The sequence below is a fragment of the Jatropha curcas genome, chromosome 6, assembly GCF_041381405.1.
Source record: "Jatropha curcas cultivar XTBG-Jc1 chromosome 6, XTBG_Jcur_1.0, whole genome shotgun sequence".
NCBI classification, from domain to species: domain Eukaryota; kingdom Viridiplantae; phylum Streptophyta; class Magnoliopsida; order Malpighiales; family Euphorbiaceae; genus Jatropha; species Jatropha curcas.
In genome coordinates, this window is record NC_143156.1 from 23,222,687 (window position 1) to 23,283,634 (window position 60,948).

Sequence of the window (60,948 nt, forward strand, 5' to 3'; positions counted from 1 at the left end):
TTATGTTAACATTAGTTTTACTTATTATCACTAGTTTTACTTATTATCACATCGACTGTAGAGGGAGCATTTTCTACAATGAAGATAGTGAAGAATCAATTATGTTTTCAAATATTAGATACTTGGATGGTTTGAAAATATGAAATTATGTAGAGTGCAATGTGATTTTTTTTTTTTTTGAAAAAAAAATCATGTAATTGTTTTTTTTTATTATGAATGAAAGTGGTAGATTTTTATTACATAATTCAATTTATTTTTAAATTTCTTATACTAAAAAATATATATTATACATTAGTGTCCTCCTCTTCCTAACCCTAGGGTCTTGGCTCTGCCACTGCCCAATCTACATTGTTAATTGAGCCACAACTCGTAGGTAGTAGATGATGTGTTTAATTTATAATAAGTGTTTAATTTATCTAATTTTAAAAGTTGAAGTATTCAATAAAATAATTTTGCAAGTTGATGTGTTTAATAAATGTAATTTTATAAGTTGAAGTGTTTAATAGATTAAAATAAAAGTTGAGAGTGCTACAAGATTAAAATAATAAAGTTCATGCGTAAATTTATGTATTCGGCTGTTTTCTACTATGCATCTAATTAAGCTTAATTAACTAAATTAATTTAGTCATTTGGAAATTGTTTTGGTGTGTCTCTTTGTTTCACATGATTGGAATTTTCTTGTCTAGACTAATTAAGTGTATGGTTGGACTAGCTGTACCAAAACATGACCAGGTACGTCCTTTAAAAAACAAAAATCCAATTTGTTGTTTTCAACTTTCCGGGTTCCCCCTTTAAAAAAGTTATTATTTTTTTTTTTTTCTAAAACCATCGGTATCCGACTCTATTACTACAAACCACCTTATTTAGTTTAAGATTTAGTCACAGTTAAGGCTCATCACCCATCTTTGCTGGTGTGTTTACTAGGGATCAAACCTCAGAACTCTTCCCACATGTTGTTAATTGAGCCACAACCCGTACGTAAAAACAAAATGTATTTATTTTGGCCTTTCTTCTAACTTTTTTTTCTTCCTGCATGAGTTATTTTTGTATAGCATAAATTATGTCAAAATGTAAGACTTTGAAGATCAAACGGGGAAAAACTTAACCTATATAGTTACGTAACCGCTTATTATTTGATGGCTCTCCTTAAAAGAGAAAATATTATATTTATTTCTTATACACTTATCATTAATTAAAAAAAAAAAAGACTAATATCATTTTAAAATTTATAGTTATTCTATTCTATAAGTGCTTTTTACAAATTTTAAAAAAAAAATGATATTAGTCTCTCTTACTGTTTTTCCCTCTTTTTTTCAATAAAAAGTTATTTAAACTATTATTTGCATTAATTATCGTTATTAAATTTGTCGGATCTATACACTTGGTGAAGATAATTCTTTCTCGAAAGCTGATGAATACACGCACGAGTTTCTAATTATAATTCTAATTCTTTTTTCTTAACTAAGAATTATTTGGTGCGTCATACATGCATTCACATATATAGTGAGATCAATCTGAATTTGAATAGACGAATCTCACATTATATGAGGGTATATTATATCAAGTTCTAAATACTATTCACTTCAATCCTTTTATTTGATAAATGCAATGTTCATTATAATTAATTAATTAATTAACTACCTGTGTTTACATAATATAATATTTTGTAAATTAATAAGTACAAGGAGAAATATAGTGAAAGGTTTTTTTTTATTGCAATAATGAAATGTGTGATCTTTGAGATTTAGAATATTAATCTAAATATTGAAAACTTTCAACTAGAGAATTCCCCAACTAATTTTAGGTTATGTACTTTTTATTTTTTTAATAAATGATGAAGGTATTATTAGGGAAATACTTATTTATGCTCTTATATAATATATATCTATTCTTATATACACCTAATTAATAGTTGATTGTCATTTTAAGTATGTCAAATCACTAAAATAAAATATCAACTTTGACGTTTTTGGCAAATTTAGTCAGTATTTTTAATATTATCAATTACTATCTTAGACTTATTTTTCCTTGTTAATTACAATCACTTTTCGGAGTACCTCCGTTTGTTACTTGTTTGGCCGTTCATTAGCCCCATAATACACCAATTCATATCCATATGGCGATTTTTTAGACTTTCATCCTTGCCTTTGGAGTCCTTAAAATAGAAAAAGTGCGTTGTTATAATCTTCGTTTCGTCTTACCATGAGCTTGAAAGAATTTAGTTCAGTTTTATAATTAATAGACTCTTACTGGATTCTTATTGAGCAATTCACACTATCAGCAATCTCAAGGTTTGCGAAGTAGGTTTCTTTGCTCCTAGAGTTGCACCACTTGACCACACCTAATCGGACTTTAAACAAAAGTCAGAATTGACAATAAAAAATAAGGACATGGTATTGATTGAAAAAATTAAATGTATTAGAAAAATTTGAAAAAAAAATCTCAAAAGTTCAAGTTTTTTTTTTTTTGTGATCAAGTCTTTTAAGTAATTATCACACTTTATTAATGATGCTTAACCTTTTCTTTTTCCAAAGGAAAGGATACATAAATTCTTATGTATGTCAATTATCATTATTATCATTATTAGATATATATACTTAGTGTAGATAATACATTCCATGGAATAATTTCTTAGATGTCTTACCACATCTCCAAGGATAAGGCTCCTTGGGAGGTCTATGGCTGACCGATATTGAACACCTTTTCCAATAAAATTAAGGCCGTCTTATAAGAAAACTAAAAAGAGAATTAAGTTAAATTCAACAAAATTTTGCTTTTGGAGTCAAGAAATGTTCTAAATTAATATTAGGTACCTTTATAAGAAACAAATTCCAATTTGTTTTTCCTTTAAAGATCATGAACAGTCACTTTTCAAACTCGCTTTTACTTGACTAAGCACAGACTATAAAGCAACAATGCATGAACATGTATGAGTAGATCAAAAACCGAAGGAATAGTTAATCATAACCTTAGAAGAAAAAGACCTTCCAATAAATCATAGCCCTTGAAAGTTATGTCACATCGTAACCTACCATGTCACTTTCCCACTTATAAATACAAAGTGGAACACCCAAAACCAAACAACAGAAAAAATAAATAATTATTTTCTTCTTATAATATATTTATATAATATTCTGTGATTTAATGAAGATTCGTAAGTTGGTGGAAGGGTGTAAACCAGTTATGATAATGGTGGTGGTTCAAGTGGCATATTCTGGTAATAATGTGTTATATAAACTTGCAGCTATTGATGGAATGAGCTTAAGAATCATTAGTGCCTATAGATTCATTTTTGCCACTGCTTTCATGCTTCCTCTTGCTCTTTTCTTTGAGAGGTAAAAATTAGTTTTCTTCTTCTTTTTCTTAATTATGTAATCAAAATTTTCTATTTTCTATTTTCTCTGGGTATGATAATATAAATTGTACATGCAATATGGACTAAACTCCACCAATGCTTCTAAAAATTAGATTTATGTATAATTTGAATGGAATTATAATAATTAATCATAAAAAATTAGTGCTTTTTCTCATTTGGATTTTACAGGAAGAATAGGCCTAAACTTACGTGGACGGTGCTCTTTCAAGCATTTCTTTGCGGGTTATTGGGGTATGTTACTGGTTTCCTCTTACACCTTCAATCTTATATTTTGGAACTTACGTACATATCTATGGGTTCACTCTTGACTTTGGGATTAGGTTAACTTAATATGTTTGTGTAGATGTGGGAATTTAAGTCAATAGTAAGGAAAATCTCTATTATTTTTTTTATTTTTAAATTATTTCTTCAATTGATAATAAATAAAAAATAAAAATTCATTATTTGATAAATGGATATCTTTTAAAAAAGTTAGAGTACTTTTAAAATAATAAACTAAGTTATTATTATTTTGTGACTTTTAATATAAATTTTGAAATAATTATAAATCTAAAAAACAAAGCTTTAAAAAATTGAACTAAAATTGTTTGACTAGAAATTGTTAATGATCTTTTTGTCAAAAAAAGAATATAAGATATAATCAAAATCAAAGATAATTTGTAATTGTACAATAAAAAAATAAATTTGTTCAAGAGAATAATTAAATTTAATAAATTTATATGAGTGACTAATTTAGATTAAGTTAATTCAAGGCGACATTAATATATCTTTTATTTGTAATTTAAGTTGTAACCACAATTTAAATGCTATTGTAATAAAATATCAAAGTTCATGATGAATTTGACTTAATAGTCAAAATAAAATGAAATTGACACACAATAAAATTCAGGGTAAAGCAATGCATTAGCCTAAAATTGTCTTGATTTTTTTAACGGGTAAATCATCATGTCTCTAACCCGGAATGCACAACCTGTATATGTGCATTATGTATTTCTTGTTTAACCAAGCATTGAATAAAAGGAAATTACCAAATGTTTATAATAATGTTAGTAAACTTTTTGGGCCTAATGCATAAAATTTTTCACGTTTGGCTGATTTTCCTCGTGGCCTCTGAACTTTGTGAGATTTACGTATGATCATGTATTTTTATATTTCAGTCATAATTATGAAAGTGTAGAATCATGATAGGTCTCCTATAAAGTTTAAGAGGCCACAAGAATATAATCGCTAAAAATATATAGTCAAATTTATATATTGAATAAGAGGACTCAAACTCGAGACTTTTCACTCATCAAATAAGTGAGAAGACCAACTAGACTACATCTGGATAATATACATTCGCTCTTTGTTATTAGAAGGATAATTTTTTTTTCTAACGATGTATATTCGTCACCCATAAATAAAGTATACATAAGCATGCAATGATAAAAAACTTTAATATTTAAAATTTATCAATAATTAATGAAATGTAGAAGGAAATTTTAACATTCAAAACTTATAATGAATGATTATATATTAATGGTTGGTGATTAATTTTAATTATATTACCTACAATACCTATCTAATTGCAGGGGATCCTTGTTTCAAAATATGTACTTGAAGAGTTTGGTCTTAACATCTGCAACCTTTGTTTCTGCCATGTATAATCTTGTACCAGCAGTCACTTTCATCTTAGCCATCTCATTTGGGTAAATAATACTTGTTTAATTAATTTCTGTCTCTAACTCTTTTCTTTGTAATTGATGTCACTTAATGATAGTACAATATTGATAAATTTTTCAGGTTGGAGAAGTTGGCAATAAGAACCCTAGCAGGGAAGGCAAAAGTGGTGGGGACACTAATGGGTATTGGTGGGGCCATGTTGCTTACCTTTTATAAGGGAGTGGAAATCAACATATGGAAAACACAAATTGACCTCTTGAAGGATTATAAATCCAATGGTGATGGAGTAGTCCACTTGGCTTCATCTCATTCTAAGCATGCATTAGGCTGTTTGTTGGCTGTGGCAAGTAGCTTTTCCTATGCCTTTTGGTTAATCATTCAGGTGATTTCTACAAATTAACATTTCTTGGAATTTTTATTGTAATAATTTTCTTTTATTCCACTAAGAATAAAGGATTTAACACCAAAATAAATGTAAGTAACTATGCAATTTCCCTATCTAATGCTATCTAAAAGCAATGTACAAGAAAGATGCAAGATTGTAGCATTGAAACTACAAGTACAACTGGCATTAATTGTTATATAATCAATTTCATTTTGGTCCAGGCTAAAATGAGTGAAAGATATCCAAGTCCATATTCAAGCACAGCATTGATGTCTTTAATGGCATCCATCCAAGCATCTGTTTATGCTTTTTGCATGGAGAAAGATTGGAGTCAATGGAAATTAGGTTGGAATATAAGGCTGCTTACTGCAGCTTATGCGGTATATATTTTACCTTCATAAAGAAATATACATGTATTCTGAAAATTATAAATAAGTAACAAATTTTATGAAATTTTGAAATTATAGGGAATAGTAGTAGCTGGAGTGATGGTAACTCTGGTGATATGGTGTGTGCGCTTGAAGGGCCCCGTATTTGTCTCCATTTTTAACCCTCTAATGCTTTTATGTACTGCATTTGCCGGTTCTATGTTCCTTGACGAGAATCTACACCTTGGAAGGTATAGCCTTTGTCTTTTTCTTTTTCTTTTTTTTTTTTTCATTCATTTTTTCCTATTGAAATTAAGGGTCTCTTTGATATTATTTTAGTTTTTTATTTTTTTGTTGTTCAAAAATCAAAAGAAGTTTATAGCTTTTTCATTTTTTATTTCTTATAATCTAATTATATGCTTTCTTTAAAATTTTGGTAAAGAATAAAGTATTTCTAAATCTTAATGGAGGATAAATAAGTTCATAAATTTTTCATTTTTATGTTTTAATGATTGCAGCATATTAGGGGCAACAATGATAGTTTGTGGATTATATGCGGTGTTGTGGGGAAAAAATGCAGAGATGAAGAAAATGTCTCAGCTTGTTCTATCAAAATCAACCTCTAAAGAAGCAGAAACAATAGAGTTGGTTATTTCTCCTCCCAAAAATGGCAATTGCAAGAACAGTTCCGATGTTCAAAATTGCAATGGTGATGATTTATCAGAAAAATAAATGCTTTATGTAATTATCTTCAATGCATGGGTTAGAGATTAAAGCTTTGGATACTTACATATATGGTATTCTGTCTTTGTTTTGTTTTTTATATGATAAAATTTTGTTGCGTTTGCAAATAATTGTGGAATTGTTGCAATATGTCCCAGCAAAAAATTATAGCCTTTCCAACAGTAGTGCTCAAGCAAAGCAGGGATTGATGTAGAAATGATGTCCAGACGCATGTACGCACAGACCCTTTTATAATTCTATTTTTAGCTATGAGCCTATGAGTTTCACATCACGTGGCAGATTGCTTCTTGCTTTAAACTTCTGGCAATGAAGCAATTTGTTTACATAACATGCTATGAAATTAATTCTTCTTTGGTTTTTCCTGCATGAAAAAGGAAGTTCATTAATTCTTCTTTTCCACCTGGTGTGTATATAAATGGCATGAACGTTAGCGTCATATGATAGTTTCACGTTCAAATGCATATTATGGCCTCCTATACTTTATTTAACATTTTTTCCGTTTGAAATTTATTTTAGTAGTGGTAGCATTACTTTTTATAATACTACCCCTTTTTTAATATACTAGTTCTTTTATGATGTACGTTCACTTTGACTTTACTCGGACTTTACTCGTTATGTACTCGTTTAATTTTATTATTTATATAATATTAAAGTACAAATTCTTATTTAGATTAAAATAAATATAATGATTAATTAATGTTGCACTTTATATATACAATGAATTTTGTAACATGTCTTGTATTGTAATATCTAATTGAAAAGAAAATTATGTTTCTGTTTCTCCCTTTACTCGTTATGTACTCGTTTAATTTTATTATTTATATAATATTAAAGTACAAATTCTTATTTAGATTAAAATAAATATAATGATTAATTAATGTTGCGCTTTATATATACAATGAATTTTGTAACATGTCTTGTATTGTAATATCTAATTGAAAAGAAAATTATGTTTCTGTTTCTCCCTTTAATAATATATATATATATATAATTTAACTGTTAATTAATTATATAAAATCACTATAAATTTACAATTATCATACTGCAAAATATTCTATAATTTGGTGATGCTATAACATTAATCTAATAAACCAAGACTTACTCTGCATAGCCACAATATAAGATATGGTTTTAATCTCCACATTAATTATTTTTGTCGGATGTAAGTTAAGCTCAAATTTTATCAATAGCATATAATATTTTAGACTATGTCTTTGTACAGAATCCAAAAATAAATTACTTAAAGTTTTCAACTCCACATGGGAATCAATATGTAAATTTGTAAACAACAATATCAATAATGAAATGTACTCTATCAAGTTTAAAAAACATATAAATAAGATCAAATTCAAAAAGTACAAAGTCATATATAAAAAATATTTGGAAAAAACATTAAAATTTTAAAGGTCTAATTATCTTTATATCTATTTAAAAAAAACATATCCAATTAAATCATAAAAGAATTAAATAAAATTTTTTAAGTTTCAAAAATAAAAGAATAAAATATTGAATAAAAATAGAACTCTTGAATTTTCCCTTTATTTCATTTTCAATAGAAAAAAGTCGAAAATAAAAATGATAGTAAATTCAAATATCTATATCCTATTTTTTCAAAAAGATTTCATTAGAACTAAAAAGAAAAAACTCTCTTTTTCTTTATATTTGTCAAATAACATAACTGCAACTTCCATTGCTTTTGTTAAAGTTAAAAAATATTAAAATACAATAATATGTAAATGATTCAAACAAGTGTAGACCATTCTCTTTAAAAAAAATCAAAAAACGAAATAATATATTTAAAAAAAATTTATTTTAATTTCATTATAATTAATTAATATCATCTAATAATAATGTGTTTAATCATAATTTAAAAAATTCAGAACATAATAAATAATAGAATTTAAGTTTCATTTTCAATAGTTCAATTAAGATTTTCGATTTACCTTCTAAAAAGCAATATAAAATGAGAACATATGATTAAAAACATAAAAAACTATTAATTATAAAAATCAATGGACTATAATATTACAAAATCAAATAGAGAATATATATACATATACATATTTTCTCAATTAAAAAGCATAAAAAATCTACCTAAAAAGATATTCAAAAGTATAAATAGAATTTATTTTTTTCGATTAAAAAGCATTAAAAATAGAACTAAAAAGGATCTTTAAAAGGATAAATAGATTATTTTCTCCTATTTAAATGCATAAAAAAGTAATTAAAATGATATATTAGGACTTCCAAATTAAACTAATGCTACTTTAGAAAATCTCATAATTCCCTCCTCTATTTCCAAATGTATATAAATTATATATTATAAATTATTTTATTATCTATTAAGTTGAAGAGAGCAAAATAATGCATATAATAAATACATGAAGTATGTAATATGTATTTAGCTCTAACATTTAATTTAAATCTTAAATTGAATAAAATTAAAAAACATATATAGTAAATAAAAGAATTTTTAATTTTCATGTATAACCTTATTATATAACATTAAAATAATTAAAAATAAAATATATTTGTTAATATATAGTTAACGTTAATTATCTATTAAGTATAATATTTAAAATAAAATTTAATTGGTATATAGTTAACGTTAATTATCTATTAGGTATAATATTTAAAATAAAATTTAATTGATCATCAATAAAGTTATTTTAGAATATTTTAAATTTCATTAAGGGCATTATTAGTGAAATACGCTGAATTTTTATCTTCGAAACCTTTCAATTTTTATTAAATCAAAAAATTGAAAATTTTGACCAAATGGGCTGTACATGAAATACAATCTTAATTCAAGCCCAAATTTTCGAGTTGGGCCCAAGCCCAAAATATATTATCAAAACTTTCAATTTGAGAACACTTAAAATTTACAATGAAATAAAATGGAACTCCAGCTACTCATTGATTACGAATGTATGTATATGTATGTAACTACTATATAAATTAAATATCTTAAAATCGAGGAAATGTTACGGGACCTAACTAAAATAAACCGAACCGGACTCAGAAATCAAATTGATTTTTCAAAAACCACACGAATAACCTGCAAACCAAGCAAATCGAGCCAAATCATTGAATCAGACCAAACCGGTTCGAATCGAACCGGAATGGTCTAGAAACCAACCTACTTTCTTTCTTTTTCTCCTTTCTTCTTCTTCTTCTTCGCGCAGGAAAAGGTAGCACCGCTCCTCCTCCCTTAGCCCATTTTCGGCCACTATCCGACGCAAGGGAGGTGGCGCTCGACTTCCCTGGAGTCTCCAGTCCATTTCCCAGCCTTACCTCACTCCGATCGGACCTCCAGCGACGCGAATTAGGGCCGTCTCCTCCGGCAGTGCTACTCTTCGGTCTTAGGCGCGTCTCCGCCGATTCCAGCAGCTTGAGGTCGAGGGAAATGTCTCGATCGACTCCCCCCTTCCCGGAGATCTCTTTTCCCCCATCAATTCCGGCGATGAAGCTCGGATGATGGAACTGCCATGATTGGCAGTGGCGAAGCCACTATCAAGGCCATTTCCGGCCAAGACAGGCACACCCAGTTCAAATGGAACATGCAATAAGATTTTGAGCATTTTGGTATAAATATTGTTCATTTTTTGCCACAGTCGATTTTCCGTCGACGAAGGCGGTCCGGTGACTGGCTGGCGACACTCCGGCGAAGTGCCGAGAGACAGAATTCGCTTCTCTTCGTGCTGATCACGGAATCGTCGCTCGATTCTCAATTGGTACGCTCTACGATTCAATTCTCAATTTTTGTAGATAAAGAATTAATTGATAATGAATTTAATTGAGTAATTAAGTAAATTAAATTGAATAATAAGAAATTAAGTTATTGGAATAGCTTAAATATATATAGAACATTTATAGTCTTTTGTAAATAAATTAGATTGGTTAGTATGCGGTAATTGTCAAAGTAAGCAACATAAAGAGACTAATTGTCAAAGTGAGCAAATTAAGGAGACTAATTGTCAAAGTTAGCTAAATACGGAGACTAATTGTCAATCAAATTAAATCACAGCTAATCTCTCCTTACCTTCAGGAACAATTGTCAAAGTGAATTTGGTTTTAAGCTACACTTGCCTAGTATAGATGCAATTCATGTATATAAATAGGCTTGTAATGTGCAAAATAGATATTGAGGAAAATATTGTTTATTTCATTTATTATCATGGTATCAGAGCTTGTATAATTTTTCCTCTCATCTTTGATTGTCCAATTGTTTTTTTTTTATTTTCAATTCAAATTCATAAAATGGAGGGAAGTCAGTCTGAATCCATTTCTGTTAAATTCAATGGGACCAACTTTGCTCTTTGGGAATTTCAATTTCGAATCTTTGTTGAAGGGAAAGGATACTCTGGTATTCTTGATGGATCTCAAAAGGAAGAAGGTACCACAGAAGCCAAGCTACAAAGGAAAACAAAAAAGGCTCAGGTTATCACTTGGATTCTAAATTCTGTGGAACCTAAAATCACACTCAGTCTCCGATCATTCAAAACTGTAGCAACAATGTGGAAACATCTTCAAGGAACTTATTCTCAAGTGGATCAATCAAGGCAATTTCAACTTGAATATGAAATTGCTAATATCAACCAAGAGGATAGAGATATTCGTGGCTTTTATATTGAAATTTTAAAGCTATGGACAGAACACGATATGATATCTTCTTGTGTTATTTCTGATATTGCATATTCAGAAATTAAGGCGGAACGCGATCATGCACGAGTGATGCAATTCCTCATGAAACTTCGACCAGAATTTGAGAATGTCAGGGCTACGCTAATTAATCGAGGAAATTTGAGTATGGAGTCTGCTCTTGGAGATCTTATTCATGAAGAAACAAGGCTGAATACTCAGATTCAGCTAGACAACAAAACCAACTCAGTAGATGCAGTCTTTATGGCTTCATGTGGTAAGTGTTACTCAAAACAAAAGACTACAGGGAAAGCAGGTACTCAATGTCGATATTGTGGTAAACTGGGACATGTGCAGTCTCATTGTCATAAGCGCAATATATGCAACTATTGCAAAAAGCCAGGACACATTATCTTGGATTGTCACATATTGAAAAATAAGAATGGTCATTCAGCATTTATTACAACGAGTAATGATGGAGACAGTGCCAACAATAAAGAAACTCTATTTTCATCAGACACAATTCAAAAGATGATTCAAGATTCAGTGCAAGCAGCTCTTCCAGGTGCTCTTTCTTCTGCCTTCTCTGTTGCTGGGTTATCAGGTAAAGGAATTAAATCTGTGTCTTGGTTCTTTGACTCTGCTGCCTTTAATCATATGTCTGGTCAAAAACATATTTTTTCTAAACTCAAGCCTTGTTCTTCGAATGATTCAATTACCACAGCCAATGGACGAAAATTACCTATAAAAGGAATTGGCACAATTTGTTTATCCATTGAGTCTAAGAAATCCATTTGTTTACCTAATACTCTTTATGTCCCACGTTTAATAGCCAACCTTATTTCTATTGGACAATTAACTGACCAAAATTGTGTGGTAAAATTCTCCCCTGTTGGTTGTGATGTGCAGGACCTTCAAATGGGACAAGTGATCATGAAGGGGCATAAACGTGGACGTTTATTTCATCTAGTTTCAGATGGTACACCAAATTATCCTCTAGGTCTTTCAGCCTTGTTGTCTGCATCTGTCAATAACACATGGGATCTATGGCATCGTCGCCTTGGTCATCCGCATACTACCCGATTAGAATTTATGTTCAAATCCAATTTTCTTCCAGAAAAATTGCATGTTAAGTCTGATATTTCTCAGAATTGTCAAAGTTGTGCCCTTGGAAAATTTGCTAAATTACCATTTCTTTTTAGTACTACAAAAGTTGATGCACCCTTTCATCTAATACACTGTGATCTATGGGGTCCTTCCCCTGTTCTATCTAGACTTGGTTATAAATATTTTGTTTTGTTCATTGATCACTTTACTCGATTTACTTGGGTGTATTTTTTACGTTCTAAATCTGATCTAGCAAATATAGCCAAAACTTTTGTTACTATGATTGAGACACAATTTGGCAAAATAAACAAAATATTTCGTTCAGATTCTGGTGGAGAATTCTGTGCTTCGAATCTTATAAATTTTTTTCAAGAGAAAGGCATTTTAACTCAATATTCTTGTCCTGGAACACCGGAGCAAAATGGTGTTGTGGAACGAAAGAATCGCCATGTTTTGAAAATTGCAAGAACACTTTTACTTGAATCATCTATTCCATCTAAATTCTGGGTTGAAGCTATACATACAGCTATCTATCTCATAAATCGGCAACCTTCTCCTATAATTGGTAATCAATCTCCATATTATGCTCTTTACAATAGATTACCTGATTATACCCATCTTCGTGTTTTTGGTTGTATTTGTTTCGTTTTGCTTCCTCCTCATGAAATAACTAAGTTATTTGCTAAATCTGCTAAATGTGTATTTATTGGTTATAGTGATAAACACAAGGGGTATATTTGTTATGATCCATTGAGTCATCGCATACGTGTGTCTCGTCATGTTACTTTCTTTGAAAATATATATTTTTATTCTTTCTCTACTCATCCAAATGTTACTCAATCTTCCGTTTCCTTTTTACATGATTTTGATTCTCCTAATACTCTTACCCTTAATGTTGATGAGATAACGTTCACTTTGCCATCAAATGATCATGTTCTTGAAGGTCCAGCCTCAAACTCTTCCATTGTTGATCCCACAACACCTCCTCCACTTTGAGACGATCAAATCGTGTCAATTTTGGAAGACCATCCACAAGGTATACACCATTCTACTCTTTCTTTGCCAATTTAAATTCTATTCAGATTCCTTCTACTTATAACCAGGCTATTACCCAAGAATGTTGGAGAAAAGCAATGGAAGAAGAACTTAGGGCCCTTGAGGAGAATCATACTTGGGATTTAGTTCCTCAATCTTCTGATATGTCTGTGATTGGGAGTAAATGGGTCTATACTATTAAAGTGAAGTCGGATGGCACTCTTGATCGATACAAAGCCCGATTAGTGGCTCAAGGATATAAACAAGAATATGGGATTGACTATGATGAAACTTTTGCTCCTGTGGCAAAAATGACTTCTATTCGCACTATTCTTGCTATATCATCCATCAAGCATTGGCACCTTCATCAATTGGATGTGAAAAATGCATTTCTTCATGGCAATTTGCACGAAACAATTTATATGAAGTGTCCTCCTGGATATGATTATGCTGGTTCCAATATGGTTTGCAAACTGCGAAAATCTCTGTATGGTCTTAAACAAGCACCTCGTGCATGGTTTGAAAAATTTAGATCTACAGTTTGTTCCGCTGGTTTTCTACAGAGCTCTAATGATCACTCACTTTTTACTCGTCAATCTAGTGGTGGAATTATTATTTTACTTCTCTATGTCGATGATATGGTCATTACTGGTAGTGATTCTCAAGGTATTACAGAGTTCAAACAATTTCTCACAAGTTCATTTTCTATGAAAGATCTTGGCACTCTTACCTACTTTCTTGGCTTAGAAGTTTCATATACATCTGATGGAATTTTTCTAACTCAAAGAAAATATATTGAAGACCTTCTCCAGTTGGCCCATCTCACGGATCAAAAGCTTTGCTCTACTCCAATGGAACAAAATTTAAAGTTAAAAAGTGATGAAGGCACATCTCTATCCGATCCTACCTTGTATCACCGTTTAGTAGGGAGTCTTATTTATCTCATTACTACGCGTCCGGATATTTCCTTTGCTGTGCAAGTTGTCAGTTAGTTTGTCTCTCAACCAAGAAAGCCTCATCTTTCAGCTATTCATCACATTTTGCGATATTTAAAAGGAACTTGTGGTCGTGGATTGCTCTTTCCTTCTCAATCCTCTCTCACACTTATGGCATATGCTGATGCAGATTATGCTGATTGTGTTGATACCTGACGTCTACGACAGGATGGTGTGTGTTCTTGGGAAATTCTCCTATCTCTCGGAAATGTAAAAAGCAAGAACGTGTCTCAAAATCTTCTACTGAGGCGGAGTATTGATCCATGTCATCTGTTAGCTCTGAAATTGTATGGCTCCAACGGCTTCTCACAGATTTCGAAATAACTTGCACCCAACCTATCACGCTTTTTGGAGATAACACAAGTGCCATCAACATTGCTACAAATCCAGTTCACCATGAGCGAACTAAACATATTGAAGTTGATTGCCACTACATTCGTGATTTGGTTCGTGACAAGTTCATTCATCTCACACATGTATCGTCTCATAACCAACTTGCTGATTTATTTACTAAACCCACGTCATCTACACGTCATTCCTATCTTGTGAGCAAATTGATGCTTGCTGAGAATCATCATCAATTTGAGGGGGGATGTCAAAGTGAGCAACATAAGGAGACTAATTGTCAAAGTGAGCAAATTAAGGAGACTAATTGTCCAAGTTAGCTAAATATGGAGACTAATTGTCAATCAAATTAAATCACGGCTAATCTCTCCTTACCTTCAGGAACAATTGTCAAAGTGAATTTGGTTTTAAGCTACGCTTGACTAGTATAGATGCAATTCATGTATATAAATAGGCTTGTAATCTGCAGAATAGATATTGAGGAAAATATTGTCTATTTCATTTATTATCAGTAATTGCGATAGCGAATATGATTAGTTAATTGGTTTAGGATTTTAGAATAATGTAATTGCAAATTAGTTTAGAACATTGTCAAATTAATTACAAAAGTTATAATTATAATTAGGAGGCTTGATATTGAGATAAGAATTCCTAGCTAATATTTATGTAAGCTAATTTAGGAATTTTAATAAATATCGTTAGGAGGAGTTATAATTTAAGGCTTAGACAAGTAAATAGTTATAGAGCAATGAATAATATCATTGAATCATGCTTGGAGGTTAATATAAATTATTTATTTATTATCATTATCATTCATTTAATTATTCAATTAATTATTTATTTTCATTATTATTGTTTAGTATTATTATTTATTTTATCATTGTTATTTATTGTTAATATTATTTATTTATTTATTTATTTATTTATTTGCATTTGAATATGGATGTCTAAGTGTGCTATGACATCATAATATTTAATTGATTTCTATGCTTGCATTTAATTGCAATGATTGATTAGTTGTGATGTGAAAATGTTTTGTCATGTTTGTGTAGAGTTGGGATGAAGTGGGTCACTATGGGTTTGTGAGGGCGGTCCACGAGACCGTTGGCCGTATGGAAGATCAGCACCCCGTGTGCATCTGATGATATAATATGGATAATATGGATAAACCACAGGGTGGCCTCCTGTTGGTATGGAAAAGAAAAAAGAGAATGGAAAAACAATGAGAGGACTGGTCAAGTGAGGATTAGACCGGTCGACCATGTATGGGGGATCGGCTCCCTGGTGCACACGTCATGAGAGGATGGGCCATGTGGGAGGACGACTCATCGGGGGTTTCGGTGACGCCACAAACCAATTTCCACGTGATGTGATTATATGAAGATGTTAATGATTGTGAGTGCTGTGATATGTCATTCGTGTAACTGACTGCGTGAGTATATGACTAGTCGGATGACTAGATCGATATATTTACACATTTGTGTGAATGCGTGTGTTATACAATAATTATTACTCCTTAGAAAACTCACATGTCTTGTTTGATTTTTCAGGAAGTAAGTTTTTCTTTAATTCTATTTAGGCTATGTTTCTTCAACGCAGGGAAATAGAGAAATTTTCTTAATTCCATAATTGTTTAACTATGTGATTATATGTATAAAAAGCTATGTATACCAAACAGTTAGTGACTCCGCAGTTGTAGGATTTACATACATTTAATCGTGTATTAACATAGATGAAATAATTCTGTGAGCCCATATTAGAAATGTGATGTATTGTAAATTGGGCCCGGACTGTGAAATGTTGTAGAAGATAAACTTGGGCCGAGAAATAATGAAATCTTGAGATTTATTTTTCATAATCATATACGCTAAATGTTGAAATTTATACTGAGATAATAGCTTCTAGTGTTTCATGCTTACTACGAGCCTCGGGGCTTTAAGCTTACTTGGGCCCTAGTGGTTCGACCCACGGAAATGGATCGTGACAATCAGGAATTCCATTATTCCCATATAGTATAGAGTATTATTGATTAAAAATTAAGTTTTCAATCATGATAATTGCAAAATTAATAATGCAGATTTTCTGGCTATAAATCAACATCATAAAATTATTTTAGCTTTCCCTATTTTAAAATCAACAAGAATAGGACATTTATATTTTTAAAATATATATATATATATATATATATTTTCATCGTTACTTGCACCAGTTGCACTCTTCCTCTATACATGTTAAAAGAATCCACACGCGCTTACTACCTAATGGACTAGTAATATTCTTAATTTTACTTGTATATACATATTTGTACGTAAGTTTTTAATAAATTGATACTCGTTATAATTGTTAGTGGTAATATGTTATCATCATCATTATTAAAGAATAGACTAAAGTTGTGTTAGCCAATAACTTTTTAAATAGCTATTGGTGCTATCTTTTATAGTATTTAGTAATGTAGCGTTTCAATTTGTTTTTAGAGATTAATATAGTATTTTATAAAAAGTTAATTCATATATAGTTTTTAGCGATTTTTATGAAAAGCTACAAAAATAAGTAATAACTAAACGTTATTAACACAGTAAAACAGATAATTTTATCAAAAAAATCCTAAACTTTTGTTTATCTACTTTTATTTGTGTGTAGAAGATTTGCTTTAAACATATATTTGATTGATTTGGTTCTCCATGCATGCTTATCAATGTATTTAATGTGGGATACAAAATAATTCCTTTATAAAATATTTATCACTTATTTCTTCATTAAATTTTTTGAAAAATTAAATAAATAAAACTTACACATGGTTTCTCATTTTGTTCTCCATGTTCTCATATTTTTTTTTAAAAAAATGAAAAGGAGTAGTTTTATATAAACTATACGTGTACCCACGCAATGCACGAATTGTATAATTTTCTATTTTTTAATTAAATTAATTGTAATTTTCAAGAAAATTATTGTAATTTATATTTATATTGTTTTAATTTAAATAATTTACTTATGTATTTTTTATTAAATGATGAAAGGTATAATTAAATATATTTTTTGAAATCCTCAAATAATGAACTGAAATATTAATTAGCACAATTAATTATTCTAAGTAAATTATTGTAGTTCAATTGATATATTTACTTAATTATTTATTTTTTTCTCTTTGACATTCTCAATTGAGGTATAAAAATATTTAATTTTAATGAAATAAATTTTAGTGAATTTAAATTAATATTTTAATTATATTTGTTAATGTAACTATATTATTTAATTAATTTAAACTAATTTAAACTACGACTCTATTGTAATTCCATTATTTTTTTATAGAATAAAACTATTTAATAAAAAAATTAATATTTATTAAATGTAAAAAATATTAATTATAATAAAATCCTTCATTAGATTTATTAGTTTGTAACTCCATTATTTAATAAAAATTTTTAATTTTTATTAAATGTAAAAACAAGATTAATTATAATGAAAAATAAAATGCCACATCATCATTTTTATATTCTAATATGTTACCACGTAAATATTTGTACTTTAGAAATTATATATTTATATAGATAGATAAATAGATATATTTTTATATTCTAATATGTTACCATATAAATATTTGTACTTTAGAAATTATATATTTATATAGATAGATAAATAGATATAGATAGGTTGTTACTTACCTAATGTGATAATTATTAATAAATTTTTATTTTTTGTTATTTCTAGTTTTTATTATGCAAAATAAAATTTTTACTAAATCAATTACTATTGCTATTAACTAAATCAATTCTGTTACCGTTATAATTTTTTTTTTAATAATTTCAAGTGATACATATATGGATGATAATAACATTCACTCTTAAGACTCTTTAAGCTGTGTTCGACAAAACCTTTTAAGTAGTCAAAATGCTAAACGTTTCTTAAAAAGTTATTCAGTAACATAGTGTTTGAATTAGCTTTTAGAGATTATAGTAGTGTTTTGTAAAAAGTTAACTCATGTAACTAGGCATGGTTGGTTCATTGAACCACCGGTTCCGGTTCACGGAACCGACGGTTCAAAATTTTAAAAATATTGAACCTAAACCGGCCCTTGAACCGCTGGTTTTGGTTCTGGTGCAGTTCCAATGAACCGACGGTTCCGATCACGGGTTTCGGCGATATATTTTTTTTAAAAAAAAAATCGGTTCCAACGTTACATCTTTCTTTTGAGAATATTAATATGAGTTTAAAAAATATTGGTAAATTTTATTTTAAATAAATTTTAGAATGCTCATACCCATATAAAAATAAAAATAATTAATTTTATAAAATAATAAAATAAAATTATCACTTTATTTTGTTTAAATATTTAATTAAATAAATTATAAGAAAATTTTGAAAAATGGTTGAAAAAAAATGTAATTTTAACTTAGTAAACAATTTAAAAGAGTAAAAAAAAGTTTAAAACAATATAAGTACGGACGAAATATTTCTCTCTTTTTTTACCATTTTATTTTTTAGATTTTTAACTTTTAAAGTAAAGTGTATTTTAAAAAAAAAAAAATCTTAAGTATATCATGTAGTAAAATATTATTGAAACTTTTAAAGATGTATAAAATAAGTTAAGTCATTATCATTTTGAAAATAGAAATAGAAAATTTTCAGTTTGATCCGAACCAGAACTGCCGGTTAAGGTTCAGATTTTAATACTAACATGAACCTTAACCAGCCCTTGAACAGCTAGTTTCAGTTCAAAAATTTTAACCGACGGTTTCAGTCTGATTCTGGTTCATCTACAGTATGGTTCGATTCCGGTTCAAAATGAATCAGTGGCCATGCCTACATGTAACGTGTAGCTTTTAATATTTCATAAAAAGCTACTCAAATAGGTAACAACCACACGCTACTAAAACAACTACCAACTACCTACATAGCTAGTTTTGCCAAATAAACCCTTAATTTGATTGTGATAATTATTTATTTAAATTAATTAGAATTAATAGGAAATTAAAAAGAGACGATCATACTTGGTACTATCTAACTATAATATCCTACTTACTACTAGGGATGAGCATTCAATTAACTAAATCGAATTAGTTGTGTCTCAGTTTATCTGAATATATTTTTATGGTATCCAAATTAGAAACTAAATGGTATAATAACATATTTAAACCAAATTAAATAGATTTGATTCGATTTGGATTTAGTTATTTCAAAAAAAGTTAGCTATTTTTAGCTTAAAAATAAATTCGGTTAGTCATATATGGTAATCAAAACAAAAATTAAAAACCAAACGTTATCATAATCGAATTTCAAAATAATTATTCGAATCCAACTGAAATGGGTCGATTTAATTCAGTTAAAAACTGAGAATTGCTCGCCATTACTTAATACATTCTAGCTCTAGGAAATTATATATATATATATATTAGTTTTCTTGAACGTGCATTACTTACTGTAAGTAAATATAATTTAATTTATATATATAATTTTCTATTTATTTTTTTATAAATTATAATATTATGAACGTTTTATGTTCCTAAAAATCGAACATCATTGGTTAAAAAAAAGAATATTTTATGAAATAATAAATAATAAATAATAAATAATAAATTTTTTTAAAGTGAGGATTATCCTGATTTGGCTTCTTACTTAAAATTTATATTATGAATGTTATATATTATATAAACAGATATAGCTATTGTATTAATTAATATATTAATCATTATTTTAGAATATCATTTATAATTTTGGTATTTTTATTTTCTTTTTATTTTTCACTAAAGTCTATGAGTCTATAATTAATTTTATAGTTTTTTTTTGAGAGAAAAAAATTTCTTTCAAAATTTCTGCTAACATAATGTGTTATATCATACTTATTTTTGTATGTATTTCTAGTGAGTTTTATTTTTTATTTTATATCAAATAATAAAAATTATAATAAATTCATTAATTAAATAAGGATAGGTTACATTTACTACTTGTAGAATATATTTCTTGTAGGAAATAATTATAAAATCAAATTAAAAATTTACTAAAAGTAATAATTAAACAAAATTATATTCTTACCATATTTAATATATGTTTAAACTATAAAAATACCCCTAACTATGTGATTTGTTGTGAAATCACATTAAAACAATTTTTGTACCTTGGAGACCCTCATTTGAAAACTTAAATATATTGACACCCTAGTTTAATTTTTAAGTTATAAAAATAATTAAAATAATATTGTATGCAGACCCACTGTTTTGTCTTGGGTTAGCTTAACCCAAGAACCAAAAATCCACCGTTTTGGTATAGTTTTCCCTAACTCCAAAAACTCTCTCAAACTGAAGATTGAACTTCTAAAACCAGAAAAATCTTCGCTGTATTAAAATATGGTGGGGATAGACTCTACGCTAACATTTTATTTGGCCAAAATGGTGGTTGCAAAACTTCATGTTCTTTCAGGTAAACTGATTTCTTTTGTTTATTTGATTTTTGTTTTCTTGACAACGATGCTAATATAAATTCGAACATCGAACATCGTAAACATTGATGATGTTTGAATCTGCAAAAACCTCAGCTTTATTATAATAACTTAAAGCTTATAAATCATTGTATAGGAAAGTTTAATACAGCAAATATTTTAATGGCAATGATTTTCCAGGATAAAGACAGAACGTAAAGAAAATCTATCGAAGTTTGCAGGCTTTAGAAGTTCAGTCGTTGGTTTGAGAGGGTTTTTGGGGTTAGGGAAAACCATACCAAAACGGTGAGTTTTTGGTTCTTGGTTAAGCTAATCCAAGGTAAATCAGTGGGTTCCATATACAATATCAATTTAGTCCTTTTTATAGCTTAAAAATTAAATTAGGGTGACAATATATCTAAATTTTCAAATGAGGGTGTCCGGGATGCAAAGGTAGTTTTAGGGTGATTTTGCAACAAGTCGCATAGTTGAGAGCATTTTTGTAGTTTACACCATTTAATATATGTCTTATGTTGTATAATATAACCTATCAAAGTTAAGTTACCTTTAATTTTTTAACCAATAAAAACATATTACATTTTAATCATATTTAATGTATTCCTTCTTTATTATATAATATAACTAGTCATGTAATCATATTTAATGTATCTGCGTGATGCGCAGATTGTATAATTTTTTATTTTTTAAATTAAATTAAATGTAATTTTTAAGAAAATAGTTTTAATTTATATTTGTGTTGCTTTAATTTAAATAATTTATTTATGTACTTTTGATTAAATGATGAAAGGTAAGAATCATAGATTCTTTTTTAAATTCTCAAATGTTGAACTGAAATATTAATTAGTACAATTAATTATTTTAAGCAAATTATTGTTATTCAATTGATATTTAGTTAATTATTTATTTTTTCTCTTTGAAATTCTTATATATTCAAATTAAATGAAGTATATGAATATTTAATCTTAATGAAATAAATTTTAATGAATTGAAATTAATATTTTAATTCTATTTGTTAATCTAATTATATTATTTAATTAATTTTTATTAACTACGACTCTATTATAACTTCATTAGTTTTTTTTTTGAATAAAAAATTATTTAATAAAAAAATTTATATTTATTATATATTAATCATAATAAATGTTATTAGTTTAAGTGTAACTCCATTATTTAATAAATAAAAGATATTAATTATAATGAAAAAAATAAAATGTCATGTCATCCCTTTTACATTTTAACATGTTGCCACATAAGCATTTAGGCCTTAGAAATTATATATTTATATAGATAGATAGATAGATATCTTAGTTTATCCAATAAAATTTAGATTTAAATAGAAAATTAATATGACCAATCAAAATTAAATTAATTTTATTTTTTCATCCAATAAAATTAAAATTATTAAAGATATTATATTTTACCATATTTATTATATTTATTATATAGTATATAATATAATTAATTATTTTATCTAATAAAATTTAGATTTAAATAGAAAATTAATTTGATCAATCAAAATTAAATTATTTTTATTATTCAACCAATAATGTTTAAATCTTTAATGATATTTTTGTCAATCCATAAACTTAGTAAAGACATTTTTGCAATCCCAATTTCCACTTTTATATATAATTAATCTTTTTTATGACTTGTGTTATACGTTGACTATACTTGTTATATACTCATTTTTATACTCTTTTAATTTTTGTTATCTATAAAATATTAAAGCATAAATTTTTATTTAGATTAAAATAAATACAAGTGGTTAATTAGTATTATATTTTGACATACAAACTACTTATAATGTTACTTATTTTGTGATTAATTTTATTTTTATATAATAAAGTGGTCTCAAACTGAATTGATAATGGTAATCATTTTGGCTAGAATAATAGAAAATAACATATATGCACATACATATAAATTTTTAAAAATCTCAAAAGTGACCAAAAACATAAATATATAGTTCTAATTTTTTTTTTTTTAGTTTCCTAAACACTATTTTCTTTCAAGTCAAACAGATTAAGGATACAAGAGAAAAAATTTCAAGAATATTTAAAAATGTTTAATCATGAAGAGGCTATCTATTTATTACAAAGGAAATATAAATCTCTTAATAAATTAAAATGATAATAGTTATAAATTATTTAGTAATGAACAAGAAAATAAAAATTATTATTAAGAACAAAATTTTTTTAAAACTCACCTAACGAAAAAATTTCTATGTATATAGACATAATAAATATAACACTAAAATATTATAAATATTTTTTAAAAAAATTTTATATTATTCACCACTCCCGCACACACATATATTCATTTTATATAAAATAAATTATGAAAAATAAAACTTAAAAATTTTGAAAAAATTTAATATTCTATTTCAAAATTTATTTTTTAAAAATATATCCAATCAAATTGTTCAAATGTATTGAAAAAATATTAAAAAAATAATATACTTTTTCTTTTTTATCTCTCCTAAATAAAATATTATTTATATTTTATTTTAAAATTTATTTTTTAAAAAATATATCCAATCAAATCATACAAATATAAAGAAAAAAATTAATAAAAATAATATACTTTTTTATTTTCTTATTTTTCTCTGAAATAAAATATTTTAAATTATAATTAAAATAGAATCAATTATTTAAAAATTTTATTTTTAATAAAAAATTTATTACTGCTTAAAACCACAAATGTGACAAGTATTTTTAGAACAAACTATTTTTTCAAATGGGACAAATATTATGGAACGGAGGTAGTATACAATTATTTTTTTATTAGTCTTTTTACTTATATAAAGAGTGGAAAATCTTGAATTTTCTCGATCATAAGAGTTTTCATCAATTTTGTGAGTTAAAGCAAGGACCATTGTGTAACCTGCAGTATTATCTCGGTATATTGAGCCTCCTGATAAATAAAAAAGAAAAAAATGTTCGAGTTACTGAATCAAGCGCCGATTATGTTTGGAAGTTACAAGTAATCGGTGGGGGTGGCCATTTCATGGTTTTTAGAACCGGAATTCTCAGTTTAAAATCGATGTGAATCGAAACTGGTTCGAATCGAAACCAGAACCAGGGGTTTGCAGTCCAGTTTTAATTTCAACTTTCGACGAACCGTGAATTGGCTGAAATTGATAGCCGGTATACTCAGGGGTGGCCATGGTTCCGGAATCGGCGGTTCCGGTTCCACAAAAATTGGAACCGAAATTGAACCGAAAATTTTCGGTTCCGGTTCCAATTTGGAACCGAACGGTTCCGATACGGTGTCAAAACCGACAATTCTGATCAGTTTTCCGACCGGTTTTCCGGCAAATCGCATAATTTTAAATTTAAAATTTTGAAGACCGGTTTTTAAATTTTAATAAATTTGTGAAAGTTATTTGTAAAAAAAATACACCTAAAAAATTAAAAAATGCTTCAATTAAATTTATTTTTTTAAAGACTTGAACTTAATTATTTTTTTTAAAAAAATTCTTCAACTGAATTTATTTTTTGTTTAAAAAAGTTTGAACATAATTTTAAAAAAAAGGGCTTGAACTTAATTTTTTTTTTAAAAAAAAAAATTTAAGTTGCCTACGTATCCTCTTGGGGTTTAGAGGAATCAAAGCTCACGTAGTTCTTACTTACCTTATACCAATTTTACCCCTTTTACCTTAGTCGCTATTTGCACCACCGGTTGATGTTCCCGTTAAGGACCCATCGTATAAATCATATAAATCTTCATTTTCTTTTAAATTTTCTTGTGCTCTTAGTTCGGCCTTGCTCCAATCATCCACGCATGATTTTGCTTCTAATGAATCGGGTGTCATACAAGATCGTGTTTCATCAAGTATGTTTCCTCCTTGACTAAAAGCTTGTTCAACCGCAACAGTGGAGACCAGAGCTGCTAAAACTTGTTTTGCAATTAAAGAAAGTATTGGCAAAGTATTGGCGTGACGACTCCACCAATTTAAAATTGAAAAATTAGTATCTGCATAATCATCACCAATTTCAAAAGAAGTGGTTAGATAATTATCAAATTCAGAAAAAGAACTGGATTCCCTTGGTCTTTTTTGTCTTTGTAATAAAACCTGTTCAGCAACACCAACACCCCTTACCCTTTGTGTTGGAAATTGTTGAATATTAGATTGAGAAGAATTAGAAGTAGATGAACTAGAAAATTGAACAAATTCATTATATAATTGCATAATATTTTGCTTAGCTTCATGCAATACTACATTTATATTAACATTATCTCCCATATCAAGATTTAATACTTCATAATAAATAGTCAAATATTCACATAAAACATCAATTTTACATCTAGGATCAAATACAATAGCAACAAGATAAAGGGGTGGTATATTTTTAAAATAAGATAACCATTTTTTTTTTTCATTGAAAATATACAATCTTTTAATATACAATCATTTTCAAATTCTTGGAGTGCACTAACAATATTAATACACATAGGTAAAAATAAATGAGATGTGGGATAATAAACCCCACTAAATTTATAGGTAGCATCATTAAAAATTTTTAAAATATCTAAAATTTTTGCACAAATATCCCAATTTTGTGGATATAAATTAATATCTTCAATATTATTAGTAACAAAAAAGCATAATAATTCTTTATAAGAAAAAGACTCGTTTAGTAATTCATATGTTGAATTCCAACGAGTTGGGACATCCCTTGAAAAACGTTTTGGTCTTTTATTAGTTTCCTTACAAAATTTAGCCCAACTTTTCATCACTTGGGGATGTCCCCATAAATATGAAATAACTTTTTTAATTGGAGAAATAAAAGATTCAAGAATTTTTAAACCATCTTGTACACAAAAATTTAAAACATGGCATGCACATCTTATATGAAAAAATTTTCCACCAATATTTGGTTCACAAATATTTTTAAGTTCAATAATTGATTTAGTATTAGCAGAAGCATTATCAAATGAAATTGAAAAAATTTTTTTTTGTCAACTTATATTCATCTAAAATTGAAGCAATTATTCTATAAATATTATTTGCAGTATGTTTATCATCAAAAACACGAAATGCAATAATTTTTTTTTGAATTTTCCAATCATCATCAATCCAATGACATGTAATGCCCATATAAGAATGTATTTGCCAATGATCACTCCAAATATCACAACAAATTGAAACACGAATTTTTATTTGAGAAAATAAAAACTCTAACTCTTTTTTTCCTTTATTATATAAAGAAATAATTGTTCGTTTTACAGTATTTCTTGACACTCTTTTAGCAGAAGGATTTAAAGCTTTTTGACAATAATTATTAAAATCTACTTTTTCACCAAAACTAAAGGATAAATGTTCCATAGAAATCATTTTTGCTAATTCTTCTTTTTGTATTTTTTCAGAATATTGAAATAAAGAAAGGTTAGAAGATGCGTACCCGGAAATTTGTGTTTGAGACCGATCAACTCTTATTTTTGTTGGATGTTTTGTCTCCAAATGCTTCCAAAATGATCCATAGCCGCCCATTTGTTTAAATTTATAAGATTTTTCACAATAATTGCAAATTACATCGTACATTTTCTCACCTTTGAATTTTTTCGTGAAATGAATGACAAATATGTCAGAACTTTGTCTTGCTCTTCCAACAATTTGTGCTCGTTGCTCTTGCTCTTGCTCTTCCTCTTCTTGTAATTGCTCATTATTAAATTCAGATTCTTAAGTTGGAATTTCCAAATTTTCATTTGGATATCCCTCAAAATTAAATTGGTTGAGAGTGAAATCAAAGATGTCGTTTGTAGGGATAGATGAATATTGTGTTTCTCCAATCTTTCCCTTGCCGTTACTCGAATTTGAGTTTCCTCCACTTGCCATTATATGATAATAAGATATAATTTGAAAAATTGAATAAAAAAAATTAGAGAGAATAATAACTTAATAAGAGAGATTGTAGAGTAGAGAAGAATAATATAAAATAGAGTGTAGTATATTGTAGAGAGAGTAAGTAGAGAGAGTAGAGATTTTTTTGTGATGAATTTGTAAATGAAATGAGGTATTTATAATAAATCCAAAAAATTATTTTTCCAAAAATACCCTTGAAACTAGCCATTATGTAGCCGTTTATGACTACTGGGATGGGTAATTAAGAGATTTCACAATAAAATTTAAAAAAAAAAACAAAACTAACAGTTTCTAACGGCTAGAACGGCCGATTCTAACCGGCCGGAAAACCGGCGGTTCCAATCCGGTTCCGACCGATTTTGTGGAACTGCCGGTTTGCGGTTCCACAAATCTGAAACCAGAATCGAAACAGAAATCTCCGATTCCGGTTTCGATTTCAGTTTGAGATCGGTTCGAATCGACGTTTTCGGTTCTCAAAACCGTAATATGGCCACCCTTAGGTATACTTATATAGGAAACTCCCACACCCCTTTTTTTTCAAAAAAAAAAAAAAAAATCCTTTATCGCCATTTTCTATTTAAATTAAAAAGATGTCTACTTTTGATAAAGCCTTTGATTGACCCGTTCAAGTGGTAGTCATAGGAGACCCTGGTCATACACCATAGAATAGATAGAGATAATATTCCGGCGAACCGTAGTCAGGATGAGCCCACCTATCCCGAGAAGGGGACCTTTCTTAGCTTTCATTCTTGCTTTTAAGTTCATTTGCTTCTTTTTAGCATATCACCAACACGAGTTAGAACCGGCGATTCCACAGGTTCCAGTAATTTTTTTTAATTTTTTCAAATATTTTTGTGAAATCTCCAAATTAACTCTCTTAACAACTATATAACAGCTAATTTTAAGGATATTTGTGAAAAGTAGATTTTTTGGACTTACTATTAATACCCCTTGTCATTTAAAAAAATAAATTAAGTTCAAACCCCCCCCTTTTTTTTAAATAAAAAGTTCAATCTTTTTTTAAAACAAGTATATTAAGTTCAAGTCTTTTTTTTAATTTTTCTTAAAGTTTTTTCCAAAATTATTTTGTAAATATTTCAATTTTAAATTTTTTTTTAAAAAAATTTTCTAATTTTTGATTTTATAATTATCTAATTCGCTGAAAAATCAGTCTGAGAACCGGTTAGAACAATCGATTTTAGAACTTTTAAGGAATCGAAATCAAAATCATAATCGTTCTTTCTAAATCGTAACCGGAACCGTCAATTTTCGGTTTGGCTCCGGCTCCAGATTTTGGTAAGCAGTTTTTTTTTTTTTTTTTTTCCTAGTGAAAATCTGATTTCAGTTTTTAACTGTATTTCGAACCGAAACTAGGTCCCATCCGCTCGCTTCTTATCCGGTTCAAAATTGAAACTCTAGGACTACTCTGATCCGATCTTAGCACACAATTCCTATCTGCACCGGTTCGAATTCGACTATCGCAGGCAGGCTTAACTAACCCAAATTACCCGGAACGATTGCATTGGGCCTACAGCCTAGGCCTAGGCCTAGTTTAAGGTTTCACCCATTTATGATTAGCCTACCAGTTGCGTCAAACCCTAATAAAGGAACGCCCAATTCACATGCAAAACACGTGCACCTGTTTATTCTCATGCTAAGCGTAGGCCAATCATTTCTCACCATAATACAAATTCCAAGTACTTTTCGATACTTCAGCGTTGAAAAGATAAAACAAAAACTCTCCCTATCTGCACTCCAATTTTTTTGACTTCTCCCCCGACTCCACGAAACCAAACGTTGACACCGAATCTGGAAGCAGCAAAAACATGTGTGACAATAGCAAATTTCTACCATTAAAAACATACCGTATCTTTTTAGCGCCAAATACGCGAACACGATCGGTATTGCGCGCGTAAGTACATGAAACGACACAGATAAACCAAACCCACCTTTCTTTGTTTCTTCTAAATAAAATAATATTAAAATAATTATCAATCATTAATGTCTCTCTTCTTTTATTTCTTTCTTTTTTTAAAGCAATCGATCATTTTCTTTAATTATTATTATATGCTTTTTGATTTATCAACAAACCAAATCCCATTTTAATCTTTTGGACGATCTGTTTTAATTTATTTAACTTCTTTGCGTGTCTAAATTTGCTAAATTTCAATCGATTTTGACCCTTTCGTTTAAATTTATATCTGTTTGACCGCGAATTATCTTTCAACGCGTCGGCTTGTCTCTTTCTTTTGCTCGATTTATAATCAAGATTTGAAAGTGATTGCTTCATTTACTGAGACATTATTAAGAAAATTAATTAAGAAAGAAGCGATTTTGATTCAAATTCTGTGGTGTGATAAAATCGAGTAATGGGTGTTCAGTACAAGTAAAGATTTCTACCTTGATTTGGAGATTTCTCTTTGAGAAAGGTCAGTTTTCTTATCTTTTCTCCTTTTCTGTTTGATTAATTTCTGGGTTTCTTTGCTGTTATTTAAAAAAAAATAAATTCTGTGGAGGGTGGCTTGGAATTATTTGTCTGGGATTAGATTTTTGCGTGTGCTTTTGTCAAAGTGGGTAATTATTTTTTTGGTTCTGTAGTGGAAATTTAATAGTAATGTTCTGTTATAGTGGCATCTTAATCATGTTCTTTTTTTATGCTATGAAACCATAGATCGCTATTATTGTTGTTTGAATTTAATGGTGTTATTTGATTATATTATGATAATTAATTGGTGGGTTCTTGTTCTTTTTCACTGGCATTGAAAATTATAGTATCTCTGAGTGCTTATGAATGATGATATGGGTGCCATGCTCGCTTTACACTTGTTTCTATGTTGTTCTAATTATTGCTTGCCAAAATTGCCTGTAACTTTTCCTGCTTTTGCATTTAACGTGGTTTAGCATTTATGGGGTTTCTGGAAACTGCTTTTTGGATTCAGGTTTGATTCAATTGCAGTTTCCTACCTTTTCTATGCCCATATTTATTTTTTAATTTTTAATTTTTTCCATTTGTTTATTCTTTTCTATGTTTATGGGTATGGTCTAGGCAACTTTGTTCTTAGTGCATGGAACTGGAGCTTTTTCAAAAGCAAATCCAACTTTTTTTTAGGCTTATTAGCAAAAGAAAAAGAAATGGAGGATGTTTTATTAGGCTTAGATTTCAAGCTTGTTTATCTTTCTTCGCTCTCTTTTTTAATGTTTAGGCTATGATGTTTCCAGAATGATTGTGTTTATAGTTACTTTTTTTGTTTTATATGCCATTTAATCTCTTGTTATTCGCTTTATTTTTTTTCCGTAAATTTCTTCTTTAATTTATTTTTCTGCCAATACCGGTCCTTTATACATATTTCTTGAAATGACATAGAATCATTTCCAGGAATGCAGGAAAGGCTGCATTCCTTAGAATTCTTTCAGATTTGGCATTCTAAATTAGTTAATTAATATAGGACAATCACTTAGGAAAATAGAGCAAGTAACTTATTGTCATCTGGCTTTTCAGTGTTCTTTCTGCCTAATTTTGCATAAATGGCAAATAGCTTGAAGAAGGAAAACTGGGAAAGTTTTGATGAGTTGGAATATACGAATAATTTCTAATTTCCTTCTTCAAATGGCATTTTTCTTTGATTTGATGCAGGTATGCCATTGTATTTTCTAGGGAGTGTTTGAGATTTTCAGAGTAGTTGCCTAAAGTTGCTGGAGAAATGTCGGCAAAGAGGGAATCTAAACAGCCTGTACCCAGTGTTATGGCAAGATTAATGGGATTTGAAGAAATTTCAACTCAGCAGCCTGTTCAAAAGAAACCTAGAGTATACTCTGAGAATTATCTACGTAGAGTTGTGTTGTTTGGTGTTAGAGAGAAATGCTCAGAACGTGATTCATTTAGGTTGAGTATTGAAGAGAAGGATGAATGTAATACTATCTTCCAAGTATTAGAAACATTGAGGAGAAAGCACCATAGCATGCCACTTCAAAAAAGGAAAGTTCGCTCCAGTTCATCAGAGGCCAAGACAGAAGTTATAGAACCAAATCATGTTTCAGGGGATAAGAAAGTTCAAATTGATAATATTCAAAAATACCTCCAGAAACCAAATTTAGAGTTTACCAAGAAACCCAGTGAGCCAACCGATGTTGATTCTAACTTGAAGTTGGAGTACCTTACAGTCTCACAGTCATCATATGCTTCTGAATGTAGACACATTAGACTGTGCAGGAAATTTAGGAGGAGAAGTGAACTAGGGTATGTTGACTCACTAAAGAATGTTCAGAATATTTTTGGGAAATTTTCTTCTGGAGAACCTCACATTGATCACATCAATAAGTTTCTGAGTTCAAAATTCAAGTCAAATAACAAAGCATGTCGTCCCACTACCAATATTGTTCTTTTGAAACCAAATCATGGAAAGGCAGATGGTGCATTGGGAAATGGTCTGAAACCTGTTCGGCGGTCTAGATTTTCAAGGGAAATTACTAGGAAAATGGTGCATGATATTAGTAGTGTGCCTACAGATGAACCAAGTTCTGAAAATAGTGGTAGTGGCCTATTTGCAAATGAATCTGAGTCACTTTCATCTAGTAGGAAGAGTCAATTTTGCTGTTCAGATGGATCACATGCAGCCAGGGAAGCCAAGAAGCAAATCTCTGAAAGATGGAGGACAACGAAAAGGTTTCAACAAGTTGAACTGGCTGGTTTGTGCAATCCTGACAAGCCTAGTAAGTTTGGTCCGGGCAAGCAAGTGGTTCCTGACAATGGAAATGTGAACTTTGCTAGACCTTCAGGTATCAGCAGTGTCAGAAACTTAACAAGATACAGATCCCTTCTTCCAAGCTTTAAAGCAGCTGCAATTCCTAATACCAGGACCAACCATGAATCTCTTGAAAATGCTCAAAAGAAGTCAAGGGAGGAAGATTTTAACCAGAGAGATGGATCAGAATGTTTCTGCTCAGACTTCAGCTTTGAAAAATCTCAAGCTATTCCCTACTTGGAATCAGAAAACAGTTACTTAGGAGAAGATGATTATGTGATTCAGAAGGAACTAGAACACAAACTGAAGAAGCATTCAGACAGGCACAAGAATCAAGGCCGGGAAGAGGATCTGTCTGACGAGGAACAACTAGAATTAAGAAACTGCAGCATGGAGGTTGATGAGGAGACTTATGTTGTAAAGATGTCCCCTTCAAATCATGAGGAGGAACAACTAGATTTAAGAAACTGCAGCTCATCAGCAAATGAGGAGGATTCTCCTTCTCAAATCAAAGATTCTTCAATTCGACAGGTTTGTTGCATCTTGCACATGAAATATAATTGATATAAAGGAATCTTGTTTTTCGTTTGCACATATCAAGAGAAAATTGGGTGTCTTCTATTCTATTTTTTTTATTTTTGGCAAGCACAATTTCAACTACTTGCTTGCTAGTTTAATGATTGCTGCTGAAGATGTTCGGTCTTTCAAACCAATGCTGTAGCGGGTGCGGTAAATTTCCCATTTCCACCAATGTTCAGCCAATGCAAAGGCACAGGCTTAGGCTAGGTGGTTCCTATTCCGAACTTTACTAAAGTGGGCCTGAGCCAAATGAAATCTAGGACGGTTAATCTGACAAGGGGAGATCCTATGGGATTCAATAAAATTTTTCTTTAGTTTGACCCACCCACACAAAATGACAGATGGAAACATACGCCCATTTACATAAAATTTGTAATGGCTTAGTAACATAAAAATTTATTAATGCTGTGTGATAATTTTCAATAATTTGGCCACCTTGGCATGTAATATATCTGAGATAGAAAGTGTTTAGTGGAGGCCTGTGGAGATAGTGTTATTAACCATCAAAATTATGGATAGGTCATCTATATGTTATAGTTGGTGTATTTATCATCATCTCATTGTCTTACACACACTTGACTATTTTCTGGATACAAAATGCATACAGCCAGAAGTTTGGAGGTGACTGTTTTTCTGGGACTTGGGTGACTAAAATACAGGCAGGCATTTTGGTTGATTTGAATTTCTTACCTTTTTTATGTTTTTAATGCATTGTGTTGTGAAGAATAATGATAGATATAGATTAACTATCATGAAATTTAAGATTTAGCAAGAGGTAAAAACTCGTTGTATGTGCATATGAAACTAAGCTTGTTTTTGTCTCTCTCTGTCTTTCTGTCTATTTTTCAGTAAGCTATTTTAGGGAAAGTCTTACTTACACCCAGAGTATGGGCTCACCTATACACTAAACCAATCACAAACAGTGTTTTGGTTCAAACGAGAGTATTTCTGACCATGCATTGGGTAAAAGAATGATAATACATACCAGGTGTAGGCAAGAAGTTTCTATCATGTTATTACTGTAAAGGAAAGAAGAAACAGCAAGAGAGAGAGAGAGAGAGAGAGAGATCAAATAGTTCTGCTCTATTATTTTTTTTCCTGAAAGCAAATATCAATTTGCTTCTTCTGAAGTTTAAGCCTTCTTATCATTTTTAGTACTTTGAATTATCTTTTTCGTATTTGTCTGAAAAGTTTGTGTTTCTTCCTTATAGGTAATTGTTTGCTGATTTTGCAGGAAATGTCCAGTGGAATCTTTGAAATGGAGTCTGTTTCTTCACAATTCTCTGGCACAGATCCAGAGTCGCTGATGAGCTTTGACGAGGCTTATCAACCTAGTCCAAATTCAGTACTGGATTCATTGTACAGGAAACAGATGTCATCTAGCTCTGACGGTTTTAAGAGTGTGAATGCTTATTTAAATGGTTAGTAAATTAGTGCTGCTTCTTTTAAACTTTATACATATTCATTTTCTTCCATGTTTTTCCCTTTTGTATGTGTGTGTACTTCTTTTAACATCCCTTTTTTTTGGTAGGGTTACATAGGCAACTTGAACTTCTAAAATCAGAGACAGCAGAATCATACTCGGAAGGATCTAGTATGGCAGTATCTAGTGACAACGAGGATATCGGGGAAGGATCTATAAATGATACTGAAGAAAATGAATGTCTAATGAGTTCATTCAAAGTAGAAGAAGGTCCAATTAGTTCATTCAAAGTGGAAGAGAGTAGGGATTTCTCCTATCTGGTTGATGTATTAACTGAGGCAGGTATTCAAAATAAAAACTTGCCTGTGGGTTTTGATACATGGCATTCTCAAGAATGCCCAATCAGTTTTTCTATCTTTGAGACCTTGGAGAAGAAGTATGGTGAGCAAATATCTTGGAAGAGATCAGAGAGAAGGCTTCTATTTGATCGCATAAATTCCGGGCTAGCAGAGATTTTGCAGCCATCAATGGGTGTGCTGACATGTAGAGAACCTGTGGCAAGAAGGGTTACTTTTAGTCATGGCCAGGACACTATTGAGGACGAGATGTGGATGTTACTTGTTTGCCAGGAAAAGGAAGCAAGCAAAGAATCTGAGAAGATTCTGGGAAAAGATGATGGATGGTTGGAGTTAGGAGATGATATTCGAGAAGTCGGTAGAGAAATAGAGAATTCTTTGATTGAGGAACTGGTTGCAGATGTTAGCATGGAGATTTTCTGTTAGATTTTCTTTTTCTTTTTTGATATATTATCTGAGCTACATTAGATAGAAAGAGAGATTTTTGTTTATTATTATTATTATTATTCTTTTAGCTACTGGAAAAAAAAAAAAAAGAGAGAGAACACAAGATAAGAAAGAGAAAGAGAGTGTTTGTTCTTGTCACACTTATTTATTCATTTTTTTTTTCTTTTTTTTGAACCACAGGAGATAGATATGTATAAATAGGAAAGTTTTGATCGAGTCAGGTTTGAAATTGTTGGAGAGACATATTCGTGTTGTTTAAATTAATGAAATGAAAAAAAAAAAAAAAAAAAAGCCAGTTTGTGTATTATCTGTACAAGTAATATCAGGTGACATGCAGTTGCAAAGTGTAAACTTAGCAGTGAACAAAGCAGACAAATATTTTGAACAATGGCAAAGTAATTTTGTCTTGAAACCATACCATTCACTTTTCATTGGATAAATTGATATTTCCCTATAATCTATTCTCTTTATATATATATATAACACTGGGGGATAAACAACAGGGATAGCTCTCCCTGAAATTCATCCAATTGAGTATTTTTGATCGAGAGAATTCAAATTCGAGAAATCTAAACTATAATCTAACCAAAAAGAAACCTAAACTATAATCTCTTCTTTGGTTTTGATATCATTTTGAAATTGCATATAGGTAGTCTAGCCAATTCATTGTGTGCGCTTAACTCGCCTAATAAGCATATTTGCTGCAAATGGTCCCTAATCTTAGCTGCAAATAGAAAGGATACATGGATTTTGTTTAGGTGAGCTAAACCTTAAACTCCTGCCCTAACCATTTTCTTTTTAAATTCCACTTTCCTCACCTGAAAACAAATGATTGTGTTCATTCCCAACCAAAACACTGAAAATTATAACTCTACCAACTCCATTCATCAACTCCATTTCACGACTAAAAACTATATATACATAAACTCAAACACCCTCAATGCATCACTAAAACACCAAAACACAAAGGATAATCTTTACCCTTTTTTGAAAACTCTTAAATCTCTGTTTCATGGATACCCATTTCTTTCTTTCTTTCAAAAACGAGGCCATAGCCTATTTTCTCTTCCTCACCCTCACCGTTGCAATCACCACCTCAGCTCAGACGCTCGAAGGAGATGAACCAGTGGCTCCGGTGGTGCCTCCGGTGGCTGCAGCCACTAATACTGCCACAACATCCAACCCAACAAGTACTGCCACAACAGCCAACCCCACTAATACAGCCACAACAGCCAACCTTGGTGGTCATACCTTAACATTTTTTATGCATGACATTCTTGGTGGCTCAAATCCTACAGCCAGAGCAGTAACTGGCATAGTCAGCAATCCGGCGGTAAATGGTAGGGTTCCATTTGCCAAACCTAATGGTGCAGTGCTTCCAATTAACAATGGAGTCCCACAAAACAACAACAACAATGGTCTTATTAACAACAATAACTTACCATTCCTTACAGGCCTAAGTGGTGCAACAGCAAACGTAGTACAAAACAATGGTAATAATGTCCTAATCAATAATAATGCATTCAATGTTCCAATTGTCAATGGAGATAAACTACCTTCCACCCTTCAACAGTTAATGTTTGGAACAATAACGGTCATCGATGACGAACTAACTGAAGGGCATGATCTGAGCTCAGGATTTGTGGGCAGGGCTCAAGGGTTTTATGTTGCTAGTTCCGTTGATGGTACTAGTCAAACTATGGCATTCACAACTTTGTTTCAATCTGGTCACTTTGAAGATAGTCTTACCTTTTTTGGGGTTCACCGGACCGCAGTATCGGAATCTCAACTGGCCATTATGGGTGGCACTGGCAAGTATGTTAATGCTCAGGGTTATGCTATTGTTAAGACTTTTCCTGTTAACAATCAACATGAGACTGATGGTGCTGAGACCTTGTTGGAGTTTACTGTCTATGTTAGTTTTTAAATTGTGTGTTTCAAAGAAAATGTTGTAATGTGTGGTGAAGGGAGATGTGAAATTTGGGGTTTTGTTCATGAATTAATCTTGTTTGAAGAAAATTTGATAAATTCTATCTAGTTTGTTAATTTTTGTGGAGTTTAGAGAAAAAAGCTGTGACTTCATCTATGCATGGATTAACTATAATTAGGGTGTGGAGAAAGAAAATTGAGGAAATTGGAAATTGGATTTTGAAACTTAAAATGTTATTGGGAAAATAATTAATTAGTCCATGAGGTTTGACCAAACTAACTAATTCGGTCCTCGTATTTTAGCAATATCAATTAAGAGTTCCTGAGGTTTAATTCCGTTAAACTATTTAGTCCTTCTATCCATTTTTTCCTCATTTTTCTGTTAAAATGTGTGAAAAGATGAAAATATTCTTAAAATTATTTAAGAAAAGACGATAATACTCTAGGTTAATTGCTCCATTGAATTGGAAGGGAACACAACTCTTTTCCAAACGTTTGTTAAACTCACTACCTATGTCTCCACTGTTGGTCTTCACTCGGATCTAATTTTTGTAGCCTCCTATCAACTCTAACTCGGGTCGAACTACATCAGGTAGACCTCTGGGACTCAACCCTCGAGGAAGAGCTGCAATGGAGAGGGTAAAATTTAGAAGGGATTTGAGAGAAAAGTTATAAGCGAAACTTAGTAAGGAAAACTGTTGAATCGGTTTAACTTGACCACTTCAGCACCAGATGTTAGGTGGGTTTCTGAGTTGGTGAAGTGAATTAACTCAGATTGCAATTGGATGATACCAATATCTCATGGTATCATGTTGTTGAAGATCATTCATTTAGAGGAGGTTCAGGTGATTCAACAGATTCTAACTCAATTATAGTTCAAAGAGAGCAAATACAAAAGCTTGAACTCTGGTTTTTTGAAGATTTTGATCCTTGAATCGGCAATCGAGTCACCAAATAAAAGAGTAGAGAGAATAATTAGGGTTTGAAATTGTATTTCAATTAATGATTAACTCTCTTTAAATAAGAGGTTTGTAAATACATTCAGTTACAAAGATATTATCATATAGCTGTACACTTATCAATATACACGGCAATTACAAATTCAAACTCAAGACTTATCATATTGCTTAACACTCCCCCGCAAGATTGGGGTGCCACTTCGAACACCAATTTTGAACTTGTTTGATATGAAAATCGATTTAGTCAATGGTTTGGTAAGAAGATCAGCTAACTAGTCTTTTGATGATATATATGCCATGCGTAATTTCTTCTTCTGAACTAAATCTCGCACAAAGTGAATGTCAATTTCTATGTGCTTCATTCTAGAATGGTACACTGGATTTTGACAAGCATAAGTTGCAGACACATTGTCATAGTAAAGTGTCGGATATAGGATTGATGATATCGAATAACCAAGCTCATACAATAATGATCGAACCCACACTATTTCAGATGCTGCAGCAGCCACAGCTCGGTATTCTGCTTCTGTTGATGACCTGGCAACTGACTTTTGCTTTCTAGAGGACCATGAAATAGGGACTGAACCAATATAAAGTATAAATCCAGTGGTTGAAAATCTGTCTGTAGGATCACCTGCCCAATCGACGTTTGAAAAAGCATGAAAATCAAGAGAAGACTGTGGAGTGATTAAGATACCGTGGTCAATAGTAGACTTCAGATAACGTAACAACCGCTTTAATGCATCCTAATGAGCTGCTGTTGGACTATGCATATACTGAGATAGCTTGTTAACCCAAAAACAAATATCAAGACGAGTCCATGTCAAGTACTGTAATGTACCAACAAGCTTTCTAAACCCAGTAGCATGAACAACCGAATCTAAATTTGTATTTTTAACTAGATTAGTTATTGTTGCAAAAGGAGTTCACACAAGCTTTGCACCATCCATCTTAGTAGCAACTAGTAATTTGCTAATATAATGATGCTGTGATAAGAACATTACTGCTGAATTGGTATGTATATCAATACCCAAGAACAAGTTGAGTGATTGTGGTTCTTTCAAAGAGAATGGTGCTGCAAGCTCACTGACAAATGATTTAATGAAAGATTTACAACTCCTTGTAAGAAGTAAATGATCAACATATACCAAAAAGAAACATACCACATCATCCTTGCGAAATATAAACAGTGAATGGTCACATTTAGATTGAATAAATCGAATTGCCAGGTATAATCTCGTAGAGCCTGGTACCAAGCCCTTGGAGCTTGACGAAGACCATCCAACACCTTTACAAGCTTACAAACATACTTGGGTTTAGCCGTATCAATAAACCCAAGAGGCTGCCTCATAAAAACTTCTTCCTGCAAAGGACCATGTAAAAAGGCGTTATTAACGTCCAATCGACAAACATCCCACTGATTTGTAACAGCAAGCGTGAGCATGATACGAATAGTAGCGGGTTTCAAGACTGGACTAAACATATCTCTATAATCCACCCCCGGTCTCTAACTATAACCTTTCACAACTAAGTATGCTTTATATTTAGCAACTGAACCATCTGTATTTTTCTTCACGGGGAAGACCCACTTGCAACCAATCAAATTCTGATTATTGTCCGGAGGAACCAAAAGCCAAATACCATTAGTAATTAAAGCATTATACTCTGAAGACATGGCTGATCGCCATTCAGGAACACTCAAGGCTTGTGACACACATGTTGGTTCAACAGAAGAAGGTAAAGGATGTTTAGTAGCTTTATGAATTATTTTCGGCTTGAAGATGTTGTTTTGTGACCTTGAGTGCATGGGATGAGTACGCACAGTTGGAACTGAAGCAACAGACGATGACTCTAACACTAACAGATTGTAGATTTTGAAGGACTTGAAAGTTGATTCCGATGCAGTAGAAGATGAAGACACAACTGGAATATTGGACGACTCAATCAAAGTGGAGACAACAGGAGGACTCGAATGATTTGTATTTGAATTGGAAGGATGAAACGTAACCTCTATTGAAGGAAGATTATCGCTATCGTTTTGATAATCGTACCAAGAGTTTGGATTAGATACTACTTGCAACGAGTTACTTTGACCTGGAAACTCACTTTCGTTAAACACAACATGACGTGACACGTAGACTCGACCTTGATTAAAATCGAAACATAAATAAGCGCTCTAACTCAAAAAATACCCTAGAAAGATACATGGTTTTGATTTTGCATCAAACTTATTCTTAGTGTAGGGTTTGAACATGGATAACATAGGCATCCGAAAACACGTAAACTAGAGTAATTTGGCTGCTGAGTAAAAAGCTTAACGTATAGTGAGGAATAATTAAGAATTGGAGTTGGCAACCTATTTATTAAATAGGTCGTTGCTTGAAAGGTGTACGACCAGAATTTGGACGGTAAAGACACAGAATGAAGAAGAGTTAACCCTGTTTCAACAAGATGTCTATGACGATGCTTAGCAATACCATTATGTTGCTGAGCATGTGGAGGTGTTTGAAGATGAGTAATACCTTTAGCCCGAAAGATTGATTTTAAAGCAATGAATTCCCCTCCCCCATCGGTATAAACTGAAATAATTTTTGAAGAAAATTTGCTCTCGATAAGTTTTTGGAATGTAAGGAAAATTAAAGAAACTCCAGACTTAGATTTCAATGGATAAAACCATATGTATTTTGTAAAATGATCCACAAAAATCAAGTAATACTTAAAACCATCAATAGATTCAACGGAAGCAGGCCCCTATAAGTCTGAATACAATAACTCTAAAGGACAAGTACTTTTTAAAGACGATGTTCCAAACGCGAGTCTGTGACTCTTATTACAATGACATGAATTGCAACTAAAACTCTCATTTGATGAAACAGGTAACTGGAATTTAGATAAAACATAACTAGAAATTTTTGAGGCTGGATGACCCAAGCGTTGATGCCAAAACAACGACAAAGCATGAACACTAAGACAAGCTGTAGGACGAGACGAAGTAGAGCGATTCTTTGATAAGGATAAAAGATGATACAAGGAATTCTTAATTTGCACCCTTGTGATTATCTCCCCCGTGAGTTGATCCTTCACAAGAAAACAATAATAGAAAAATTCAATCGACACATTGTTAGCAAGACAAAACTCAAAAACGGAGACAAGATTTTCTTTAGACTTAGGAACACACAAAACATTTTCTTAAGTGAACATGATTTTAATGGAAAAGAAAGAACTTTAGAACCAACATGTGTGATATGCAAACCTGATCCATCAGTTAAATGTAACTCATCAAGGCCATCATACAGAGTGTGCAAAGACAAATTCTGCAAATCATTAGTCACATGGTGAGATGCTCCTGTATCAAGAACCCAGCTGTTGTCTTGTGAACTAGTAAAACTAACATGATTTGCACGAGGTCAGGGAAAATCGTTCTTGAAGAAATCTTTAGCATGGAAGCATTTACGAGCACTATGACCCGGTCGTTCAAAAATTTGACACTCTATCTTCGAACCACCTGTTATATTTTTAGACTGAATAGAACGAGAATTGGAATCACGTGATGACTGAAACCCTTGAGAAGCATCTGAGCTGTAACCTTGATTATCATTCCTTCGATTAAAAGTCCCTCTTCGAACATTATTTGCAGTGACTGGAACCGAATCAAAGGAGGGTTCTGTTCGCTTAAGGTACAACTCATGAGAGAGGAGCTTATCCTCAAGTTCTTCGAAAGAAATCATGGTATCTCTTGCACGGACTGCTACTGCAATATCCTTAAAATCACAAAATCAACAGTTGATACAGGACTCCCAAACAAAGCTAAATCTTCAAAAACGGTTTTAACAATCTGCAAATACTCAGAAATAGATTTTGTTTCACATTTCAAATTGGATAATTTCTCACGAAGAGAAAGAATCCTCGTTGCAAACTGATTCACAAACGAGGTTTGAAGCCTTACCTATGCATCATCTGATGTTTTTGCAGATGAAACAATGTGCATCGCTGAAAAACTCATAGATGCTATGATTGCAGCCAATATTAATTGATCTTGGCAAATCCAGAATTCATAATCGCTATTGCGAACATTCTTTCCATCTTGACGAACAAACAGAGAAGGAGGTAACAGCGTTCTGTCAACATAACCGAGCAGGTTGTGACCATGTAAAATAGGAACTACTTGTGCACGCCAAGTAGGATAATTTTAAGATGTAAGTTTTAGCAGAAACTGAGATGAATTGAAGGAAATAAGAGTTTTGCCTGAAAAATAAACAGTGTTTGAGAAATTTGAAGTAGAAGACATTTCGAATGGAGAAGAAGAATTAAAAATGGCAAAAGAAAATGAAAGAAGAATTTGGATCGGATAAAAATCGTAGTTAGCGCTCTGATACCATAAAAGAGTATAGAGAATAATTAAGGTTTGAACTTGTATTTCTATTAATGATTAACTCTCTTTAAATAGAGAGGTTTGTAAATACATTCAGTTACAAAGATATAATCATATAGCTGTGCACTTATCAATATACACGGCAATTACAAATTCAAACTCAAGACTTATCATATTGCTTAACACCAAATACCTACAATCCCACCTGTTTGATAGTTTTGCACAAGATTAGAAATTTGGTAGTGCATTGTATCTCCAATTTGTTGTTTTAATTCTTTGGTTTCTCAAGGCCTCACTCGATTACTTTACAACTCACATAGATTTTGTCCAACGACAGAAAGAAGCAATCGAACTTAGGAGACTTGTCAAAAAAGGTTTATAGTCTGATAAAGATTGGATAGGAGATGGCTTTGTGAAGGAGATAGAGAGCACGGTTTCTAACTAAATTGCCATTATAGTAAGCATTCTCTCTTGTACAATTAAAATAAATTGGACATTTACCTTATGTTATGTTGATAGCTGAACTTTTTTCATCCTTTTCCCTTTATAATTCTGTCAAATTATATAATAGGGAAAATATAGGAATAATTGAATTGCTCTTGTAATAACTTGTCTCGCGCTTGCCCTCTTAGATGATGTAAAGCAAAAATCAACACTGCCATATGTTTGAGTCCTCTCGATAAATAATATAAAATGATTGTTAAAAATAAAGCATTCTAATTCTGTGATTGTGAGTTGACTGTTGATGAGTGAGTGAATTCTTTGGCTTTGTTTGGCAGTATTTGACACCATGAATGATGTACATGATAACTCAAGCTATTATCATCTTTTCACATATTTTAACGGGAAAATGAGGGGAAAATGAATGAAATAACTAAATAGTTTAACGGAATTAAACCTTGAAACTTTTAATTAATATCGATAAACTATGAGGACGAGTTAGTTAGTTTGATCAAACCTCAAGGACTAATTAATTATTTTTTCCAATATTATTTTCAAAAATATTAAACAAGTAACTAGCTAAGGTATATACCCTTTCAAAAAAACTAGCTAAGCTATATCGCATGTATATTACTGGATTAAGATTCTAAAATTCTTGAACCGTAGATTTGGATTAGAGTTTTTGAAAAGAATTTGTGCAATGGATTGCTGAATCCTAATTAGAATTTTAATGACAAAATCACATAAATTAAGATTGCTTTGATAAATTTTTAGATAACCGATAAGGAAAATTTCAAAAGTTAAAATAAATATTTTACTCCAACGAAATATGGTGAAATCTATAAATTATTCAAAATTTGCCATTGGAATTTAAAATGTTTATTTATTTTGACAAAAATACATTCCAATTCTTAAGTTTAATCTCGATACTAAATAAGAGAAATTTTTTTGTGAACTCCATGTATTTAAAAATTCTTAGTGAAAGAGTAAATTCTTGCGAGTGATTACGAAAAATTTCCTCTTTGGGAAAAAATGATAAGCGTAGCCGATTTTATATATATAAAACATAATAAAATCTCCGCAGCAAAGGGCATTTGGTCTAGTGGTATGATTCTCGCTTAGGGTGCGAGAGGTCCCGAGTTCGATTTTGGGAATGCCCCTTTAATGTCTTACAGCTTTTTTGTTAATAAAGTTAGACCCCAAAAATACATAATCAGGGTATAAACGTTACGTTGTTGAAAATGAATAGAGTGCCATTAAGAACTTTTATTTATTTATATTTTTTTGAGCCATTAATATAAAACACTAAACTTTTGAAAGCCTATAACGTCACAATATATATAAATTTTATTTCCAATTCAATAAGTGATTGAGTTTTCAATAGTTTAGAAAATTATTACCACCGGAGATATAATAATACGGAGAAAACAAAATTATTTTAAGCATCAACAGAACCAAAAACACTCCTTATATTATCTTATAACATAAAAAATGTATGTTACAAAATTTTTTTTTACATTTTAATGGGCATTTTATCATTTTAGCCGAGCAATCTCAACTCTTAATAATTCAACATACTTATATAATCTGTTTTGACAAAGTAAAATTGTTAATAAAAACTAACACACAACTAAGCCTCAGAGATAGCAAATTTTTTAAAACACAACTTTGAAAAAATACGATTAAAAAATTCTTTTATATTACTCATAAATTATTTAACAATTTCTTTTTTAGAGATTTTTAAAAATATCCATATTGAATTATTTAAATTGTTGAAGTTTATCTATATAATTAAATATCCAACAAGTTGTTTAAATTACAATTCCCCTAAAATGTAATCGTTGAACTTTACCTATTTTTAAAAATTTTTTGTTTATTTTTTTTTATTTTGATAGATTTATTGTAGTTTTCAGATTTTAAGCTTTGAATCACCGTGCGACACAAATATAAGCTTAAATTTTTTTTTTGTTACTTTCTAGCCCTTAAATATTTCTTGCCCATTCCAAAATTGTTGTCATTAGATATTAAATATGGAGAGAACAATTATATACCTTGAATTATTATTACTTAGAAAATTATTTGAGGAATTTATATGTATATAGTGATTCTCTTTTGTTTGATATTTTATTTTTCTTTTTTTAGTAGTAATAACTATGACTTTGAAATTTGATCATACTAATTATATATTATTAATATAAAAATTAATATTATATATCATTAAATATGAATTCTTATAACTTTTTTTCTTATTTTTTTAAAATAATATTTTATTTAATAATTAATTAAAAACAAAAGAAATTTGAGAAGAGATTTTAAAACAATTCAAAGTAAAGAATGAATATTTAGCAAAATAACGAATAATAATCAATAAAAATATTCATATTTCCTATTTAATGAAAGTGTTTGTATATGTTTATGTTCAATTGTATTTTGTATCTAGTTTAAACAATATACACTCGTTAAAATAAAATAAAAATACTTTTATATTAAAATATATATCAAATAATTTATTGTAATTATTCTATTATTGATTTCAATATAAAGTTGCAAATAAAAAACGTTACAGAAATAGCAGCAACATAGTTGATGTTGGGAAATTACGCAAAATTTCCTATAAAACTAGATTAGTGAGAATGCCAAATAAAAGCGGAATAATAACACACACAAATTTGATAACGGAGTTCGGCCAATTCTGCCTACGTCTCCGGAGCTGCTACAAATCTTTTACTAACAGGAGAAAAATTATACAAAGTGTTTACAACACTTATAACCCACAACTCATAAATTCACCCAAGAAAATTACTCTCAATTTTCTCTCACCAAAGCTTTTCTCTCTGAACTCTAGCTAATGGATTTCCCTCTGACAATGAGTTGATATAAAACACTTATGGAAGTGCTCTATTTATAGATGCAGAATTTGGTGGTTGGCCAACCATCGCCTTCACTTTCTTTGGTTGTTGGCCAACCATGCATACCGAAGTTGACTGACAAAGTTCTTTGGTTGTTGGCCAACCATGCATACCGAATTTTGACTAACAATCTCCCACTTGAAGACTGATTTCAATCTGTCTTCACAATTTGATCAATACAACAGCTTTTCGTTTTGTTACTTTAGCAGGCCAACTGAAGCTGAACACAACTTCAGCTTATCGATAGTCACTATCTTTGTTAACATATCTGCCGGATTCTTACTTCCTTGGATCTTCTCCAGTATTAACACATCATCTTCCAATAGAGATCTGATGAAGTGATAACGAAGTCCAATATGCTTGGTTCTGGAATGAAATGCTGAATTCTTTGCCAAGTGTATCGCACTTTGACTATCACTGTGTAAAACATTCTTCTCCTGTTTGAATCCCAACTCTGTTAACAAACCTTGAAGCCATATCATCTCTTTGCTGGCTTCTGTCATTGCTATGTACTCAGCCTCTGTAGTGGATAAAGCGACGATCTTCTGCACCTGTGACATGCAACTAACAGCTGTAGATCCGATAGTGAATATATAACCGGTAGTGCTTCTTCGATGATCGACTTCACCTCCAAAGTCTGCGTCCACATAGCCTTGTACTCTCAACTCTCCCTTATCAAAGTATAAACACTTTTCAGTAGTGCCTCGTAGATACCTCAAAATCCACTTTACAGCTTCCCAATGAGCTTTCCCTGGATTTGACATATACCTGCTAACAACTCCCACTGCATGGCCAATATCTGGTCTCGTACAGACCATTGCATACATCAAACTTCCTATGGCTGAAGCATAAGGAATTTTGGCCATGTCTTTTCTCTCTTCTTCCGTCTGAGGGGACTGGTCCTTGGATAGGCGAAAATGGCTAGCCAAGGGTGTGCTGACCGGCTTAGCTTCGTTCATGTTGAATCTTTGCAATACACGATTGATATACTCCGCCTGAGATAACTGCAACACATGTTTTTGCTTATCTCTCGTGATTTGCATTCCAAGAATCTTTTTCGCTGGACCCAAGTCCTTCATATCAAACTCTTTTGACAATTGCTGCTTCAATCTTCTGATATCATCCATATTTGAACCTGCTACTAACATATCATCAACATAAAGTAGTAAAATGATATAACTGGACCTGTATCTTTTGAAGAAGCAACAGTGGTCGGCGTTGCACTTCTGGAAGCCTTCATTGTGCATGAAACTGTCGAACTTTTTGTACCACTGTCTTGGATCTTGTTTCAGTCCATACAAACTTTTCTTAAGTTTGCACACCATATTCTCTTTTCCTTTTTCTGAGAATCCTTCTGGCTGGTACATGTATATCTCCTTATCCAAGTCTCCGTGAAGAAACGCCGTCTTTACGTCCAACTGCTCAAGGTAGAGCCCTTCACTGGTAACAATACTCAACACAGACCTAATAGTATTGAGTTTTACAACTGGTGCAAATATGTCGGTGTAGTCAACTCCTTCCTTCTGCTGGAACCCTTTGACTACCAGTCGAGCTTTGTATCTCTTGGAACCATCATGTTCCTCTTTCACTCGATACACCCATTTATTGTGAAGTGCCTTCTTTCTTACGGGTAACTCAGCTAGTTCCCATGTTTGATTGGAGATTAAAGACTTCATTTCGTCTTTCATGGCAAGCTCCCACTTGCTGGCATCTGCCGTTTGACATGCTTCCTCAAAGCATTCAGGTTCTCCTCCATCTGTTAATAACAAATAATTCATATATTTTCTGTTAGGCTTTGGAGGACGTTCGGACCTTCTTAACGCTTGTGGAGGAGAAGTTTGTGGTGTGTCGATCGATTCCTCTGATTGAGGATCTTTAACTAACTCATTTGGCAGACTTTCTGGGATATCATCCACTTCTACAAACACTGGCCCACTCTGCTCTGAGTCGCTGGCAACTGTGTCATGTCTGTTCTTGTACATCATTCTTTCATTAAAGACCACATCTCTGCTGCGGATCACTTTCTTATTTGCTTCATCCCAAAGGCGGTATCCAAACTCATCTCCGCCATAGCCGATGAAAATGCATTTCTTAGATTTGGGATCAAGCTTATTCTTGCCATGAACACTTATATGCACATATGCTACACAACCGAAAACTCTTAAGTGTGAGAGTTTTACTTCTTTTCCACTCCATACCTCTTCTGGTATTTTGTGCTCCAATGGTATCGATGGACCTCGGTTGATCAAGTAAGCTGCTGTGTTGACTGCTTCTGCCCAGAACTGCTTTGGTAAGCCTGATTGTACACGTAAGCTTCTAGCTCTTTCTGTCAACGTTCGATTCATGCGCTCAGCTACACCATTGTGTTGAGGCGTGCCTGGCACGGTTCTCTCCATCTTGATTCCATGCTCATAGCAGAACTTTTTGAACCTGGTGTCTTCATATTCACCACCATTGTCGGTTCTGAGCTTTTTGATTTTCAGTCCTGTCTCATTTTCAACCATAGCTTTCCAAATTTTGAAAGCATCAAATACTTCTGACTTATATTTTAGAAAGTAAACCCAAACTTTCCGAGAGTGATCATCAATAAAAGTCACAAAGTAGTGTTTCCCACCAATGGATGAGACAGTAGTTGGTCCCCACACATCAGAGTGTACAAGCTCAAGTTTCTCCTTCTTTGGGGTTCTTCTATTTGTCTGAAAGCTGACTCTTTTCTGCTTTCCAAATATGCAGTCTTCACACATGTCAATTTCAATTGACTGAAGACCTGGTAGTTTTCCCTGTGAGTGTAGAATCTTCATTCCTTTCATACTCATATGGCCAAGCCTCTGATGCCATAAATTGGGAGTTTCACTGTTTGCTGCAACAGCAATGGAATAGCTTGCTCCTCCTGTGCTGTAAAGAGTACCACTCTTACTTCCACGAGCAACCATCATTGCACCCTTTGTAATCTTCCACTTATCACCGTGGAAGGTTGTTGTGTAGCCTTCGCTAGCCAACTGGCCTACTGAGATTAAGTTCTTTCTCAGGTCAGGAATATGTCTGACATCCTTCAACTCCCATGTAGACCCGTTCAACCTAATCTTCACAACTCCTTTACCAACAATATTACATGGTTGGTCATTACCAAGGTATACTTTTCCAAAGTTTCCGGGGGTATACCTTTTAAGGAGTTCTTTTTGTGAAGTTGCATGGAATGACGCCCCGGAGTCTAAAACCCAAGACTCCTGCTTGCTCTCCAAAGAGCATATAAGTGCATCATCTTCTCCTGAGGTGGAGGCAACATTTGCTTCTAACTTCCCCTCCTGGTTCTTAGATGCATTCTTGCACTGATTTTTATAGTGCCCAGTTTTTCCACAATTCCAACATTCGATGGACTTCGTGTTATTGAAATTGCTGGGATTCCTGGATTTGGACTCCTGTCCTTTGATTTGCCTCGGTAGTTTGATCTACCGCGTCCATTCCCTCTGGTTGAATTTCTTCCTCTTGATTCTGTATGCAAGACTGAAGAAGTTGAAGGTTCACTTGACTCTCTCCGTCGGATCTCTTCAATGAGAACTAGGTCACGAACATCATCAAATTTTAACTTCTTGCTTCCGGACGAGCTACTCACAGCTGTGACAGTAACATTCCAACTTTCTGGTAGGGAAGACAAAAGTATCAATGCTCGTACCTCTTCATCAAATTCAATTTCAACTGAACTCAATTGGGTTGTCACTGTATTGAGTTCATTGAGATGTTGGGCCACCGATGCGTTTTCCGTCATTCGTAGATTGAATAACCGCCTCATCAAGTGAACTTTATTTGCGGCCGATGGCTTTTCGTACATATTGGAAAGAGCCGCCATAAGACCCACCGTGGTCTTTTCTTTTGCTATGTTGAAGGCAACATTGCGGGAGAGGGTTAAACGAATAACCCCGAGTGCTTGTCTGTTTAGAAGATTCCAATCTTCTTCCTTCATTGCCTCTGGCTTTATTTCGGAGAGAGGTTGGAAAAGACCTTTCTGATACAGATAATCCTCTATTTGCATTTTCCAAAAGCCAAAATCTGCACCATCGAATTTTTCAATTTTCCACTTTCCTTCATCTGCAGCCATTACTCCCACTCGAGTCTAACTCCGCCTTGATTGTTAGTATACGTGAATAGTAACCGTATACGTGAATAGTAATCGTACACGTGAATAGTACTATATGTAAATAGTAATAGTACACGTAAATAGTACTATACGTGAATGCTAGGCTGAATAGTCACGATTCAGCAACAGTAACGCCAACAGTACTGTTCACCACCAACTTTACTGTTTTACTATTCACCACTAAGTCGATTCTGCAACGACTTTCCGAGCGGACAACACTGATAGACTCGTCGTAATTTTCTCGTCGTCGTGGTATATTTATTTTTGAAATACATCCACGAATCCGGTACCGCTATCTGACCGGCTGGACCTGCCGAAACCTTCGGCTCTGATACCAGTTGTTGGGAAACTACGCAAAATTTCCTATAAAACTAGATTAGTGAGAATGCCAAATAAAAGCGGAATAATAACACACACAAATTTGATAACGGAGTTCGGCCAATTCTGCCTACGTCTCCGGAGCTGCTGCAGATCTTTTACTAACAGGAGAAAAATTATACAAAGTGTTTACAACACTTATAACCCACAACTCATAAATTCACCCAAGAAAATTACTCTCAATTTTCTCTCACCAAAGCTTTTCTCTCTGAACTCTAGCTAATGGATTTCTCTCTGACAATGAGTTAATATAAAACACTTATGGAAGTGCTCTATTTATAGATGCAGAATTTGGTGGTTGGCCAACCATCACCTTCACTTTCTTTGGTTGTTGGCCAACCATGCATACCGAAGTTGACTGACAAAGTTCTTTGGTTGTTGGCCAACCATGCATACCGAATTTTGACTAACAGTTGAATGATAATAATTATTTAAACAACATATAAATATTGCACATGAATCGTATTTATATACAATCCGTCAACTTACACTTGCATTTGTTGATCTTTAATGGAGTTTTAGTTTATTCGTTTAGCCCAAATAGTGGCCTACTATACATATATTAAAAATAAAATATTTGTTTTTTGAATTTGGGTGTGGGGCACCTAATTAATACTATTGATCTAACGACATTTGCTAATCTTGTAAACTACGGTTGGGTCTTCCTAATATCAACATTTGCATGAGTAATGTAGAAAGCTTGTAAAACTTGTGAATTTACTAAAGTCACGAACATTTTTTTGTAACTAACTTATTGTCCATGCCATATGTTATCTTATTCAACTATATATTGAAAATTACATTTTGCTTATGACTTGTTAGTTATATTAAATTAATAATATTTTTAGTAATTTATTTTGAAGATTTTTGAGATATTAGAGTAAATTAATTATAAGGTGTTTAATTGAGATGACAATTCAATCAATCGATACTAAATATGAATGTTAGCCTAAATATCAACTATGATCGTAATGATAGAAAAATTAACAATGAAGAGACCCTTGAAATTGTTGTTCTCCTAGATAAATCTCACTAGATTATGTATATTTAAAATAATTAATTTCTCCTAAAAGTTAAACCTGAAGAAAAGGTATGAGGCTAGGGCATGCAGCTTCTGGAGAAACAACGGAAACTAATAAGTTCGATATGGTTAGTATTGCTGAAATTTCTATTTGAGGATTTCTTAATTTTTGATATTATTTCAATTTATAAAAAAAAATCGCAGAATACGATTTATTGTGTTAAACATTAGAATAAGATATTCTTTAAAAAGAAAAAGCAAAATCATCAAATCTATATATATGAAAGCTGAGATAAAGAGAAAGTTTGAGACTCTTTCTTTGTTCAACAATCTATTTTTCTTTTATTAGAAAATTTTAAAGTTTTTCTTTATTTTTTTACTGTGATTTGGCTACAATTAATATTTAATGATAATACTATCTATCTATATACAAAAAACGTAACTTTTTAATAATGATTAAAAATTTTAAATATATTATCTACATCATTTATATTTTTTATTTTAACCGTTGAGGAGTTTCGCGCGACTGTATTTCAAATGCATCTGGATAAATCCCCAGGTCCAGACGGGTTGAAACTGACATTTTTTCAAAAATTCTGGAGTATTAATGGGAACGATGTTGTAGCTGGTTGTATTTCTTGGTTAAATAAGGTATGTTTCCTTCATCTCTTTCTGAAACTCTCATTGTTTTGATTCCCAAAAATCATAATCCGAAGAGCCTTAAGGACTATTGCCCTATATCTTTGTGCAATGTGCTTTACAAAATTGTTGCTAAGGTATTGGCCAATAAACTTAAAAGGATTTTACCAAATACTATTTTACCTAGCCAGTCGACGTTCATTCCTGGAAGTCTCATAACGAACAATATTTTAGTAGCTTTTGAGACGATTCATCATATGAAATGCTTATATTGGGGTACCTCTGGGTCTATTGCCAAGAAAATTGATATTAGCAAAGCCTATAACTGGGTAGATTGGGAATTTCTAAAACAAATGCTGTTGAGTCTTGGTTTCTTCGAAAAATGGACTAATTGGATGATGATGTGTGTTACTAGTGTGAATTATTCTATTCTAATTAATGGTGAAGTTTTTGGTCCTATCTCCCTAGGCAGAGGTCTCCACCAAGGTTGTCCTCTTTCCCTTTATCTTTTTATTATGTGTGTAGAGGTATGTCTGCATTGATTTCGGACGCATAGAGGAGAGGGCAGGTTCACGGGCATAGGGTTGGTGCTCATTGCCCTAGAGTTTCGCACTTACCTTTTGTGAATGATTCAATTCTTTTCTTTCGGGCTTCTGTTCTTGAGAGTTAGAGGGTTAAAGATATACTAGAAACATATGAGTCAGCTTCTGGACAAGCTATTAATTTTCAAAAATCTAGCATCTTCTTTAGTCCTAACGTGCTGGAGAAATAATATTTCAGATGTATTGGGAGTTCATAGTCTGTTGGGAGGGGGAAAGTATCTAGGTTTACCTTCGCTGATAGGGAGAAACAAAAAAATAGATTTTTTTTTCTTTTTCCTTCGGGATAAGCTTTGGAAAAAAATTAACGACTGGCATAATAAACTTCTCTCTCAAGCCGAAAAGGAGATAATGTTGAAATCTGTTGCCCAGGCTCTTCCATCCTACTGTATAAGTGTCTTCTAAATTCCAAATTCCCTCTGTGATTGTTTACAAAAGATTATGAACTCTTTTTGGTAGGGTGATAAGAACTAGAGGGCAAGGGGAATTCATTGGCTCTCATGGGGGCGTATGTGCCAAAGTAATAAATATGGAGGGATGGGTTTTTGAGATCTTCTTTGTTTTAATATCGCTACGCTTGGCAAGCAGGGGTGGCGTCTTATTCACAATATACACACTCTTCTATACAGGATTCTCAAAGCTAAATAATTTCCTAATGAGGATTTTTTAAAAGTTGGTGAAGTTATCAACTCTAGCTATACTTGGAAGAGTTTGTTGTTTGCCCGGGAGATTTTAAAATAAGGAGTTCATTGGAGAGTGGGGAATCGTGAATATATTTTCGTGAGAAGTGATCCTTGGGTACCCAAAACTAATTCTTTTTTTTTTTTTTTGTTGAGGATGAATTTATTTTTATTAACACTCATATGTGTACTTATGATCTTATGAACCCTTTTAGGGATAATTGGGATGTTAGCAAGATTCTTAAGCTTTTTGCGTTAGGGATGTTAGCGCAATTTTAGCTCTTCCTCTGTCTTTGTTTAATCGGGTTGATATGGCATTTTGATGCTAAAGGGGTTTATCGAGTTAAATCCTATTATTATCTTGCTTTGAAAATATTGGGGAGAGGTCGGGTTATGAGCAGTGATCCTATTTGGATCAAGCTATGGCATTTACAAGTTCCCCCGAAAGTGAAGGACTTCCTTTGGATGTCTGTAAGGGCGTTCTTCCCACTAAGGTCAAGCTTTTTTTGTGTAGAGTGCCCATCAACAAATCTTGTTGTTTCTATCATAAGAATGAAGATGTTAACCATTGTCTACTCCAGTGCCACAAGGCTGAGGAGGTTTGGATGCTGAGTGGCCATGTGCCTACTAACAATGATCTTTCCTATCAAGATTTTTTTGTGTAGGCTCTTGATTCTCAGTCCTGTAATAGGGCTGCAAAGGTTGTTGTTATTTCATGGAAGATTTAGGCTGATAGGAATAATTTTCTCTAGAAGCAGCAGCAACTTCCTGCTTGTTCCCTTGTATTTGCAGCATTAGAGTTTTTGCAAGACTGGTGTAGTGCTGGCATGTTCTCTCATCATTTGCCTGGCCACGATTCTAATCATATGGAGCTGTGCTTTGGTTACCAAGGAACAACTGAATGGCAAGTATTTGTGGATGCTGCTCTTTTTCTGAATCTGCAGATGTCAGGCTTTGGTGCAATTTGTGAAACACTTAAAGGCCCGTTCTCTAGCTCTGTCTTTGGGTGGTTTTATGGCATTGGGTCAGTGGCGTTGACAGAAGCTATGGCTCTCCGTCAAGCTTTAATATGGGCTAAATCATCATTTCCCCTTCCTGGATGTTTATTCACATACTCTCAATTTTTTCTTCATGTGTAGTGATCACAAATGGAGAACCTTTCTGATTTTGGTGCTGTTGTTTATGATTGTAAGTGCATTTTGGAGCGTATGCCTAATATTTCTGTTTCTTGGATTCGTAGGCAAGATAATAAGGGGGCTCATTGTCTAGCTCGAACCTCCTATAGATTTTTCTCTTTTTAGGTTATAGGAAGTCATTCGCGATTGTTTAGCTCATTATTATTCTCTTGGTTAATACAACAGTATTTCCCTTCAAAAAAAAAAAAAAAAAAAAAAAAGAGATAGATAGTGGCTTTTATTTAAAGAGAGAGGAGTAGAGTTTACTCTATTTTGAGAAATAATAGAACAATTTTTGCATGAAACTTGTAAAGCTAATTAACATTCAAACTTATGGAATTGGTGAGAATATGAGGAGGATAAGCACTGAACCTACTAATCCAATGAGACTTGCCCATGTTTCTCACCTTTGGTCAAAATGTTAGTAACAATACTAATGTACATGTTTTTATTTTTGGGTTTTTCTTGCAATTAGTGACGATTCACACGTGACTACACAATAACATAAACAATAAGGAAACAAGGTACATATAAGGAAAGTAGTAAATTAATCTTTTAAAAAATCTTAGAGTGCAAGCCAATGAATAGTCTAGTGCTAAGTGCAAGTACGATATGATAATAGATTTAGATTTGAATTTCTCTCCCCCAATGCTAAAAAAAGAAAAATCTTAGAGCATTTAAGACAACATCCTGTAATTTAAATGAAGAAGGAAATAAAATATTTATGAATTATTTAATTTTGTATTCTAGCAACATACTTAAAAAGGAAAAGAAATGGTAATGAGATTATAAATCATGTAATTTTGTATTCTACTACCTCCATTCCATAATACTTGTCACATTTGTGATTTCAATGAGCAATAAATCTCTTTTTTCCATGTTTACCCTTTGTATATGACCAATAATTACTACTTGCATTTAATGGTTTTCTTAGAAATCACTCCCTCCGTTATATTTATATAGAGAAAATTTATTTTTTGGGTGTTCTATTTATATAGAGAAAGTTTTCTAATATGGTAACTTTGGGATTAATGCGAAAGCCAAAAGTCCAATGCCCTTACTTTTGTTTATAGATTAAATATTGGCTTTGAGAGTATTTCAAGAAAGTGGCAGATATTATTGTGGATGGCATTTAATGTTCAAAAAGTGACTAAACCATGCATTATGAAAATGTGAGATTCAAACACATTATGTGCACAGATTAAATTTCACTAAGAAACTTACGCTTAACATTTAACTGTACATATAATTTACTCACAACTCTAATAAAACCTCAACCGAGTGAAATTTCCCTCCAAATGATAGTGAAATAAAAATAGTTGTCCCATTCATATTATCTTAATTAACGTTCCATTTTTTGCATTATGCCAAATTCTATAAACTGTTTTAATGGATATGGATAAACTGTTTATAACTTTACAAATGTTGTGAGCATTTGAATCACCCTTCTCAATTTCAGAACATAGCAATATACAAACTATATTTTTCACATCTTCAATAATGTTTTCCTTTTGTTGCCTTTTCGAGCCTCTTCTGCAACGTTAATTGGTAATGGTATGGTTTCAGATTCTACAAAAGGTGGTTGTTCAGTGGATGACAGGGATATCGAGTCTAAGGATTGATTGTTAAGTATGGGCACATCTTTTGAAGTTGCAAGCAAGTCTTGAGGGATTGTATTCAAATCAAAAGGAAAGAGTGTATCCATAGCGTCTGTGAATTAAATTTTAGAGTTGTGAACTCATCCCTATTTAAATGAATTCAGCTTTAAAATTTTTGGCTTCAAATTTCATTTTTTTACGTGCAAATTTGGAGAAGCAAAATAAAGAATTTGAGGTTGAAAATTTTGGCTCCAAATTTTCTTTCAATTTTCACATCAATTTTTTCAATCCAGATTAGATATTGAAACTTTAATGCGCAATTGCAATTAAACAGCCCACGTTTTTTTTTGTTATTGAAAGTCTAAACAAATAAAACGCCTTTTTTAAGCAACATATCTTGTCTCTCATCATTTATCACATTTTTATTGAAAATTGAGGAGCAATTTAATATATTTTCAAGGGTAAATTAGGGAAAAATTCACAAAAAAACATCTCCTTAATCCTGAATAAATTTTCACTTTCTCTATATAAATAGAACGGAGAGAGAAGTATTTAATTAAAAGTAATATAGTCAATTTACTCAATAATTTATTGTAACTAAGACAAATTTAATGATTTTCTTAAAGGACGTGAAATTTTAAATATGATAAGTATTATGAAATTGAGGTAATAACAATATACTAAATTATTTCCTATCACTAATTGGATATTCTTGTAATACATTGAATTATTAGAAAGGTTGGCTAGTTTGCAAATGACCACATTCATAGAATTGCAAAGGAAGGTGAAGGGTAAATTATATCCTGCCTGAAGAGTCACAAATTTTCATAATTAAAAATTCTATAATTGGAACCTACAATAATGATCTATTTCATTTTCTTGTTTATATTATAATTTTATTTTTTTATTTCAAACGCCTACAATGATATTTGGACATAAATGCTAGCTCTTTTTTTTGGCAATTCTCATATTCATATATAATTAGAAGGCTTATTTAATGCTCCGCATAAACTCCTTCTCTATCTTTTGCTCTGCTCAACAGAAAATGAGGCAAATAAGTGAAATTTTACATGGGTTAAAGCAAATTTTTTTAATGATTTTGCTCCGAATTTTCAATTCCTAGAATAAATATAGTTGTTAAATTGGCTGAAAATGACGGAATGAATTTAAGTATTCTTAAGGCTTATCATTAGATATTTTTTTCCATAGCTTTAATGATCCCTATCGCTCGCTCTCATCTTCCAATGGTATAATTCTATGAGCTAAATCATTAAAAATACCTCAAATTTTACAAGTAGTTTTAATTGCACCCTAAATACAACTTTCTTCTCAGAATATCCTGAATTTTAATTTTAGTTACAATAGTATCTTAATTTCAAAATGTACTCAATTTATAATGAACAAAATATTATTTTTATAGGATCTAGTTTAACCTTTTCTCCAAACTAGACTCCTTCCCACCACAACTGCTTATAAATAAATAAATATTTATATTAAATATTAAAATAAAAAATAATTTATTCATCTTAAAAATAAAATACTTTTATTTATTTATATAATATTGACAACAAGTAATGATTTTCCAAAATAAAATGATGTAATAATGAATAAAAATTATTTTAAAAAAAGATTAAACCTGAGTGTAAACAAACTTCCATGCTTAAAAAATGATAAAAAAAAAAACCTAAACTAATATTGTATGCTTATAACTAATTAATTATTTTTTTACTTGGCTTATTATGAATTTAAATTCCTAACCAATATTAATTAGAGTGTTGTTAAGCAATAAATTTTTAGTTCACTTGATCATAAGAGGGAGTATAGGTTCAACGAAAAAAAAAATTTTTATTCATTAAATTGGATACAATTTGAAATTAGAATGCTATTTGATCCAACTATACTTTGGATTACATATTGTGCCTCACTTCTCACATATGGACTGGGCCAAACATCAATCAATTCATTTAGAAAATAAACAAACACAGCTAGCATAAAAAAATTATTTATATTGTTAGATCAATAGATGATGTGTCTGACGATTACTAAATTTTCTGTTTATAAGTCAGATCCATCTTCTTGTACAGCTACACTTTTCTTCTCAATAACAAGGATACAATTTTTCCATTAACGCTCTAAGAAAAGCTTGATTACAAAGCACTCTAAATCTTGTTCGTGGTATCAGAGCTTATAATCTTGATATTTTGATTATCGATCACTTCTACTTCATCTTCTTGTCTAGCTTTTCAATCTCCTGCAAATACAAAGGCTATTAAGATGGCCCATAACCCAATCAGAGATAGAAGAAGAAGAGATGGAATTTTACAAACTCATGAACTCAGATAACCCTAAATCTAACTTGGTAAGTGTGCTACTTACTGGAAACAACTACTTGTCATGGAGTAGATCCATGTTAATTGCTTTAAGAGCCAAAGATAAACTAGGTTTTATCAATGGCAAAAATTGCCCTAAACCTGCATCTGATTCACCATTTTATGAGAAATGGTTGAGAGTAGACAATATGGTTGTGTCTTGGATACTGAACTCTATATCTAAAGAAATTGTTGAGGCTTTCTTGTATACTGATAATGCTCAAGAGTTATGGAAAAGGTTAGGTGAGAGATTTGGTGAAAGTAATGGACCATTATTTTACCAAATCAAGTAGGAGATATCGGGTTTAACACAGGGAATCCATCTGTGATGGTGTATTATACTAAACTCAAGAAGTTTTGGGATGAGTTGACTTGTTTAAGGCCTTTACCAAGTTCTACTTGTGGAGCATCTAAGAAAATGACAAATCTAGAGGAAGAAGGCAAACTAATACAGTTCTTGATGGGTTTGAATGAAGGCTATGATAATGTGAAAAACCAGAGTCTATTGATGGAAACCTTTCCAAGTGTTAATCGTGCCTATTCTATGGTACTAAAGGTAGAAAAACAAAGAGAAATCCACAACCTGAACTTTGAGTCTAATGATACCTGATCACTGCATTTTGCAGGATTTGCAGACTGATGGTGTTATTGCCTTTGGGTGGGAGGGTCGGAGGCAGCCTATACCACTTAAAACAAGCTTCATTTCTGTCACAACCATCATGTACCATATCTTTCCCTTCAAATGATATTTGTATAGCAAATAATGCCTGTAAAGAACACAACAAACATGTGAATTTACTTTGGCATAGTAGGCTTGGACATATATAAGATTTGAGGCTTAAACACGTATCAAATTTCTTGGATTTTAATTTAGAACCTTATGACTGTTTCATTTGCCCAATGTCTAAACAACAAAGATTAACCTTTTCCACATAGTGCTAGTCAAACAGAAAAACCATTTCAATTAGTCCATATGGATGTTTGGGGACCTTACTCGCTCACTTCAATTAGAGGACCTTGGTATATGGTGAATATAATAGAAGATTATAGTAGATACACTTGGGTTTGCATGATCACTAACAAAGCATAAGTATTTAGTGTAGTGAACCATTTTGCGAACCTAATAGATACTTAATTTCAGCAAAATATTCAGAAAATAAGAACGGACAATGGGACTGAATTTGTGAAAAGAAAAAAATGAAAGAACTCTTTACTACAAAGGGCATTTTACATCAGTTGACATGTCCCTACTTACCGCAACAGAATGGTAGGGTTGAGAGGAAGCATAAAACTTTATTGCAAATTAGTAGGGCTATCATGATCCAAGCCAAATTATCTAACCATTTTTTGTTTGAAATTTTACCTAAGCAAAGTAAACAGAGTTCCAACTGAGGTTTTAAAGTGGAAGTCACCCTTTGAAGTACTACATAACAAAATTCCAGACCTAAATTACCTAAAAATTACAGATTGTCTATGTTTCGCATCCAATGTTAAACCACATAAGTCAAAATTTGATGCAAGAGTTATATCTTGTGTTCTACTAGGTTATGCACTACAATAAAAAGGATACAAACCCTATAACCTAAAGATAAAAGTCATATTTCATTCTAGAGACACTTCCTTTAAGGAAACTATCTTTCCTTTTCATTCAAACAAACTAGAAAACATCACTCATTTTAACCCACATGTCTTAATGAAAATCTAGCAGGTCCCATTAACACTACCAGCACAGTCACGCAAATTCAACCGCTTCCCACACCTTAGACTATAATAATCCCAACAAACCAGGACATTCCCTTTACATTACATGATCCCATCACAAATTTACCAACAGATTTACCAACTCAAACACAAAATATACAAAACACAGCAAATACACAAACACAATTACTCAGCAATGCCATCTAGCCTTCACAATCATTAAACATACCTTTACCTTCAATATTATCTGACCAAAACCCTACAATTACCTGAGCACACTTTAACAGCCTTTAGAAGAAGTTCAAGACCAAAATCTAAACCAGCATGGTTGTTAGATTTTATAGCCACAGTTACCTCCAATGGTAATTTACCACTACCTGCAAATGACACAGACAGAAAATCAGATTCCTAATTCACTCTATCATCTGCATGTTCCTTTTCCACATTATACCTTGCTTTTCAACCAAATTATCCAAAATTCATGAGCCTTTATCTATTATCATGCAAAACAAAATGAGAATTCGTTGTAGGCCATGCAAAGTGAGCTTGAGGCTTTAGAAGCCAATGACACATGGGTATTAACTACATTGCCAAAGGGTAAAAAGCCTATTGGTTGTACATGGGTCTATAGGGTCAAGTATAGGTCTGATGGGACTGTTGACATGTACAAAACAAGGCTTGTGGCTACGGGTTTTAATCAAATGTTAGGGTTGGACTATACAGATAGTTTTTCCCCTATTGCCAAACTGGTAACAGTGAGAATACTACTTGCACTTGTGGTGTCTAAAGGTTGGGCTTTGCACTAAACTGGACATTAACAATGCTTATTTACATGGCTATATTGAAGAAGATATTTTTATGAATATCATGGATGGCACCAACAAAGGAAAACAAATTTTTTGAAGTACTTTGTTATTTGATGTACATTATTGGCTATAGATCTGCTTTCTTATTAGAGGTTGTGATTGAGTAGTTAAATAATGGATTAGTGGCCATTTTTGAGTTGGAGAAAACTGATATAAAGATAATAAGGTGTCCCTTGCACTTTTACATGAAAGATTCAAACTATATCAGGACAATAGAATTAGTCTAGTAGCTTATGCTTTGTTTACGCTAGGCAAAATATTGCCTCCACAGGAAAAGGGCGCGCCTATTATGTACCTTGAAATTTTAAGACATAGAGAATATAGCAAAAATATGCTTGGAGGCTGCAGTTGTTGCCCATCTAATTTCACCCATAAATCTATTGAAGAAACATATCAGGATTGGCACCAATAGTGGCAAACAAAATTTTTTATGTACTTCATTATTAGAGGTACATTACCGATAATATATGTAATTTCTTATTAAAGGTTGTGATTAGGGAGTTAGAAAATGGATCAGAAGCCATTTTGGAGTTGGAGTACACAAATATTATAATGTGTCCCTTACACTTTTACATGAAAGATTCAAAAATTATCAAGACAATAGAATTAGAGAAATAGCCTATGTTTTATTTACACTACGCAATATTACTTCCGGAGGGTAAGGGCACGCCTA

General features: G+C 31.7%; 4 protein-coding genes and 1 long non-coding RNA gene across 5 annotated transcripts; all 5 read left to right on the top strand.

The window, feature by feature from the left end:
- Positions 1-3,088: 3,088 nt before the first annotated feature.
- LOC105635533 (WAT1-related protein At1g25270) lies at positions 3,089-6,645 on the top strand. Its single transcript, XM_012218602.4, has 7 exons — positions 3,089-3,335; positions 3,545-3,607; positions 4,948-5,064; positions 5,159-5,420; positions 5,645-5,803; positions 5,891-6,042; positions 6,310-6,645. The coding sequence occupies exons 1-7, from the start codon at positions 3,145-3,147 to the stop codon at positions 6,521-6,523; spliced, it is 1,158 nt and encodes a 385-aa protein (XP_012073992.1). The 5' UTR covers positions 3,089-3,144; the 3' UTR covers positions 6,524-6,645.
- Positions 6,646-28,978: 22,333 nt separating this feature from the next.
- Positions 28,979-34,747, top strand: TRM18 (Phosphatidylinositol N-acetyglucosaminlytransferase subunit P-like protein). Its single transcript, XM_012217649.4, has 4 exons — positions 28,979-29,386; positions 30,592-32,230; positions 33,513-33,699; positions 33,810-34,747. The coding sequence occupies exons 2-4, from the start codon at positions 30,659-30,661 to the stop codon at positions 34,481-34,483; spliced, it is 2,433 nt and encodes an 810-aa protein (XP_012073039.1). The 5' UTR covers positions 28,979-29,386; positions 30,592-30,658; the 3' UTR covers positions 34,484-34,747.
- Positions 34,748-35,470: 723 nt separating this feature from the next.
- On the top strand, positions 35,471-36,481 carry LOC105634746 (dirigent protein 25). Its single transcript, XM_012217656.4, has one exon. The coding sequence runs from the start codon at positions 35,517-35,519 to the stop codon at positions 36,429-36,431; it is 915 nt and encodes a 304-aa protein (XP_012073046.1). The 5' UTR covers positions 35,471-35,516; the 3' UTR covers positions 36,432-36,481.
- Positions 36,482-50,543: 14,062 nt separating this feature from the next.
- Positions 50,544-53,962, top strand: LOC119369986 (uncharacterized). The gene is made up of 3 exons (XR_005177529.2): positions 50,544-50,776; positions 51,208-51,299; positions 53,359-53,962. It is a non-coding gene; the product is annotated as an uncharacterized LOC119369986 (long non-coding RNA).
- Positions 53,963-57,650: 3,688 nt separating this feature from the next.
- Positions 57,651-60,215, top strand: LOC149495745 (uncharacterized). Its single transcript, XM_089723246.1, has 4 exons — positions 57,651-57,951; positions 58,002-58,255; positions 58,335-58,415; positions 59,940-60,215. The coding sequence occupies exons 1-4, from the start codon at positions 57,651-57,653 to the stop codon at positions 60,213-60,215; spliced, it is 912 nt and encodes a 303-aa protein (XP_089579372.1).
- Positions 60,216-60,948: the final 733 nt, after the last annotated feature.

Coding starts and splice junctions, on each gene's coding strand:
- TRM18 (XM_012217649.4), top strand. CDS start 30,659: ATGTCGGCAAAGAGGGAATCTAAACAGCCTGTACCCAGTGTTATGGCA. Junction 32,231..33,512: donor AAGATTCTTCAATTCGACAG/GTTTGTTGCATC, acceptor CTGATTTTGCAG/GAAATGTCCAGTGGAATCTT. Junction 33,700..33,809: donor TGTGAATGCTTATTTAAATG/GTTAGTAAATTA, acceptor TTTTTTTGGTAG/GGTTACATAGGCAACTTGAA.
- LOC105634746 (XM_012217656.4), top strand. CDS start 35,517: ATGGATACCCATTTCTTTCTTTCTTTCAAAAACGAGGCCATAGCCTAT.
- LOC105635533 (XM_012218602.4), top strand. CDS start 3,145: ATGAAGATTCGTAAGTTGGTGGAAGGGTGTAAACCAGTTATGATAATG. Junction 3,336..3,544: donor CTTGCTCTTTTCTTTGAGAG/GTAAAAATTAGT, acceptor TGGATTTTACAG/GAAGAATAGGCCTAAACTTA. Junction 5,065..5,158: donor ATCTTAGCCATCTCATTTGG/GTAAATAATACT, acceptor TAAATTTTTCAG/GTTGGAGAAGTTGGCAATAA.
- LOC149495745 (XM_089723246.1), top strand. CDS start 57,651: ATGGAATTTTACAAACTCATGAACTCAGATAACCCTAAATCTAACTTG. Junction 57,952..58,001: donor AGAGTTATGGAAAAGGTTAG/GTGAGAGATTTG, acceptor CAAATCAAGTAG/GAGATATCGGGTTTAACACA. Junction 58,416..59,939: donor TTAAAACAAGCTTCATTTCT/GTCACAACCATC, acceptor AATTCGTTGTAG/GCCATGCAAAGTGAGCTTGA.